The sequence below is a fragment of the Sinohyriopsis cumingii genome, chromosome 16 (assembly GCF_028554795.1).
Source record: "Sinohyriopsis cumingii isolate HCF-2022 chromosome 16, ASM2855479v2, whole genome shotgun sequence".
Taxonomy (NCBI): domain Eukaryota; kingdom Metazoa; phylum Mollusca; class Bivalvia; order Unionida; family Unionidae; genus Sinohyriopsis; species Sinohyriopsis cumingii.
This window is the reverse complement of record NC_142976.1, coordinates 2,072,497-2,144,585: the sequence shown is the minus strand read 5'-3', so window position 1 is coordinate 2,144,585 and position 72,089 is coordinate 2,072,497. Positions and strand designations below refer to the sequence as shown.

The window sequence follows — 72,089 nt, the reverse complement described above, 5'->3', positions numbered from 1 at the left end:
GAAATTACAAGGCACAGATTCCTTGGTGTGTGGACAGTACTGTGTGTATTTTCTGCATCATCGCAGCCTGGGCTATTCCTTAGAACATTTAGTAACTCATTTTGATCCTCGTTCTTCTACTAAAAACGATGTGAAAGTAGATCGATGGTTTTGTGACCATTATGCTTATCTTTTGTCTCAAGCTAGGAAACGTAGTGTCCATCAATGGCCTAATGATTTCCAACAGTGGAAATCACAATTTCATTCACAACGTTGTCAGCCCTGTTTAAAGTAGATTGTCAATTGAGAAAAAAATGTTTGTGATTTGAAAAAATTGTTTGATGTTATAGTGTTGGATTATTGTTAAAAATGTTAGAGTTGTTGTTTAGTGTTAAGTGATTTTTGAATAAAAAAATGTTGTGTTTTGAAAAAAATGCCTTTGTCTTTTGTTTAGGTATAAGAATGTTTGATTGATGCTCTTTCATTTCTTACTATCCCTCTCATGACACTCATTGAACGTTGCGACTCGAAAACCGTGTGGGGCATGTTTTCCTTCACGTCCGCGCTTTGACTTTAAGAACCGGGTTGTTTCCAGTCTAACCATCCATTGTCGACTCATCCTCCTACGAAGATGTGTTCCAAACTAGCTAAGCTAAACGAAGCCTACGTGAATTTGCATAGGGTCAGACACAGTCTGATACCGAAGCCAGAAGAAATAGAGAACGTGAGAATGCTAAAAGTCACTGAAGACCTGATAGAAGAACTCTTCAGAGAAGAAGTGAACAGAGAGAAAGAAGAATGGACAGAGAAGTACAGACTTCAGAGACAGCAGCAGCAACAGCAACAGCAACAACAACAACAACAGCAGCAGCAGCAACCTGAACCTGACAGAGGGTTTGTCGATTGCCGTATCGACACCAAAGAGTTCTTCTTCTCTTTCCGAAGAAGCAGACCTATTGCCAGAAAGTCTATCCTCAGAGGACATCGTATTCTTAGAAACTAAAAATAGAATGCCATAGCAAACAAAAAAACAGCCCTTTTCAGGGCTACCCCAATACTCTAGAAAAGAAATAACCATCGATTTGCCAATGTGTGTAGGTAGAGTAGTGTGAATATAAACACTAACTCTTTTTTAAAACAATAGTGTGAGGGTATGTGTTTGTGTATAAGACTGTGTGTTTGTAAGTGCTCACGTACGTTGGTATGGATAGTAGATTAAGATGATGTTAGTTTTTTTTGGCTGTTTGAGGTGTGGGGAGAGTAGATTTGGAGGGTTTGATTTTATTGCTTTGCGTATGTGAATAGTAGATTTAAGTGATGAATGAAAAAATTTTTTTAGAATAGTGATGAGCAGTATAAAAAAGTGAGTGAGTGTTTCTTTTAGGTCCGCGCGTTGTTTTTTTGGTCATGATCTAGGTAAGATCAATTTTATGTTTTGGGGGATGTTTTCCTTCACGTCCGCGCTTTCACTATAAATTGAAACTCGCTTGGCAGTCTAGCTACCCTTGTTGATTGATCAACACCACCAGAAGAATGAACACGAGATTGGCGAAACTGTTGGAACTTCATGTGCATCTGGAATATGCCAGGCACCTGTTGAATGAACTGGCCGCGGAAGCCATTGTGGAAGACGGAAGGATGAGAGAGGAGGAGGAAAGAAGAAACAAAGAAGAGGAGGAGAGAAAATACAAAGAAGAGGAGGAGAGAAGAAAGAAAGAAGAAGAGGAGGAGGAAAAGGAGAGACGAAGAAGAAGAAGAAATTTCTGAATCCCAGAGAGCGAAAATTGGGATTCTGAAGCCACATATCCTGCCTCTGCTCTCTCCCCCCAAAAGGTAAAAAGTAACTGGGGGACAAGATGTGTATGCGGCGCCAGGCCTGGAAGGTGCCCCCATTAACCAGGTGTCCATGAAGTTCCAAACAAAAAAACAGCCCTTTTCAGGGCTACCCCAATACTCTAGAAAAGAAATAACGACCCATTTGCCAATGTGTGTAGGTAGATTAGTGTGAATATAAACACTAACTCTTTTTAAAAACATGTGAGGGTATGTGTTAGTGTTTGTAAGAGCTCAGGTATGTTTGTGTGAATAGTAGATTATGTGTTTCTTAGCGTATGTGAAGAGTATAGTTAGGGTTTTATTATATGAAATGAGAAAGTAGGGGGGATGTTTTCCTTCACGTCCGCGCGTTGTTAGGTCATGATCTAGGTAAGATCAATTTTATGTTTTTAGGGGGATGTTTTCCATCACGTCCGCGCTTTCACTATAAGAACCCACAGTATTCGTCGTTCAAACCATTCTACAAAGAAGATGGCTTCTAACCAAATTGACAAGATGCAAACATTGCAAGAGGTTTTAGACAATTTAGGAATGATGGAGCAGATGTTAATAAGACTGGTTGAAGACCACTATTCCTATAGTCCTCATCGTGTAAAGATGGAAATTAATAACTTGAGAAAGGTAAAGGACAAGATAAGTGGTGTCATGAAAGAGATAAAGGAGGAGAAGGAGGATGAAGAGGAAAGGATAAGAATGCGCAAATGGAACGAAAAAATTGAAAAAGAAGAAGAAAATGAGAAGAGGAAGAAAGAAGAGGAGGAAGAGAAGAAGAAGAAAGAAGAGGAGGAGGAAAAAAAGAAAGAAAAGAAGAGAAAGAGTGTAGGAGAGAAAATAAGAAGTTGGTGGAGAAAAAGAAGAAATTAGAAGCTGAAGAAGAAGAAGAAAAACCAAAGGCCCTTTTCAGGGCCACGCATATTTCTCGAAAAGAGAATGACTTTTCAATTGCCTACCCTTTTTTAAATTTTTTTTTTTAAAAAAAAAAAATCCTATGTTTAATTCCCCTTGTCCCTAGACAAACCCAAACTCTATTCCCCATGTTAAATTCCTCTTGTCGCTAGAGTGACCCACGATTTTTCTCCATGTTAAATTGCCCTTGTCGCTAGAGTGACCCACGATTTTTCTCCATGTTAATTTCCCTTGTCGCCAGATTGTCCCACGATTTTTCTCCATGTTAATTTTCCATTGTCGCCAGATTGTCCCAGGGGGTCCTGTAATGCTAATTCCCATTGTCGCTAGGGTGCCCCTATTCACTACTGTTGTATAGTTGTTTGTGTGGTAGATTGATATTCACCCATCTATGTCTGTATGTTGTATGTGCCATATATATATATATATATATATATATATATATATATATATATATATATATATATATATATATATATATATATATATATATATATATATCCCGCAAGACCCGTTCCCGCCAAACATGTTAGGTTTTTTCCCGCTGTTTGGTCCAATTGAGGTCAGCCCCTTGCTACATTGTTACCACCTTTAGTACCGTGACGTCACCTCATCTGTTCCAATATTAATAGTAAGTCCCATCCATTGTCCCTAAACAGGTCCAAGACCTTTTTGACTAGGATTTCCATTGTCCCTATAAATTGCCCCACTATATTACTTATGTTCTACACTGTATTAGTACCAGTACAAGACATTATGCCCTACACTGTTTTATTACAATACACTATTTTCTACACTGTTTTAGTACATATACAAGACACTATGCCCTACACTGTTTCAGTACTAGTACAAGACATTCTCTACATTGTTTTAGTACAAGACGCTATGTTCTACAAGGTTTTAGTACACGACAATATGCTCTTCACTCTTTTAGTACAAGGCAATATGTTCTACACCGTTTTCGTTCAAGACACTATGTTCTACATTGTTTTATTTCAATACAATATGCCTTACACTGTTTAAGTACAAGACACTATGTTCTACACTGTTTTATTTCCAGACACTATGCTCTACACTGTTTTAGTATAAGACACTATGCTTTACACTGGTTCAGTACAAGACACTATGATCTACACTGTTTTAGTGCAAGACATTATACCCTACACTGTTTCAGTGTAAGACACGATACTCTACACAGTTTCAGGAAAATTCGGACGAATAAGAAGTCATGTGACAAAATGAAAAAGACATCCATACAATGACAACTGTACTATCCCTGAAGGAATGTTCAGTTTTCAGAATGTTTTAAAAGAAGGAATGCTTTATAGCTGAAGTGGGTTGGTAGAAGGAACGACACTGGTGTTGATGATATAAGACCTAAACTTCTACATTAGTGCAAGCCAGTATTGTTCTGTTTAATTATAAATCTTGCAAATGGAATCGTTTATTTAAACTTATTTCCAAAACAATTAAAACAAGCAAAATTAATCTTAATGCATAAGAAACATATTGCTCTCCCCTTAAATATAATTATAGACCAGTAATTATTTTGTGAACTGTATAAAAACTGTTTTGGAGAACTCATGGGACTATAGTTTGACGACCTATTGAATTTTGACAAACATGGATCTGTCATCGGCAAGAACTTTTCAAACCAAATATATGTCCTGAAACTGACTGGACAATATATGATAGGATAATGAAGATATATATATATATATATATATATATATATATATATATATATATATATATAATGCATTTATCAAGTAAAAGTTTAGTTTTGCCTCATGGCACTCCTGTGATCGAACGTACACTAACTAGTAAATTTGTATCACCACTGTTTCGATCTGTTAGTCAAGACAGCAGTAGTCAAGAAAAAGAACTGATATGAAAGGTAAACTCTTGTATTATATATGTCAATAGGCGTAAACATATACATGTATAACATTTTGCCATTAATCCCACATAATTGCATATTATTTCAGGTATTTAAAGATGGAACCGATACGAAAATCCCAAGGAATCTGGTATCATAAACAACAGCTTTACCCAAGCCACAGCGTTTTAGAGGAACGCGTACCGCAACAAAAGCTTTGAATGGCATTAAACACAAAATATGCAATGTGCAGCTAGTTTTTACTTCAGTCTTGACTAGTGTCTTAACTCCTGCTTTGTAGATTTCTGTACTCGCCTTTTAGTATTGGTTGCTATTGTTCATCGGTTCATACAGTAAAAGTCACAGCTGATTTTTTTCTACAGTTACATTCTACATATATTTTATAACACGAATGTTTTGAATATGCATTCAGGATGATGAGTCATAAAACTTCACATGCAATAATATAAAGCTGTATATTTGTGATCACACACACACACACACACACACACACACACACACACACATATATATATATATATATATATATATATATATATATATATATATATATATATATATATATATATATATATATATATATATAATGCTTGAGGGAGAGTTGGTGTATGTACATGTAGGCAATTAAGTACGTTATTAAATACTTATTTTCCTACCTATATATTGCAATGTATACAACGATGTATGTTATAAGCATTACATGACACACATCTATAAACTTTGCGAGTTGTTACCTTCTGTACTAATACAGTGACTGCATATGTATGTCGACCTATGCATAATGCTGGGTTAATATAGGCAATAAGATATTGACTGGGCATAATTGTAACTTGTCTTCTTGTGTGAATAATCCAGAATGTTATCAGATTATTAATTGGGAACATTTAAATAGTTGTAAAAGCCCCATAATGCATGTGGTGTGAATGTTGTAGGCACATTACAAGACTGGACTTACTTTTTCTGTGTTTCTCAACCTGGCAGTTTCAGAACACAAATCTGTGTAAAACTCAAAAGATTTCTCGATTTATAGCTATAAAGGACATTTTATGATTTAGCTTAGAGACCGGTAATCTGAAATAATGTCTAGACTTGACAGGATTCTTTATTGAGCCCCAATTTCTAACTGCACAGATGCAAGTCATTTGTTATCTTTCCACGAATCCGCTCCAAATCCTCTATCATACATCATACGATTAACAATGATAAATTGATATCCAAAACAGTTGCCACCAGCGCGGAAAAATAATAAATTTCACCATGGTAGCGATGCCAATTATGTCTAGGAACTCTTTCGACGGACGTTTCATCCATAATTGCTGGTAACGTATGTCATAAAAACTGAAGGCTTTGCGAATTTGGCTTCCAATCTATTTCTGGCGCTATCATTTAATAAAGAGTATCCGTGCAAAACTCGTACAGCTGAACACGTTTCTGAAATTTGAAGTAAATAATCGTAACATTTAATAAAAACAGCGATTTCCAATTAATAATATTAACACTCACATCTACAAGAACTTTTCTAAGGTTATTGGCGCTTTCAAATATTTCTAGATAAAGGTACAATTTCATAAGTGAGATGGTGACATTAACATATGCTTGGCCTCAACACAAGGCGGCAGATAATATATTCATTGAATATTTATGCCAAAAATCCGATAAAAGTATATAAGACGTACAATGGATTGTATATCTTGCTTTTTATTCTATTAATTTTCAGATATTCATTTTATCAGATGGACGTAGTCATCACAAAAATTCTTATGCATTTGTTCTGTTATATAGATAAAACCTCTTATAGTTAAAAAAACAAAAACAAGGTATGGTTAAAATGTGAAGATCGTTGGTTTTAAAGAAGGATAGGTTTTCAATGAATTATTTATTTCTTCAAGCTGTTGGTTCAGTGCCGAATTTGGTTTATATACAGTTTTAATGGTAAATTTGTACAAATATGACGTTGAATTTTACTGTAACGAGTGAAATAAATATAATTAAATATTTGATTGTTTATAACACTGTTTTGTTTTCCTTCCGTTTCATTCAAACATGTACTTATTTAGCCCAAAGTGAGAGTCATCCCATCATCGAGTCTCCAACTCGAACCGTAAGTAGTTGTAACTATTTAAACTAAAGTCGGAATAAATATGAAAATAAAATTTGTCACACTTCTTCTCTAGCGAAATCGTCTTGTAGATTAGCAGTCGGAACTTTGGCCAGCGGAGATCTGGCCAACGTGGAATGGCTCATTTTCATTCTAAACAAAGCCTTTTCGATGGACGATAGCTTGTTCTAGTCCTATAACTTAACTGATTTATGCTGAGATTTGGCAAATAGGCTAACATGTCGTTTATGAAATTTTCTTCATATCTTTCAGATATATCGCTTGGCATATATCTCAAGAACTTAACACAGTCAGTCGTGTTATATTTGATACTCAGATTTTCAGTTTATATTTTCCTATAAATTTACCCTGTTAAAACAAAACGATACATTAGATAATAGTCTACAAATGCTGGATCCGTTCAAGTTCATGGAAAGTTGATAAAGATAAAACTTCTCATTATTTATTATTTCGAAAACTCTGAATGAAAAGAGAACATATTATTGAGGAAAATGGATGGTCATAAACATTGTCAAAGGTAATTGCGGAGGAAAGACGATTGATGCTAGAGTAACGTATTGTTCGTTCTAAAACAGAGGTTAACCAACTGTATAAAAATGTTGATATTGAATATATTCATTATCAGAGATCATGTGGATCAAGAAAGTCTTTGATATCTCTACCTGTAGATTAGGTATGTATAAAACAAAGTCTTTGTTATCTCTGCCTGTAGATTTGAGATGTATAAAACAAAGTCTTTGATATCTCTGCCTGTAGATTTCATATGTATAAAACAAAGTCTTTGATATCTCTACCTGTAGATTTGGTATGTATAAAACAACAAAGTCTTTGATAGCTCTACCTGTAGATTAGGTTGGTATAAAACAAAGTCTTTTATATCTCTACCTGTAGATTTGGTATGGGGGCCCCGAGTGGCCGAGTGGTCTAAAGCGCTCTTCGTTACGGATCACTGCCATCTCACCTCTGTCTGCGGCGGTTCGAGTCTAAGATTCAGCCAATGTGGGCATGTGAGAAAGCTTGCCAGTAGCTTCTCGTGGGTCGGTGGTTCTTTCCGGGTTCTTCCTCCACCATTAATACTGGCCGCCATGTATAGCCTATCGTGCTGAAAAATGGCGTTAAACCCCACAACAACAACAACAAGAAGATTTGGTATGTATAAAACAAAGTCTTTGAATTCCCTTTCTGTATTCTTGATATGAACTAAATAAAGTCATTGATACCTATTGTTGTAGACTAGTGTATATAAAAAAGATTTTGATAACTTTTACTGTAGACTTGGTGTTTATAAAAATAAAGTCTTTGATATCTCTTGCTTTAGACTTGATATGAACCAAACAGAGTCCTTGTTATCTCTTGCTGTAGACATGGAATGTGTAAAATAAAGACCTTGATATCTCTTGCTGCATACTTGGTATGAACTAAAGAAAGACCTTGATATCTCTTGCGTTAGACTTGGTATGAACCAAATAAAGTCCTTGATATCTCTTTCTGTATACTTGGTATGAACTAAATAAAGACCATGATATTTCTTGCTGTAGGCATGAAATGTGTAAAATAAAGTTCTTGACATATCTTACTTGCTATGTATTTTAAAAAAAGTCTTTGATTTACCTTGATGAAGAAATGATATATATCAAATAGTGTTTTTCCTTCAATAACGAACATACTTGTCGTGACATCGTATTTGGGCAAAGCTATCGATATGGCATACTTTGGAGTAATTACTAACGAGTTCCTGGAATGCTTCTAAGTAGTGTCTCCTGAAAAATAATGGCTTATGGGTTTGGTTGCTGATAAAAATCTTCCTTGTGATATAAATGCACAGACAGTATGAATTCGAACTATTAGCGCCTGCATTTTATTTAAATCCATCAGATCAGCTTGATTTATTTTTCTGAATTAGCCGTGTAGAATTTACTTTGATATAGACGGATGATGAATCATCCCTGGCAAGTGGTATAGATTAAATGTTTTACAGACAAAATATACTCATGAAAAAGGTCATGAGATTGCAAAATATTCGGTGCACTTTGTCAGGAATAGCTCAGATTACCACTAAAAGAACATGAACTGGTTCATTACTATCAAGTTATCAGCAGTACCATCTGGTTCGTGTCTGTAACGTGTATGATCATGGAGGGAGAAAAAAAAGAGCTTCTCTTTTCATCGTAGTGGCTTGCTTTGGTTTTCGATTTTACCGCCGAGTAAAACAGGTTGTTTGCTTAGTGCTCGGGCAATTGGAGTAAAGTATCTTGCCCAAGGATTTTACCACGGTAGCCGACCTGAGCTGAGTCGATGATAGGATTCGTGCCACCAATCTTTCGGTCACAAGTCCCGGACCTTAAGAACTGAGCCACAGCGGCTCCTTCAAATATGAAAATGCCTCAGTCAGACACGAACACCAGCTTTCATGAGGCAAGACTGTATATGACAGTGTTAAACCAGTTGTTAAGATCTACAGTGCATATCAAACAACAATGATTATAGAAAGGAACGCAAAATCAATTTTCATGACACAATGGAACTGTGTTTCATTACAACCTTAGAAAAAGACTAGCAATTGATATCAGAAATATAAATATAAAATAATTTCTTTTAATTGATTTCTGTTTTGGCATATTTTTGTCTGAATGGCAAGCAAAAGCGCCTAAAGCTACGTATATTCATCACTATTAATACAGAGGAGCGATTCCATAATATAACAAAACTGTGTGGCTTGAATGTCTAATATGCTTCTGTCCAAGACAATTAATACATGTCTACAGAAATGTGTACTGTTTACATATATGCAAGGATCTGCAAAACACAGTTGCTCGGATCATACTTAGAGTACCACGATGAGAGCACACCTCCCCGCTGCTCTGTACCCTACACTGGTTATCCATTCGATCCAGAATCAAACACAAAATTTGTTCGCTGTGCTACGTTTCACTATCGGACTCTAGTCCAACATACCTATATATATATATATATATATATATATATATATATATATATAGAGAGAGAGAGAGAGAGAGAGAGAGAGAGAGAGAGAGATGCGTGCATTATATGTAAACTTTACACATTTACGTACACATGACCATTTCTTGGTGCTGCAGGAAGAATGGAGAACTATTCAGATGCACTTTACTATGTACATGAACGAAGGGAGCTGCATAATCTTACGTTTACAATTGTGTTAATTACTCTTGTGTCATACAAAAAGACTTCTGCACACAACAAACATATTCTTTTAGATGACAAACTCATTTAATATGTTAGTGGTTACAACTATTAATAACCATTACTGCTTGCTAGTTTGTGCTCAATTAAACCTTCTGGGAACCATCAATAGCTGAGACCGTTTGTTACTTTACGTATCTGATCAAAAGCAAAAGAAACAGGAACACCAATACAACCACGATAATTGCACAGTATTTAATCACTTCTTCCCGAAACTTCCCTTTTTCTTCTGATTCTTGAGATAGCTTCCTTACTTGTCATTGACAGTTTAAGGTTTTGGGGATTCCAGTGATTACGCAACGAATAGATATAGAAGATTCTGCCATTGATTTCGATTTGTTATGTCCATACATGCGTTACTGAATATCTGGGACTGATGTCAATGATACTAAAATTGCAACCATGTAATGCATTTAAGATACAAACAAGAAACAAGCATGGTATTATTGGATTATTAGTATCATTACTTCCTGTTCTAGTCGGACTACATGTGGTGATTAAACATCCAGTCAGAAGCTAAAACGAAATCTAAATTTTAGGCCAGACAAAATATGGTTACTACTTTGCTGTACCAATCTATTCCGTCTAGTCTAATGATAAATGCCTACAATATAATATTAAAGTTAACGTTACAACTTATGTCCTGCAAACTCAATGTTGAATAGACAAAATTTACTGAGATGGACGGGACTTAACTTCCACTGTATTAGTCTACCAAATTGAGAGATGTCATACTTTACTTAGCGTGAAATATTATTATTTTTAGTGAATCGATATATATCTAAAACTAAAACACAGATTATAAGAAAATGCCAGCATTAAAATTTAGCAGTAAATGAAGCATTGGCTTAATATATATATATAAATGTTTGCCGGCAGTTACAATTCGTTCTGGGTTGTACTTACTGAGGTGATAATATGACCATTGCCATTCTTACAGAGTGTTTAACATGACCATTGCCATTCTTACAGTGTCTAATATGACCACTGTCATTCTTACAGTGTGTCTAATAGGACCATTGCCATTTTTACAGAGTGTTTAATATGACTATTGCCATTCTTACATTGTCTAATATGACCATTGCCATTCATACAGTGTATAATATGACCATTACCATTCTTACAGTGTCTAATATGACCATTGCCATTTTCGCAGTGTTTAATATGACCATTGTCATTGTTACAAAGTGTCTAATATGACCATTGCCATTATTACAATGTCTAATATGACCGTTGCCATTCTTACAGTGTCAAATATCACCATTGCCATTTTTACAGAGTGTTTAATATGACCATTGCCATTCTTAAAGAGTATCTAATATTACCATTGCCATTCTTGCAGAGTTTCTAATATGACCATTGCCATTCTTACAGAGTGTCTAATATGACCATTGCCATTCTTACAGTGTTTAATATGACCCTTGTCATTTTTACAGACTGTTTAATATGACCATTGCCATTCTTGCAGAGTTTCTAATATGACCATTGTCATTTTTACAGTGTTTAATATGACCATTGCCATTCTTACAGAGTGTTTGATATGACCATTTCCATTCTTACAGAGTTTCTAATATGACCATTGTCATTTTTATAGTGTTTAATATGACCATTGTCATTCTTACAGAGTGTTTAATATGACCATTGCCATTCTTACAGAGTGTCTAATATGACCATTGCCATTCTTACAGTGTTTAATATGACCCTTGTCATTTTTACAGATTGTTTAATATGACCATTGCCATTCCTGCAGAGTTTCTAATATGACCACTGTCATTTTTACAGTGTTTAATATGATCATTGCCATTTTTACAGAGTGTTTGATATGACCATTTCCATTCTTACAGAGTTTCTAATATGACCATTGTCATTTTTAAAGATTGTTTAATATGACCATTGCCATTCTTACAGAGTGTCTAATATGACCATTGCCATTCTTACAGAGTGTTTAATATGACCCTTGTCATTTTTAAAGATTGTTTAATATTACCATTGCCATTCTTGCAGAGTTTCTAATATGACCATTGTCATTTTTACAGTGTTTAATCTGACCATTACCATTCTTACAGTGTTTAATGTGACCATTGCCATTCTTACAGAGTGTCTGATATGACTATTGCCATTCTTACAGAGTGTTTAATATGACCCTAGTCATTTTTACAGATTGTTTAATATGACCATTGCCATTCTTGCAGAGTTTCTAATATGACCATTGTAATTTTTTCAGTGTTTAATATGACCATTACAATTCTTACAGTGTTTAATATGACCACTGCCATTCTTACAGAGTTTCTAATATAACCATTGTCATTTTAACGGTGTTTAATATGACCATTGCCATTCTTACAGTGTTTAATATGACCATTGCCATTCTTACAGTGTTTGATATGACCATTGTCATTCTTACAGAGTGTTTAATATGACCATTGTCATTCTTACAGAGTTTCTAATATGACCATTGCCATTCTTACAGAGTTTCTAATATGACCATTGTCATTTTTACAGTGTTTAATATGATCATTGCCATTCTTACAGAGTGTTTAATATGACCATTGCCATTCTTATAAAGTGTCTAATATGACCATTGCCATTCTTACAGAGTGTTTATATCACTATTGTCACTAGTTTATTTTAATTCGTATAGTTTCAAACTTGTTTGTTTATAATTACAAAGTCTTATCTGGATAGCCAAAGTTACTAATTGTAAGCGAACGATACATAACAACTTGTAAGAGACCGTGGGATATTGTTTATTTGCAACAGTGTTTATTTGTAACATATAATAAACTTCTAGAGTAGGTTTCTACATTTGACAGACTCCTTCTATTATTTATAAACCAGAAGTCCCAGACGGAAGGGACATACGTCTGACATTGAAACTAAACTTGCTGATTGGAAGTTTTGACAGCTCGACAATAGAAAAAAAAGAACCGTTTATCTGCGGGATTTTAAAATGAAACCTCAGTTTCTATGTAGGTATAAATCGGCTAGTTTAATCAAACTGATACCCTTTTCCCTGATTTGTCTTGGAATATGACAACACCTGTTCATAAGTACGTGCAACTGTTTGCAGACAATCCTGTCCACGATATATCGGTGTACATTTTAGACACTTACCAATATTTATCGCGTCTCTTGAGTTACTGTCGCTTTAAGTGTTCTTTTGAAGTGTTCTTTTGGCAATAAGAACATAAAAATTCAGGATCAAGTCCTATGTTTGACGATTTTTACTTCCACGTGGAATAGCACAACCCTATGCCCTAAGGTGGCAGGGTCCAGTTTCGTAAATTGGCCACTGGCAAATTTCTTAACGTAAGGCTATGATGTGACTTTTTCAGCTATTATTGTTTACTATTTGAAGATATGGATATATTTGTGAACTGGGTGTTTCGGGCTTGTGTTGTTCTTGAAATTGATGTCAGGCATATACACCTTCCATAGTTACTCTGCAGTATGTTGATTGTGAAATACCAATGGTCGGCTAGGAAGAAGAGCTAGCCTCCCATAGCAGTAAACACATGGGTTTGGGGTAAGTATAATATCTAAAAAACGGCTTGGATCACAACTATTTTCAGTTGCATCAGCCTGTTTAGTACACACTGTTTTGCAGGATTGTCATCTAGGAAAAGGGTTTGTGTTTGCACTGTGAGCATCACATGGTGTCAAAAATGACCTTTGGACATGAAAATTGCAGGTAGAAATTTTGGGTTGGGGTGTATAAACTTCTTCTGGTATGAACTGCCATTGATTTCTTTGGTCAAGTGGATCATATTCGTATGCTTTGTTTTAATATAGGTATCCAACAATATGGACCTTTTTGACATCACTTGTGTATTTGATTTTTTATGATTTTTAATACTAGGTTGCTGATTGCGGCATTACATTGGTACATACATCAAAGCTGTCCCCTGTCCCCTTAAAGAAAACTAATAATCTTTATTGGTGAAGTTAGCCACATCTATTATACTTTTCTGTTTCTTTGTGTATATTTAAATAATTTGTATGCATTAGCTTCATTATATTTCCTTCCTTTTTGCATATATCACTTAGTGTTGTATTTAATACTCTTTGGAGGGGGGGGGGGCCGAGTGGCCGAGAGGTCTAAAGCGCTTTCCGTGACGGATCACTGCCATCTCACCTCTGTCTGCGGCGGTTCGAGTCTCGGATTCGGCTAATGTGGGTATGTGAGAAAGCTTGCCAGTAGCTTCTCGTGGGTCGGTGGTTCTTTCCGGGGTTTTCCCGGGTTCTTCCTCCACCATTAATACTGGCCGCCATGTATAGCCTATCGTGTGCTGAAAAATGGCGTTAAACCCTACAACAACAACAACAATACTCTTTGGAGAGGGAGGTAACTGTGTTTCTTACCTCCATGTGAGAACTGTTTACATCATGACAAAATAGCTTATTTGGACTTGACTTACTAAATATGGGAACCAAATGGTGACCATAACGTATTGTCTTGCTCTTTCTGTAGTTGTCAAGGTTTGCACCCCTATTTTTATGAATATTATTCACATTTCAATACAGACACACAGAAACAATTGGCATAGCATGTCACCATGCATTCTTAAAAGTAATTTAACTCCACAGGAGCAGATAGACTTCAGAGAAATCATACATAAACATCCTGTTGTGAATATTGAATGTCACCAGTGGAACAGTCTTAGAAATAGTGATGCATATGGCATACTGCTTGCTATATTTTGGGGTAGAGAATGAAAATTTTAGTACGCCGACATAGTTTCTACCTTCATGACCCCACTGTAAAGTTGACATAAGAGATTTATATCTCACACTTTGGGTGATAATAGGAAATGTTTCAGTGTTATGTATATATCTTGAAATTTCTAGGTTCAGTTAACAAAGGGGCAAAAGCTTAAAATTAAGTGGCAGTTTCATGCATTTGACAATACACATAAAGTGTCTCCTCTGAAATTCTTATGTTTTCACTGAATGTTAAAAGTACATCAATATCACTTTTTTGCAGGTCTCAGTGTGCATAGTAAAAGATTAGGATTAATCGGTTAGTCATGCTGAAAGAAACAATAGCTTTAATCTCATCCAGATACTCACAGCTTCGTCGCTTGGCGCTCAACATTACGAGGTTAGTGTTAGGACTGGTCGGCCTGGTATCAGGATAATGTGACTGGGTGGGACATCACGCTACATGTCTGCGACATGATGTCCCAGTGTTAGACATCACTAAAAACTGCCAGACTGCGGACATCGTAGCAATATGACTGAACAATTGTTAAAGCTATGTTAAAAATCCAAATCACACACACACACACACACATTCTGATATAAGTGCACAAGAGAGTGACTTTGACGGACATATTTAGCTTCCACATGAGTTGTTTTATGGTACGTGCTTATTAAAAGCCAAGCAGGTGAAATGCTTTTTACCTCGAACTGAATTTTCCACTGTAAACATTTCTTCTATATCGTATCTTATTATTTACTATGATTTTGTAAACTCCGGAAATCATTAAAGTCAGTTGTAATTTAATTGGTGTCTGAGGAGAAATTTCTCTGTTAAACTGTATTGAGTAATTGTTTATGTATGGTCAATTTCAGTGGCTATGTATCAATGACTTTATTTGATATGCCACTTTGTAAGTTGACAGGGTCCCACACATCAGTATATCAATATTCCAGCTTGGCTTAATGTTAATTGATTACACTTTGATCTCTCCAGATCAGACGACTTTTGTTGTGACTTCCCCACCACCGACACACACACACACTGCTGCTATTAGCATCTCCAGAATGATAATGAAAGGTTAGGAAGTGCTTCTTTTATATCAGTCTAAGAGTACTTCTAAAGCACATTATTTACATAAATGTTTGATTTCTTTAAGTTTGCCAGAAGAGTTTATCGAAACTTTTCACTTCTGTCACTGACAACTAACATAACAATTATGTCATTCCCTCCTAAAATTGATAACTTCCAAATCTCTTCTTGACATTCATGAACCATTTAAAGAAATTTTTATTCTGTCCTGATGCTATGGTGGTAAACAAAGACCAGAAGCATTGTAGGCTGCAAACAATTTGAAATCTTTCAAGAAATGCATACCTCACAATGTAAATAATGCAGTGCTTTTTGCTGCAAAGTAGTCACTTTCTAAAAGCGTAATACCATTTTTAGTTTTGCGCACAAAAAGTTTTCTTTACACCATTTTACTAGATAATGTCTAATAACTTTTGACATAAACCATTTTCATCCAAATTCTTAAGGTGGCAGGGTCCAGTTTCGTAAATTGGCCACTGGCAAATTTCTTAATGTAAGGCTATGGTGTGACGTTTTTTAGTTATTATTGTTTAGTATTTGAAGATATGGATATATTTGTGAACTAGCTGTTTCGGGCTTGTGTTGTTCTTGAACTTGATTTCAGGCATGTACACCTTCCATAGTTACTCTGCAGTATGTTGATAGTGAAATACTAATAGTCGGCTAGGAAGAAGAGCTAGCCTTCCATAGCAGTAAACACATGGGTTTGGGGTAAGTAGAATATCTACAAAACGGCTTGGATGACAACTATTTTCGGTTGCATCAGCCTCTTTAGTACACACTGTGTTGCAGAATTGCCATCTAGGAAAAGGGTTTGTGTTTGCACTGTGAGCATCACATGGTGTCAAAAATGACCTTTGGACATGACACTTGCAGGTAGAAATTTTGGGTTGGGGTGCATAAACTCCTGCTATGAACTGCTATTGACTTCTTTGGTCAAGTGGATAATATTCGTAAGCGTTGTTTTAATATAGGCATCCAACAATATGGACCTTTTTGACCTCGCTTGTGTATTTGATTTTTTATGATTTTTAATACTAGGTTGCTGATTGCGGCATTACATTGGTACATAAAAACTGGCTCCTGCCCCCTAAGGCCATTTTGAATTTCATGTAATATATGGCTGTTACCAAATACCAGTAAGTGCCAAACCTGTACGCTGGAGCGTTCCGGAAAGATTTGCATTCCACAAAATTGTGACTTCAGAACCACAAATCGTACATCAATATCGACATAGATTTGGGGGTTCGATTGATCGGACTAACTAAAGCATGACTACTTAGCAAGGACTATATACGGTACCGACAAACAAGGGGGAACTAGACCGCTGAGAAAACGATAAAAAAAAACATGATAGCTTGACCTTTAGTGAAGTTGATAATTGCATATAACAAAATTATTTGATTACTAGAAGCGGTTGGGGAAAAATCTGTTTCAGTACATTGCACTGTATCAGCAGTAGAAGTAGGAAGAGGCTTCTACTGGTAACTTATAGATTTAAGGTAAGTGCTCTCGACAATGTTTATTTCGCAAATACTCATTGTAAAATGTTACTTTTCATGCGTTCCTTAGCCGATGGTGTGCGTGTGTGTGTGTGTGTGTGATTTGGATTTTTAACGTAGCTTTAACAGTTTTTCAGTCATATCGCTACGATGTCTGCAGTTTGATATTTTATAATGATGTCTACCACTGGGGCATCATGTCGCAGACATGTAGTACGATGTCCCACCCAGTCAAATTATCCTGATACCAGGCCGACCAGTCCTAACACTAACCTCTTAATGCTGAGCGCCAAGCGAGGTAGCTGTTAGTACCATGTTTGTAAGTCTTTGGTATGAATTGGCCAGGGATCGAACCCACTACCTTCCGTATCTGAGGCGGACGCTCTAACCACTAGGCCACCGGAACGGTACCCTTAGCCGATGGTAATCATTTCTTAGAAAATATTATCAGATAGGTAATTACATTCTTAAACCTTAATTCTTAACTGTGATTTCTTGATAATTACATACGTAAACGTTTGATATCATCTTGGTAATTACATCCTTAAACGTTACATTTCACGCTTAACTGATATATAATCATTGTATTCATATCAGTCGATAAATAAACAAATAAATAAAAAGTTGACTTTGTTAGAAATTATATATTATAATAATGTAAAATAAGCACTGATGCACACAGTAGTACCACCTGAGTTATGTTTACAGAGAGGTTAGAGAAAGAGTTTTCAGTTTTAAGTGAAGTCTGAGTGTATTATTTAGTATTGCTGTATTGAAAAATCAGCATAATGACATATTAGAATTAATATGCTTCCTGTTTTAATAACCTGTATATTAGCTCTTTAATGTCGTTTTAGCTCCTTATGGTTCAACAATTCTTAATTTCTTTGTATCTTTGTGGTCTTTGTTCAATTTCGGACATGAAGTAATCACTTTGTATGAGCATTATCCCATATCTTTTGCAAGTCGGATCACAATGAAAGAGTCACTGAACATTTCACAGACTTCTGACCACGTCCGGTGTCCAACCACTGTGATTTCTCTATTTGTCCAATTTCATGTCTTCTACGTCTACATTTTCATCATGAGTGTATTCCATTACTTCATCTGCCTTTCTCACTCCTTATGTCCGAAAGTAACTTTTCAATGTTAATATTTATTTCACTATGGTAAAAACTTTAAACCTATTGAGAGTCAACCTTGCTGGATTCCAGTCAATAGCTATGACGGGAAATTAAACACTATATGGACTTCTCCAAAAATTTCATATTTTATTTTGGTTGTAGCAAAACCAGAAACGTTGAAAAAGATTGTTAATAGTCATTTACTTCAAATTATCAAATAACATAAATACGCTCTCTCAAAACCAGTTATTTTTGTAAAATGGTCACTATCGTGATGAATGGTGATATAATTACAATTTTGATTGTAGTCAGGGATTTTTCCATATATAATCTACATGTGTTTGCTATTATAATGATTAGTAAATACACTAAACGTGAAGCATAATCGCTGGCATAATTTATGTTTCTGAAGCCCATGTTGAAATATGGACATCAGATTTCGACGCATTTGCAGTATGTGTTGATGTCTTCGTCAATATACACGGAGTAAAATTCTGTCTTTTTAATAACGCCCACTGCGTCAGTTTTTACATTATCATGATATACTTGTGTACCATTTACAAACCAGAAAAATACGTCTAAAGAAACAGTTGCCATCTCTTTCAATTTATACTCCATGTTTATCGTTTAATTCTAACGATTGTATGACAATACTACTTTGATAGAGCTCTTATCTTAAAATGTTGTGTTATTTTACAAAGACGAAGACGCTGTGTATGGGTCTTGCCACATGATGTCCACCTACCTCAGTTTGGTTCACTTATTTTACACTTCCGTGCACAAAGTTGCTCTTACAACCCATATATATATATATATATATATATATATATATATATATATATATATATATATATATATATATATAGTGGAAAAAGAGACCAAGAAGAACCACCTACCCATCGGCCGTTACTAGCAAGCATTTTTTATATAACCACCTTAGCCGGAGCTGAGACTCGAACTTACGTGGAAAGAGGTGAAATGTGAGAATCATCTGAAAGACGAGCTCCTTACTCGGCTTCCGTGGACACCCCACGGTGAGAGAGAGAGAGAGAGAGAGAGAGAGAGAGAGAGAGAGAGAGAGAGAGAGAGAGAGAGAGCAAACAGCCTTGAGGTTATAGACGTTAACCAGCTATGGCTTTTACATTAAAATATTAAACGTTTCCTCGTCTTCTGTATGTTTCAGATAACAGTTGCATGGTTACGTGTATTCAACATGGCTTCTGAGGCATCCAAGAAAACGATCCTTGCGGACAGAATGAAAACAGTTTGCTGCTGCCAGATCCTTGGTGCTATCATATTTGCGATTGGACTTGCTGTTGGTCTTGTTATAGGTCTGTATGTCCATCACAACAGAATATTCCAAACCCATAATATAGTTAGCACAGAACGGCAAGTGTCTCAGTGTCCATCCACAAATCCTATCATCCATTTAGATTTTGAATCAAGCCTCTTTGCCCCACTAACAGTTAGAGAGATGATGCAAGTAGCGCAGATACTTTTAAATCAATCCATTATCACGTCGCTTGATAAACCAACTAGACTGACGCAAAATTTCATCACTAGTATGTATCTACACCCACCAACGAAGGCAATGGCACTGACATACTTGGACAATGGCGGACCAAAAGTGGGTCGGTACGCCAAGGTTCATGTACAACGAGGGGCAGCATCACCACCTGACGTCATGGAGTACAAGGTCGGGCCCCTTGGGGGCAATAAAGCCATGATCACTCCGCTAACGAAGGAAGGAGACATCCATTTTAACGCCAGACCGTATGAGAAGGTGGAGATAACCAATCTCAACAACGCTATTGAGAAGGACATGCAGATTTTGGCATCCTTGATAGCTGAAAGTTTCGATGGGGCAATGTATCCAAGGGACATAACTGCCTTTTTCTTCAACGGGGCTGCCGGATTCAGAGCAGAAGAGAGAGAAACAAGGTATTGCCTTAATTCAAAACCGTTGATTCCCTATTAATATTTAGAAAAGGCGATTTCAGTTAACAATTACGTTTGGCCAAGATTTTTATTCATCATCTGAATTCATAATAGTAGTCCTAAAGTTCCATATTATTCTTGGTTCAGAGTCCTCCAATAACATTTCTAAATAACTTATGTATAAACGACATACTATGTTGTGTTCTTAGTTGAATATATACCATGAGTATTGTTTCGACATGTGTTGTAAAGTTCTAGCTTGAATAGACACCCATACAGAATTTTGTTACGTGTTGAAGTTCTAGTTTGAATATTTACCCCTTGATAATACATTTTGTGAAGTTTTATGAAATTCAAGGTTGAATATATACCTCTAGGATAATATCTTATGTGACATGTTGTGACGTTCTAGACTGAATATATACCCGCAGGTAAAATGTTTTGCGAAATTGGATCAGTATAAACAGTCATGACTATAATGTTCCCAGAAAAGTAAAGAACTAGCGAACAGATTTTCAAACCAAATACAGTGCATGAGGTCCTGCGTACGTCATATTTAAATGAAAAATAAGCGGGCGAAACCTTTAAGGACATTACTTCTTTAATCTTCCGCTCGTTTTCTCAAGGTGAATTTGTAATAGGGGCAATTGTTTGTGATACTTTAAAAAAAAAATGGCACAATAATAATCATAATCATAGAGTTGGATAATTAGACATTTATCATTGAAACATGTGTACATGCAAATATCACTCAGTGTCGAATAAATAACACCATTTAATTTGTATACATGAACACCGTAGAATGCAACAATTCTGTAGATTTTTAACGTAATGTTCGAACAAAAAATACTATCAGCACATGGAATCTATGTTTAATCTTTTCAAATATAGCACCATAACACTGAAAAAACATGACTTAACGAATTAAATTTGCTTTGAAGATATACGAACTTGGCGTTTTCATTTTACGCGAGTAGATAGCACATCAAATGTCATGATTAAAGAAGCTTTTAATGCAAATTCTATAAGTGCGATATATCTTTCTTGAGTCTAACAATTTCCTGTTCAATATTACAGAATGTTGGTGTTCATTGGTAATTCATATCCTATATACATACTTCAATGCATCATTAAAAGTAGCAATGGTTCTTAAAATGTCAGTAAGACATAATCTGTGTAATCTTAAGATAATCTTAAGTTGTACTTCATGTACACTATGGATTTGCTGAGAAACTTGCATACCTAATGAACAAGTCTATATGCATATATAAACACATGTCTAATTCGGAGCAAATACAAATATTATATAACTGTGCCTGGTGTTGCCATTATCGTCCACACTGTGCATTGTCTGGAAGGAAAAAACGCACTTGTAGATCCATCTTTTTTGCCTCTTCTCAAATACACATCATGGACCGGATTATCATTGTAAAATAAAAGTGAATAATGCGTAAGTGATACAGTAATGTAATGCGAAAATGTTTGTCACTCCAGAGAAATGTTTGGAATAGTGTCAGAAAAGATGTTCTGTGTAATAATACCAAAAAGGAAATGTTGGGAATAGTGTCAGAAAAGATGTTCTATGTAATAATACCAAAAAGGAAATGTTGGGAATAGTGTCAGAAAAGATGTTCTATGTAATAATACCAAAAAGGAAATGTTGGGAATAGTGTCAGAAAAGATGTTCTGTGTAATAATACCAAAAAAGGAAATGTTATAATAGTGTCAGAAAAGATGTTCTATGTAATAATACCAAAAAGGAAATGTTAGGAATAAAGATGTCCTAAGTAATGGTACCAAAGATGAAAAGTTCGGAACACTGTCAGAAAAGATGTCCTACTTAATGATTCCAAAGATCATCTCTTTTTGTCACTGATAACGATTATGGAAATGCTGGTGCAGATGACCAAATCCATCTGAAGCATGATTTCGAGACAGGAAAATAAAATATGCTTGCCTTCTTAGAGCCACATAAAGCTAGTTCTCATCTTCTTTCTTCTTTTTCTCCTTTTCTTTTTCTTCGTCTGGTTCTCCTCCTTCTTCCCCTTCTAAAATTAATATTAACATAGCATCACTATAATCTTACATAGGTGACAAATTATCTGTCTTTGAAGAGGTCTAAACAAATGTGTGTTTATTTTTCTCGGTTTATATTGTAGGAATTGAACATTAATAACTAAACTCTAAATTGGATAGCAAGTACGTTCTCAGAACATTACAATAATTTAAACAAATCTATTAAGATCTTTTGCACTGATCTTTTACATGCTTAAATTATTTTAAATATATTTTCAGATTCGTAATCGGTTTCTGGGGATTCGAAAATAAGGTAGATCTTTTTCATCTCTTACCATTATCCGGAACCATTCACAGTCCGGGCACTGATACATCACAGTGGTACACCCACACGTTCTACTACTTGAATCAAGGCCCTTACAGGAACGCCTCGGAGTTGATGGAAAGTTACAGGCGTAACAAGATACGAAAAATTAAACTTCCAGATGAATACAGAGATACAGCTAGGGGTCGAATATTTCCCAAAAGAGACGAACGGAAACCGCTCCGGAACTTTTCGCACAGACCGGGCAGTATAAGTTACCAACCCGATGGCGCCCGATATACTATTGCCGGAAGTAAAATTAGATGGTTGGGCTGGGAATTTGATATGAGTGCCAGTCAGATGAGGGGGATGTCATTGTTTGATATAAGATTTAAAGGAGAGCGTATTGTATATGAGCTATCATCCAGCGAAATAGTTGTGACTTATGCAAACGATGACTCAGCCCAGAATGGGATAATTTATACTGATGCATCTTTTGGTTTGCTGAGCGGACATCCCATTACGATATTAAGGGATGTTGATTGCCCCCAATATGCGACCGTTTTGAATACAACTTATTGGTCATCAGCAACACAGAAACCAGGACAGTATCAGTCGATATGTATTTTCGAGGCTGACGGTCAAGAACCTCTCTGGCGACATAATGATAATTCATTTGCAGCAGGACTTAGAAATCGTTACCTTGTCGTGCGCGTGCCAACAGCTGTAGGTAACTATGACTATATTTTCGAATACCACTTCTATCTTGATGGGAAATTGTATACAACTGTATCGGCGACTGGTTACATCCATACAACATTTTGGGATGCTCATAGCCCCCATATTGGCAGCGACAAAACAAAAACTCCTTTCGGTTATAGGGTATCAGATTATTCCATGGGGGCTATTCACGACCACACCTTTGGATTCAAGGTTGACATGGACGTAATTAGCATGTCTAATACGTTCAAGCTGGTTAAGTGGAGGGCTGGAAGCATAATGGATGCATTTCGAACGCAAGTTAATATACAGGAAGAGCCTCCATATTTCGCATACAATCAGACAAGATATATCGAATGGGAAACGTTGCAGCGAGAACGGGGAATGAAGTTAAGTTATGACGACCAAAATGTCTGGATTGTCGTAAATGAGAAAGAAAAGAACAAGTGGGGCGTTGAAAGGGGTTACCAAATTGCAGCAATGAAAACAGGTAAGGAATTGCAAGATACGGACAACGTCCAGCTATGATGCAAATAGATGCTAATTTAAGAGAGGCATTTATAATAATAATAATAATAATAATAACCATGATGATGACGACGATGATGATAATAATAACGATGCTGATGATGATGACGACGATAATAATAATAATAATGATAACGATGATGATGATGATGATGATGATGATAAGATAACATCTTTACAAACACAATCGTTAATGCTTATTATAATGTTAACCATACAATAACATATCAGTAGCAAATCAGTCACACTTTAAGAAGAGGTTTTACATTTGTAGGTGGGGTTTTTTTTTACTAATGAAAATTAATTCTGTAATCTTGGCAAATTTGTTTCTGAAGCAATATAATCAATTTGGCAGCAATTTCAAGCTTTGTGCTAATTATTGGCCCAATTAATACTAAATAATTTCGACATGTCTTGTCTCAGATCGATCTATAGTCATAAGGATCACCTAAGTGTCAAACATTTTTAGAAAATTGAAATAAAGGTCGTATTTGTGAGACCTCTCCAGATCAATCACTTTATTTAATAAGCTGTTCGATTTTTCTTTCTAATCTTGCTTGTTCCTTACTATCGTCTGCACTGAGTGTTAATGCAACCAATTTTTTTTTTATTTTTATTGTGGAATGGTGTCATTTAATTTAATTTAAAGTCTCAAAGTGTTGCATATGGTGCTTGTTATCTTCCAAAACATCACTGTTGTAGTTGATTTTCTGACACGTGCTACTGTGGTCAATGCCTTTGTCATGACTATCATGATCTGTCTGGCACTCCTGAAACCATCCTAACGTACCGATCACTGGCTGAGAGCAAGACAGCCTATGTGTTTTGCTCGTAATTAATGAGTATGTCTTGATTCATTGGTCCATGATGAAGCTGGTCGCATTTTTCAAGTTCCTCTTTATGACAATCGTCATCAAAACGTTTATCACTATCGCTCGTGTCACAGTTGGCAACATTGACATACTAATTGTCATCAAAACATTTATCACTATCGGTCATGTCACAGTTGGCAACACTGACATCCTAATTGTCATCAAAACGTTTATCACGATCACTCATGTCACCGTTGGCAACACTGACATGTTAACTGTCGTCAAAACGTTTATCACTATCGGGCATGTCACAGTTGGCAACACTGACATCCTAATTGTCATCAAAACGTTTATCACGATCGCTCATGTCACAGTTGTCAACACGGACATACTAATTGCCTTATCCGTAACTGTACCATTAGTTGAAATGTTCTGCAATAGGGGATTGTCTTCAAATGCTGGGTATACGAAATGTTGCTTTATTTGACTTGACCATTTAATATTTTCATTGAAATTCCTGGGGAGGTGCTACACATTATACCCTTCGTCTAATCTCTTACTGTAAGAATAGATTAACATACAGAAGTAAAGACATACATACTCCTGTTGTATTCTTAAAAATTCATTGTGATATTAATTTATCTTGACAATATTTTTTAAAAACCATATTTGGCTACGTAATGGAAGGGACTATTGAAATGAGATAAAATATTCGCTGACAACACAGTAGGAAAATCAAACAATGACTGAGTATGAGAGATATTAGCCGAATGCAGGTGACCATCATGAGAGGTCGAGCTGTACAGTCCTTGGCCTTATTTCACCTTTCTTTTCAGCCGCTCAATCCCTAACAGAGGCACATCCTGCAATGAGAGCTTTGTCATTCACTAAATATCACTGCGCTGTTACGAAGCGCAAAGAGGACGAGCAGCACCTGACTTCAACATATGACATAAATAGACTGGCGGACCCGAAGGGGCATTTGGACCTGATGCTAGATAACGAAAGTATTATTGATCAAGATCTCGTAACATGGGTGACAGTTGGATTTTTGCACGTGCCAACATCTGAAGATGTGCCCATGACAACGAACGTGGCGACTGGTTTTCTTTTGAAACCATTTAATTTCTTCGATAATACAGCCAGCTTTGATATGCCAGAATACTACGAGTCCGCAGATCATAAGGACTACACACATGAACCAGAAGCGGAAGCATGTCATGAGCCAAAATACCGGAAATTCTGTAAATATTGTTGATGAAGTGTTCATTCTCGAAACTAACGAAGAGAATCCATCGTAACTTTCCGGTTACAAACTCTTAGTTACTTACATTGAAAATCGACTAATCCAACATCTTAATACCACTATAAAAATGCATAGCTTAGACTATTTGTATCACGCTTACCTGAAACAAATGGTATTTTTATGTTGCAGACAAGTAACACGGCTAGAATGGGGAAAAAATGATTGTTCATATATGCATGATATATGCTGCAATAGGAACAAAATTGACGTGCTATAATTATCGGAAATGTACTTTTTGGCAGACATTGTGTCACTGTTTTCTTAAAAAAATGTACTCAAATAGAATTATGTAATGCATCTAAAGAAAAGCAATGATTTGTAGATACAATAGGCAGCTGATGTGTTCAATTGTATCTTCTTACAAAGTCTTATTTTTCATCCTCATATATCACACTTTAAACAAGTTTTAAACATTTATTTAGAGAAAAATACAACGATTTTAATCATTTTAAATGCAAAACATTTCTGAAGAAATTGGTTACATTAAATGTGCTTCAGTAGAGACAATTGTCTCCAGAGAAAGTTATGATCGGTATTTCATATGAATCCGAGGTAGATGCTCTAAACCATAAGGCCAAGATATAATTTATTTCCCTAAAATACAAAATGTAAGTTTAAAACTAACTTAAAATAGTGTGATTCCAAATCCAAATAGTCATAAGCGTTATATCACAAGATCAACGTTTAAAGTATTTCGAATAAATTCCAGTGGTGTTCTGCATGAATTACAATTTTGCATGTGCTGGTGTACCAATAGCCAATAGCGTACAGTTGTGTTGATATTCTAACAATCTTCACGTATCGTAAAGATATAATCAAAAATGTCTCTTAATGAATTCACATTAGTCCCAAAATGTTGATTTACTCCGATAATAATATTAAGCACATTTCATTCCAGTGAATAATTTGAACTGATTCCACTGAGACTAATGTTTAGATATGGAAAGAGTAATTCTAATATAATCAACCTCAATAAAAAGACACAAATTGAGGGCCTGGACAAGGTTCGTTTGTAATGGATATTTCCATCAATCTGTTTCGAGAAACCTCTAAGGTCAGAATCATGGCTGTATAATGAACTCAATCCTATTAAACATGTTTACCCTACTTGCAAGCCCACCTCCTATTCTCAGTTATAGAAAAAGTTGAAGTACTCAATACAAACTCTCTCTCTCTCTCTCTCTCTCTCTCTCTCTCTCTCTCTCTCTATATATATATATATATATATATATATATATATATATATATATATATATATATATATATATATATATAAACCAAAAATACAGATTAAATATATAAATATGTATGAAGTGTCTGAAACGTGTGACTTCATCACAGGGGTTCATCGGCTTATCATTCCATTTAGCTGTGTTGACCACGTTCACATTCGACTGCCTGATAACCAGTGACTGAAAAGGAATCAAAGTGAATTTAAACAGAAACGACAACTATGTTAAATAATAAGCTTCCAGAGCTACAATTTCAGATATTTAGAGCGACTGAAAATTACCTCTTGAAAGAGATGTAATGCTTAAAATACACGATAACGGAAGGCAAAATGTCATACACAGTTCTGAATTGTTTAGAGGCAAATATGGAAACAACTGCAGTTGGTGCAGGTGTTTCTGCAGTTGTGTTGTGTTTATCGGCAACGGCTACTGATAAAATTGTTTTAGTAATCTTCACTGAATATAGCATAATAGTTGCTTGTTTTATTCGAAAAGCATTGAATGACAACGTAATTCGTAAAATGGTTTTAAAACATGATGAAATAGTTACATACGCTATCGCAGACTGTTACAGCATCGATGTGATAAACAATGCAGTCGGTAAAAGTAGAGAGAAACAACATCATGAGTTTTTGGTCATCAACGTGTACAGAATATAAAAAGAGATTAAAGGACACAATGAATGCAGAAACAAAGAACCAAACATTTTTGATAAAACCTTGAACGTCATTAGGAAATGCGAATCCCAATTAGAACTTGTTGACGCAGAAAACACAGATGGCACAATAATGCACAAATTTCGGTACAGGTTTAGGTTACAATGGTATCTCTGAGAAATAAGTCTACCTCAACAATCCATTTGACCGCAGAAATGGTACACTCTGGATTTTATTACAGAGAATATTTTGTATTGCTGGGTTTTACAATATTTCCTATGAGCTTAACAAAAATGCGTTTTTTTTTATTTCGATGACAAGAATGAATAAATCTCTGTTACAGTTTCTGAAATTTACTATTAACTTAAAATGCATGTGAAAAAGATTAAAAACGAAATAGCTGCAAATAGCCATAATGAAAAAAGTATTCATGTCAAGTGTTTAACATGCAACCTTAAGGTTACATATTACCAACTAAAATTCAAAATTGCTAGACTGCAACAACCAGAAGGATTTTAAGGTTTCTACTGAAATGGATACATTAGAGAGAGAGAGAGAGAGAGAGTGAGAGAATTATAAATATACACCAGACAGAACGGAAAGTGCTGTCCCTGGTTTCTCATATAAGAATGCTTGATAATAGTAGGCAGAATTAATATTTTTATACAAATAATACTATCATACAGGTTAGAGAATTTTTAGCTCATACTCTACGGAGATTCGAACCCAGGTCAGCGGGTAAACGGCGCCCATCGCCTTGCCTGCACACACCAGCCCACATTCCTTCACGCCTAAGCACACATCACCAATAAATGATGGTACTCAATCGGTGTTATATGCACTCGTATGTAGCAGACACACTCGCATGACGACCTGGTAATTAATTCCCATGTATCTGCAAAGTCATTCCAATTCCTATGAAAAATATCAAGGTATATAGGACTAATTATAGAGAATTATAAATATACACCAGAAAGAACGGAAAGTGATATGTCTAGATTCTCGTAGAATAAAGCTTGATAGTAGTAGGCAGAATTATTATTATCCGTTCTGTCTGGTGTATATTTATAATTCTCTATAATTAATTCTTGACCCTTTTTTGACATGGACTACTCACAGATCCCCATAGCTCCCCATGTAATTACACTGCACTAACATCCCTTACCGCCTTATTGCATTATATCATGTTAATACTCGTAGCAGGTTATGCCATTGAAAAAAAAAAGTCAATCGGGTACCTATCGGTATTAAAAATACCGTATATAAGAATAAGGATAACCTTTTAAAAAAAATAGGTATTCATCGATAAACAACATCCTGGGCCTATGTTTAGTATCGAATATTGCTGATAAGAATTTCTATTAGAATTTATCAGGATTCAGATATTGAAAGGATTAGCTATATTGTGTTGTATATGGACCCATATATATTGACCCTTGCATATGGACCATTGTATATGGACCCTTGCATATGGACCTTTCTATATGGACCCTTGTATATGGACCTTCGTCTATGGACATTTCTATATGGACCTTTGTATAAGGACCCTTGTACATGGACCTTTGTATAAGGACCATTGTACATAGACCTTTGTATAAGGACCCTTGTACATGGACCTTTGTATAAAGACCATTGTACATGGACCTTTGTATATGGACCCTTGCATATGGACCTTTCTATATGGACCTTTGTATATGGACCCTTGTGTAAGGACGTTAATATATGGACCTTTGTATATGGACCCTTGCATAGGACCTTTGTTTATGGATATTACTATATGGGTCTTTATATATGAACACTTGTATATGGACTTTTGTATATGGACCTTTGTATACAGACCTTCGAATATGGACATTTCTATATGGACCTTTGTATTTGAACACTTGTATATGGACTTTTTATATGGACCTTTGTATATGGACCTCCGTATGTATGAACATTTCTATATAGACCTTTGTATATGGAAATTTTCATATGGAAAGCCATGTGTTTGAATTGAGGTAATACCCAATGCCGGATTACGTGTATATTCTTCTATTGCTTCTTTCAGATGAAAAAACATACAAATGAAAAGACAGAATGTGGCGCCATTACTGACATTTTCATGATGTATGTGCTATTTTGGAACAACGATGATACGGCATTGACTTAGTGAAGTCATTAAAGTCAAAAACTTTCCGTTTTATTGACATTATAATCGTTCTATGATGACAGGAGGTATGCATGAATTTAATAAGGGACGCTCTTCCCCAAACAAACTCCAGTGCTGGACAAAAATTCACAGATCAACGAGAACTTTGGCAAGCACACACTTACGAACACGCCCACGAATGTATGCACATGCGGGATCACATACCTAATTTGTTCTTCGTTTGGCATGGTGGGATAATCACTCTCATTGTTGTATTTAGTTTAACATTGGGGTAGATTTATGTACTCAAATTATTATTCACTGAATTTCAAAGTCCTCAGTAACATTCTTGGACTGAAACAATAATGGAATTATAGTGACTTCAGATAAGGAACTTTTGTGAATTATATTATTGTGATGCATCAAACGCCTGTTAGTACAACATCGCACATGACGCCATTGGCATGTTTACACTTTCGAGACTACACGCATCAACACGGTCAACATTTTAATTTCTTTTGAATACAACTTGAATTCAATTTAAATTTTATACATTTTGACTCGTAATAGAACCTTTAGACCTATTTAGGATTTAATCCACAATACTGTATGTTCTTGCATTTTTACTTTGTATTCTAGGGAAATAAATTATTTGTTTAATTTTATAAAACTTTTTAATTATCGCAGTTTTTCTGTTGCTTAGTTTAAGACCATATCGTTGTAACAATGCTGTGATGGGTAATCAAGCATTAGAGGCATCAATCATTTCAATCACCATCATTCCTTACAGTAATCTGGTGTAATAGCTGAATCAAACATTAGAGTCCTCAGTCATAGTCATTGCTGTCATTCCTTGCTTTAATATGTTGTTATGAGTACATGAAACATTAGAGTCCTCAGTCATAGTCATTGCTGTCATTCCTTGCTTTAATATGTTGTTATGAGTACATCAAACATTAGAGTCCTCAGTCATAGTCATCGCTGTCATTCCTTGCTTTAATATGTTGTTATGAGTAAATCAAATATTAGAGTCCTCGGTTATGGCTATCACTATCATGCCTTGCTGTAATATGATGTGACGAGTAAATCAAGCAATAGAGTCCTCAGTCATGGCTACATAACGAACATTAACATTTCCCACGTTTCACAGTTCAATGACAGAACGTCATTAAAATAATACATATTTGTTCTTGCATGAATGTTTACGTAATATATGTGATTCATCCATGATAACCGTTTCAAGGAATAAGTTTTATTCCTCTAGATTTGGTTTTCAAAGATCTTTCTTTTCCGCTTGGTACAATGGGCTTCATGATTTCAAACATTTTCAACAAACGTACTTGTCTCTTTATTCTGCTTTTTGTTTCATCACATTTCAAATAGATGACAAAAACATTCGTAATAAGGTATTGGCCTAATGGTCGTCAGTTTAAGAATACAAATTTTGTAATGAGCCGATGGTTGAAACATGACCTTGTCGCAAAAGATGACCAATTTTAACTTGCCAAAATGACCTTAAATTAAATAACTTAACATCACAGAAAATGAAAGTGTTTGAGTTAGGTTCTGAGTATGAAAATGTGCAAATACTGGGCAACGAGATTTCATGGATATATGTGAATAAAAAACAACGAACATAGAAGACGGATGGTCAGAAGGAATGTAGAAAATAAAATTGGGGAATAGTTATAATGACAGGAAAATTCTGACCCTGTGACTTTCTTATGCTCCAACTTAGACTCAGTATCAAAGGTCTTATATATGATTGGTCCGTACTTCTATATATACCAGTCAAACAAAATTTTTATATGTGATTGGTCCGTACTTCTATGTATACCAGTCAAACAAAATTCTTATATGTGATTGGTCCGTACTTCTATGTATACCAGTCAAACAAAATTCTTATATGTGATTGGTCCGTACTTCTATGTATACCAGTCAAACAAAATTCTTATATGTGATTGGTCCGTACTTCTATGTATACCAGTCAAACAAAATTCTTATATGTGATTGGTCCGTACTTCTATACCAGTCAAACAACATATATATATATATATATATATATATATATATATATATATATATATATATATATATATATATATATATATATATATTTGTGTGTGTGTGTGTGTGTGTGTGTGAGCAAAAAACAGAAAGTATATGAATGATAGGATCACATAGTAAGACACGCGCAGAGAGAGAGAGAGAGAGAGAGAGAGAGAGAGAGAGATTATGATATGGGAGAGTGGGAGAGATATCTATGTCTGACATTTCTGGCTGCATTCAGTTTGGAGAGTACGTAAAATTAAAGATGAAATACCGCCACCACGCTTGATAATTAATCATGTTTTCTGGGCATCGAAGGAATGCTTTATCATATTCAAGTTGCGGTATCTTGAAGAAAAATAGGACGAAGAAGATCAACGTAGATGATATGTGATGTTTAGAGGTGATGTCTAGGACATTGCACTTAGATAAACAGCTGAGGAAGGAAAAATATTCAAAAGATAAAATTAATATAAAGAGCGTTTGTACAAATCGTCAAGAACGACTTACCACCATGGATTGTAAAAGATTTTAAGAATAACTCAGCAATCTTGGTCAATAAATGTTTAGACTATATTACCGTCATATAGTCTGTTTGTTTCTGACTGTTTCCATCCCAAAACGTCTTCAAAAAGTAAAATTTCTTGGTGAATTTCTTGGTAACAAAGACAAAACTAATAGGATAATCTAAAGGAAGATAAAAAATATGATGAAAAAATATTTGCTTCAATTTATCACACAGGAGTCAACAACATCAGTTATAAATGCAGCAATTTGCATTGAGCGCCACCGACCTTCACAGGATGGGATTGAAAAAGTGTTATTTGATGTGCCAATCTAACCATGAAAACTGGGAATGAAATATATATATATATATATATATATATATATATATATATATATATATATATATATATATATATATATATATATATATATATGGCAGAATTAATATTTAATGCAAAAAATACCTTCATTCACGTTACATAATTTCTAATTCACATTCTACGGAGATTCGAACCCAAGTCCGCAGGTAACGACATCCGTCGCCTTGCCTGCACACACGAGTCCATATTCCTTCACAACTAAGTACACACCACCATGGCGACCTAGTAAATAATTATATATGCTTATCCATGGATAAAATGCATCCCATCTCCTTGCCTGCATTCACCAACCCCTATATCATCTCAGCCATACACACATCACCTAAAATAATGCGATAAAGTTGGTGATATGTGCCTGCTTGCGCAGCAGACACACCCGAGTGTCGACATAGTAATTAATTCTTATCTAGGTACAAAGTCATTCGGGATTCCTAAGAGAGAAATCAAGGTATATATGTAATTAATTATAGATAATTACAAATATCTTATATGTAATATATATATATATATATATATATATATATATATATATATATATATATATATATATATATATATATATATATATATATATATATATATACGCACTGCTAATGTAGACTGACAACTAGATCAAATATCCTTTTTGTGCTTCTAATTGAGTTAAAACAAGTTTTTGAATTCTATATTATTATTATTATTATTATTATTATAGGGCTCTTTCCATTAGCTCGTATCTGTCATTTTATCTTTCTCGTGTCATTGATTAATATCAAAGTGAATTTATTCTCGATAAATGAATAATAGTTATTTGCATGTCAGCCTCTTCCTTGTGCTCCTCCATGTCAAATGAATCGTGTCGGGATCCAAAATTTGTCTTCCTCAAAACAAAGAAAACGAACGGAAAGCGATCACAAGCTATATTACTTCAATTTCCTATAAACATGCAAAGTACTATGAAAACCATAGAGACAGAAATCGTGATAATTGTATTGGATAATGCAATTGCTCTATCTGACAAAACAGAACACAGTATACTAAAAGGATTTGTGGAAACATCCTGTGATGGAAGTTCTTTGCTCTGAAATACGGTTCCGTGATCAAATAAATAATAATATGATAGATATAATTATAATTTTTCTGTCATAGGACAGGTGCTTATGTGCGGTTTTGGAACAATGTATCTGGTATTCTCTTTAATCATTTCTACATTTATAGAGAATTATTAATAGCTGTTATTTTCTCAATGTAATGCGTCATGAAAGTAATTTTTACTGAATTGATTTCAGCATTTTTTCTTGTGATATGAATCAAATAAATACTTAATGGAAACAGTCCAAAATTAGTTCAACAGTAAATTTGGATGAAAACAGTAGAAATATGGCGAAATATAATCCCGCAGCATATGGGAGCAAAACACAAATCGTAATGAAATCTATATGCGGTCTTTTGTGGCACACTTTGCAATTTTGATTAAGTAACATATGACAAAATCCTGTCTCCTAATTAATAATAATAATAATAATAATAATAATAATAATAATAATAATAATAATGGAAGAAGAAGTAGGAGCAAAGAAGAAGAATATATTTTCCTTTAGACATACATACATAAATACAAACGTACATACATACATACATACATACATACATACATGCATGCATGCATGCATGCATGCATCCATGCATACATACATACATACATACATACATACATACATACATACATACATACATACATGCATACAAAAAGACATACATACATACATACATACATACATACATACATACATACATACATACATACATACATACAGACAGACAGACAGACAGACAGACAGACAGACAGACAGACATAAATAAATAAAGCATTTAATTTTCTTAAAATTATTTTTGTTATGTCTGAACTTAAAGTACCTTGTGCTTTTTGTATGGACACGTGCTAAACACATTCCAGCTCTTACCATATTGAACGATAACTGCTCCCGATTTCTTTGCCGAATCTCCCATTTCGCAGTCTAATCTCAAAATCTTTTGAGAGAGAGAGAGAGAGAGATGCAATTAAAAGAATTCGAACCGGCAAGTGGAAATAACTTTTCCCCTTTACACACAAGTTTAAAATATTCAAGGATGGGACAATTAGGTTTGGTACATTACGGCACAACAATATAAGTACAACAATATAAGTACAACAACATAAGTAGGTTATTTAGTGCCGAGCCAGTTAATGTTAGGGGAAAATTGCCCGATGGCACATCACGGTAGCTAACCAAAGGCTGGCCCCATGGTAAGATTCGAACCCACACACTAACCATTCAGCCCATTCGGCAGGTGGAAAGCGCTCGTTCAGATATTGAATTCAGACTTCGAAGATAATTGCTAACAATTCGGCTGGGCTTGAGATTATCTATGTGTCCTTGTATGAACACGTGTTTATATGTTTTTTATTCCACCGAACAGTTTAAAAAAGTCACACTAGCAGAACATAGTTATATACACATAATCGACATTATAATACAATCTTTACTACCGTTATCAATCATTATATCAAATTGTCCTTCATTCCACATGTCATCACGATGTGTCAATTGATCTTGCGCATATTGTAGCCCAGAACGAGATTTAATACATAGAATATAATAGAAATTTGATAAATAATCAGGATAGCAAATCCAAGAAGAAGGAAACAATTAATTGTAATGTTTATAATCAACATTGTCGTGGCCATCATCATCAACATCATTGCTTGGAGTCACTATGACTTCACAGGGCACTTCATATCTTCATATAGCAACTTTCACACATATCTCCTGCTTGGAGTCACTATGACTTCACAGGGCACTTCATATCTTCATATAGCAACTTTCACACACATCTCCTGCTTGGAGTCACTATGACTTCACAGGGCACTTCATATCTTCATATAGCAACTTTCACACACATCTCCTGCTTGGAGTCACTATGACTTCACAGGGCACTTCATATCTTCATATAGCAACTTTCACACACATCTCCTGCTTGGAGTCACTATGACTTCACAGGGCACTTCATATCTTCATATAGCAACTTTCACACATATCTCCTTTTTGTGTGCACAATTAGTCACTTTATTTTTGTGTGTGTCATGGAGTGGGTTTGATATTCATCATAGCATGTGATGGCTTCTATAGACATCGAGGTAGTCCTCTACTGTACGGAAAACAATCTCCTGTCACAAGAACAAAACCGCAGACCTTTCGATCTGTAATCCGATACGATATCTCCAGATGAAACAGCTAATTTACAAAACACTTCCCTAGTTATCTTTTTAGTCTGTCTCGTCAGATTTGTAAATTGTGAATAATCATCTCAAATCAGATTGGTCCATTAATCTTTATATTTTGATATGTGATGTTCTCGAAAGCCTGTACGAGATAGTGGTATAGGATGGTCTAGTAATTAATTTGTAATTTTTTTCATTAAATTAAACAAACATTTGATTTTGGGCGTCTGGTTGCCTTAAGTGTAATGGTTAATGTTTTCGTAGTGTTGGTTTCTTTGGTTTTAGTGTGGTGCAATTTTGTAACCTTTGTTACCATTTCCCTTTCTCATTTATCTGGTGTTACTAACCTTTAGAAAAAACGGTGTTTTAATTTAGGAACTTGCAAAGTTTTTGCTGTGTTTTCTAATTCCCCTCCACTGTGATGCTCCTTCCAAACAGAGTATGTTAAAACTGAGATTGTTTTCTTCTATAAAAAAGACATTCAGCATTCATCTTGTTTCAAACGCGCACTTTTTACAACTTTAGTCTTTTATTTCTCCTTTCTCTTTCTCTGCCGTCCTTGCTGGCGCGAATGACTGCTGTGCACGTGCTAGGGTAGGACCCGTTACCGACTTACCTTAATTCATTTTTTTTCCTTTCTTTTTCTTCTAAAGTAGACAATGCCTGGAACTATCCATCGTCATCTTTGTATATTTGTTCATCCGACTAGTTCTCATTTTCTACGAAATTTTCGCTTTGTTTGCTGTGGCTGGGATTGACTGACTTATCGGGTCTAACGTCACTTAAAATTTAGAGAAGATGGAATCAGTCTGTGTATGCGACATTAAAACCAGGGTAATAAAAGTCGGTTTTAACGTGCCTTTGGAAGCAACATGAAAGTATTGATCTGACAGTAGACCACTTTATGCGCAAAACATATTGATTTTATCACAGAAACTATCTCTGTCGAATGTTCAACGGAATATAAAATATGTCAGAGAGGGAACTTGTGTCTAAACTATTGTAACAAAGCTAAAGTATGTGTATTTGTATTTACGTCTCCTTGTATAGATTTGTTGGATTTTAGTGATTATTTGTTTGAAGCTGAGGAGTCAGTGTTGGGACGATATCTCTTTGCTCAAGTAATCAGCCGATTTCTAGGGCAAACGTCATACTGTGCAATATTCACGAGACTTTATGACAGCATGGCTTAGTTTTGTACAAGAGACCCTCCCTAGTTTCTTAACATAGGTATGGATAATTTAGCCATATATATTTAGCAATTTGATATAATAATATTTTTGTATTATGTGTTTGGGTCATGTTTTGTATGGTAAAATCTGAAATAGTGAAACCTTTAAAGTAAAGTTAGAACATGTCTTTTTCCTATTATTACTAAACCTGTCATATATAAAAAAAAATACGTACGGCTTAAAATGAGTTCCCGATTTAATACCATAGTATCTATTTTATGCTTTAGTCTATAAGCATAAAATGGTATGATCATTGTATAATCGATGGGACAGTAATAGCTCTCCTCATAATTGCCAAATGTAAGATTTCATTCCACGTGGATGTTTGCAATCCAATGTTGTAAATCTTAGGATCCATAATAACAAAAGCCATCCGCATTGAGAGGGGTTGGGGATACCCAATTAGCGGTACCAATTCTATTTAAGGCTATAAGGGTTCAGTGCAGGGCTATAAAACAGGCTTCTTGTAGAGTGTACATGATTACCGATAAATGGTAAATGTTACAGTGCGTCCAGTGGTTCTGTTACAATGCGTCCCGTAATTCGTACAAAATGTGTCCCGTGTTCATTTTATAATGCATTCCGTAATTCGTACAAAATGTTGTCCCTTGTTCATTTTATAATGCGTACCAGTAATTCGTACAAAATGTGCCCCGTGTTCATTTTATAGTGCGTACCGTAATTCGTACAAAATGTGTGTCCCTTGTTCATTTTATAATGCGTCTCGTAATTCGTACAAAATGTGTCCCGTGTTCATTTTATAATGTGTCTTGTGATTCTGCTACAATGCTTCCCGTGATTCTTGGACTTCTTAAGAATGCGATTGAAAAACGGCGTTGTGTTTTTAGGATTTAACTCTTTAATTTTGTTATGTGTGTCTTTTTAGGAATACCTAAAGTTAATGGACACTACATTGCCTGTATCGTGCTGATATGTTTCCAAACCATATTTATGGATGCAAGTCTGTCTTAAAATATTTAGACAGATACTCGCCCATAGCAACTTCGAAATGTCTCGTAAAACTCGAACTTCGAACTGTCTCGTAAACTCGAATGTTTTGCTGTATTGGCTTGCAATCAAAATCTATTAGTAGCTGTTTAATCAACGATAAAACAATTAAAACGAAGGAGGTTGTGGGGAGGCATTTTTTGTACAAAATCACCAGACTTTAGAATCGTACGTAAGTACCAAAGCATATTCATATGAAACGTAGAACCAAAGTATATACATGTCAGACTAAGAATCTCTCTCTCTCTCTCTCTCTCTCTCTCTCTCTCTCTCTCTATATATATATATATATATATATATATATATATATATATATATATATACATGTCAAATTAAGAACCAATCTACACACATATCAAACTAAGAACGAATGTATATATGTTATGATAAGATTTTTGTATCATTACCTTCTTCTCATTTCTCGCTATGAGAAGGAATTACTCATAAGTTAAAAAATGGTTTTGCCCATGGTGAGAGGGATACAGAAGGAAGAGTTCAGGCTCTCTTAACAATGGTGTCACTCATAACGGTGTAGATACGACTATATCTTGGCGAACACCTCATTCGGGAATCGCTGGAATGAGAGACAGACTCTTTCTGATTCTGAACTAACTTTATTTAAATAAGATATATATATATATATATATATATATATATATATATATATATATATATATATATATATATATATATATATATATATAATACTACATTCTAGAGATACATCTATAAAGCTTTTACATCCAAAATACAAGAAATGCATATAAGAGTACACTTTTCCTTCGAACTTAGCAGCTTCATATATTTGTATAATTTCTGCATTTTAGAATATAATACATATAGTTAAATTTCGATTAACCTCATGATTTCCAAAGAGTATAAAATGCAATAGCTGCAATTAACGTAACAATCATTTTGAAGAAAGGTATTTACTAAATTTAAAATAGAATACTAATTTTGAATAGGTTCCTAAAACATTTATTCTTTATAACTTAAAGAATATTTTTTCCACGTTAAATCGAAGCATATATATATGTGTGTGTGTGTGTGTGTGTGTGTGTGTGTGTGTGTGTGTCAAACTAAGAACCAATGCATATACTTGTATGTTAAAGAAACATGCGAAACAGTTATAGATCTCGTGTAAACCTTTGCTGTATTGACCATTGTGGGAGACGGTTGGGTACGATTCCTAATGGATCGAAGACTGGACAAAAGTATGGTTTCGTCAAAGTCGAGACAGGCTGAGTGAAGAGTTTAAATATCCCACTATGTAGAAAGCACATAAACTAAAAACGATGGGTGTTCTTTAGATGCTTTTTGACTCAAAGCATAATATGTATGATTCTTCCATACTCACATCATCTTGATTACAAACAAGCCAAAACATATCAAGCAATGTCGACAATTAAAGTTCTTGACTTAAACTTCAAGAGGCACTATATTCACTCCTTTGATTCATTTGTGTTAATGGAAAAGAGTCCCAAAGTCCTCACCAAGTGACAGTTTTGTGAACAGAAAAGGGTCACAAAGTCCTTATTAAGACATGGTTTTATTACCGGAAAAGGACACATTGTCGCCACTGAGGTACAACACTTAGCTCAATTCTGTTAATGGAAAAGAGTCCCAAAGTCCTCACTAAGTCAAAGTTTTAACAAAGAAATGTCAAAAAAGTCTCCCTACGGTACAACACTATTTTCTTAGCAACCCAGACTTTTCATTACAAAGTTCGTCATACTCAGATAATGTACCAAGTTTCCGGCTATCACTGGTTTTACGTGCAACTTAGGGTGCATTCAAAACCTCAGAGAAATTAATAAACCTTAGATGTATCCACATTATTTGATTTCAATTATGGATTAATAATCATATTTTCAGTTATTTGTTTGTCTGAGAATGCCGCCCCGAGCCCTCCTTTTCATTCAAGACCCGGTGGTATTAAGCTAGGGTAACTGGCATAATAATTGAGGCATCTGTGTTTAAGTCGCAAATAAAGATATATTCAGTTCAAGTCAATTCAATAATCATCTAGCATTCTTTGGGAAGTGTACTATCCGATTCTGATTTTTTTTCACACTGTAGAACATAACTGCCTGTAAACTGCCATATTTTAAAACATGAAACAAATGGGGCGGAGACTGGACTGATGTGTCAATACGACTGCAGGAGGCATTTTCAGTTGACTAGATGAGACACATGAAGAGTCGGGGAAAGGGAGCCGGGACTCTCACTCACTACATACATAATAAGCTGTAACAATGGAATATCTGGCAACTGGGATGAGTCTCGAGGTCATTTCTATGTAAAATTTAAAGAAGATTTTGTTCCATTTTTTTCTTCCACCTTTCAAGCGGACGAATACTTTCACGAAACTCCGTTTGTTTGGACATAAGGATAGAACATATTTTAAAACTGCATGATTATATAACAGATCAAGTTAGTTCGTTGTTTCCTCTCTCAAAGACAACAACCCTTTATTTAAAATGTGTACCAACTTGTTTTAAAGATGAATTTTCAAAATATTTAATTTATCAGACAGGAATTTTCTTCAATTTGATGATCGACACAAAAGATCGAACAATACGCGTATTTGCTTAAGGTCGGAAATAAATGCATCATTTTCGAGAACATTTCTAACCTTCTTTATTCAACTTGAAATTCAGTTTTCAGACCATAGAGTGGGCGCATGAAATGTCCATTTTTTTCTCTCCTAAAATTTCAAACGAAATCCCAATTTAATTCTCTATTTAAAGAAAATTACAAAGAAGTTCAAAAAATTGAATTCAACTTGTCAAAATTATTTAGTTAAGAAATCTGAATTATTCATTACATGGCTAAAGTCATATGGGATGTCATTAATTAATTTAATATTTATATAACCGTTTTCTGCGATAAGATAAACCGCTTAATGATAAAATTTTAACTTTAGTGAGCTAATATTTGAACAGTTTTGCACAAAATCCTCTCGGTTGTACTGTTGTATGAAGTTGTGACTGCGCATGCATGAAGAAATGGATGAATTCAGTCTTGATTCAATCAGAATGTTCAAATCCATTTGTCTCACAAGTCCGAAAATACTACTAAGAAAACAAGACCATGGCATGCTTTGGTTACTATTCGCCATAGTAATGCTACTCTCAAAAGAGTGACAAATAACCATAGCGTTACAATCAAGAGTGTTCTGCTAATTACCAAAAGATTTATGATTTTGTTGGTAAATAAACCTTTGGGAATTAAAAAGAAAACATGAATATCAATGCGTAAATATGTATCCTATAACTGGCGCTTCATTTTAAAGACGTTGTGATGTTTACTTAACAAGAGATAAAACCATGTTATCATTACTTCACAGCAAGCAATTAAATTGAAGTGTCAATAAATTTTGTTAAATAATTAAAGCAATAATTCAATCCCATAAAGGGGTGGGGGTGGGACGCTGTTTTCGCGACCTCACAAGATTCATATTGCAGGACAAAGTATAGCAGGAACGAATCAGTCTGAAAAACCTAACTTTGCACAGTTTACCTGAAATGTTCTTTCCAGTAAATTCCGCACTTTATTTTTATATAGGTTGATTTTGTGACACTTTTTGGAGTTAAACTGCCTAAAAGAGCAGCATAATTATTTTTTCTTCGTTTCTCTGAATTGTTTCAAAGTTTGGACACAGTTCACCTGAAATATTACAATACAGGTAATATGGTAGATATTAGGATAATATGACAACAAAAGCGTCTAGGGTCCTACATTATACTTGCAATAATACATCAGAAAATATTTCTTAAACTTACGATAATTTCTCAAAAGGTGAATAGGAACGTTGGGGAACAATTTAAATGGAAGCTGCACTTATGTAACGCTTGTGTTCTCTCTTACAGCTTACTCTTTTTATAACGCTTGTATGATATCCTACAGCTTACTTCTTATGTAACGCGTGTGTTCTACAGCTTACTCTTTATGTAACGCGTGTGTTCTATTCTACAGCTTGCTACTTATGTAACGCGTGTGTTCTATTCTACAGCTTACTACTTATGTAACGCTTGTGTTCTATTCTACAATTTATTCCATATGTAACGCCTGATTTAATACTGAAAATTAATGTCGACTTAATAAGGAAGTAAATTCTGCAATATTCTTTCATGTTGACGATTTTACTAGTTACACATATAGTACAGCATAAAATTTACGAAATAAGCCAACATGGCTAATAGTGGATTTAACTGGTGAAATTCTTTTCTCTCCGGCTCTCTATAATTTATCAATTTTTGATTTACTTAATTATACACGCATATGTTTTTTTTTTTACTTTCTGCTTTGACGGTTATACGTCTTTATAAATGTAACCTTGACCTAGTCCATATCTTTTAATTAAATGAGCATAAAATATGTCCAAAAGCGTAAGAATTATAGATCACTACCTCCCCTGTTTTGAACTGAGTATAGCTCCAAAATCTGCTGTGTCATCATGAGATAGCAGATCAGGATCTATAAGACAAGGCATTTTAATAGTCTCCATTTTGGGGGGGGGGGGGGGCTCTTGTGCATCTAATTTCCATGACTTTTGTTAAATTTTCTTATTATCTCTCAGGTTTAGGTTATTCACTGAAGCCACTTTTTCTAACTTGGCTTTTGTAATACATCTGCTACGCCGGCTCCTGTATGAAGTTCTGACGCGATGCAATACAAGGAAAACATAACGAAAGGAGGATGTACCCTTAATACTCGATATCTAAACACATTAAATCCTTATAACTCGTGCAAAGAAAGCTTAATCTTTTGAGTAGCTGCACTTTTATCAAATTCTAAGAAGGGAAATTCTAGAGAATTTGTCTCCATGACTTTGAAATTAAAATAACCATGCATTTTAGATCAACGGTTGATTGATGCGTAATGAGGACATTAAAATTTATGTAATTATAAAAGTACGTGTGACAATTTAGTTTTCTTAAATATGTAAATATTGTGGCAGACTACGTGGCTAAATACTACGTGACTAATAATGTATATACTTTTAAAATAAATATTGTTGGCAATGGCAACACTTGCACTTCTTAAATAAGGAAACCATTTGCAAAGACGCTTTCGTTTACAGGTCTTCCTTCGTTAATCGCCTCGAGTAATATGTTGACTTAAGAACATCAGAATCAGTCTTAGTGATTTTAGAGGAACCAGTCTTAGTGATTTGAGAGGAACCGGTCAACAGCAAGATACACAAAAAAAAATAATCTGAAAACATTCACTGTTAAATGGAACACAGGCCCACCCTAGGATGTGCAGGGCCCAAGGCAACAAGCGATGAACGGGGCCCCCAAGCAACAAATTGCATTGCTAAGTTGATTTCCTGAAAGCGCGTGGCCCGAGGAGGTTGCCTCGTTCGCCTTGCCCATACCATATAGGCGATTAACTATGTGAATTTTCGTCATTCCATAAATGTATTATGGATCTCTCTAAAATGTAATTGAATTATAAGTTTCAACATGAACGAGTAATACAGGTAGAATCAAATCAAGGCGAAAATAATGACATATAAGGAATGCATAAAAAAAATATTTGATCAAGAACACACAAAGCACAGTTAAGATAGAAACCAGTTCACGTTGAGGTAGAGCTTTCACGTTATTAAAAGTTCCCAGCCAATTCATTATGCTACATTTAATACTACAGTACATTAAAGTTGTGGTCAAAATATCCAAACATAAATAACAACAGTTTAATTCGCTCTAGTAACTATTGCACGCAGACCAAACTAAAAATAGAAACAAAAAACACAATACCGCATATTTTTTACACCCACGCAATCAGTTCGTACAAGTTTAATTAATTAGACCAGCCTGAGAATCTCTGTAAGCCTTCAGAGCATGGGGAATGTGTTATATTTGATACAACATCCATAGATAGATCTGATATGGGAGTGTATATTATGTACGATATGTAAATGTTAATTATTTACAAGGATTGAAAAGCGTAAAATATATTAATATTTAAATGGAATTAGATTAGTTAAAAATTAAAAGTTTAGATCAGTGATATTACTCATCAGCTTGTAATATTTCCTCTCTTTAGATAATACAATTGTAGAAATCCTGCGCTCAATTTTATATTTACTGTTTGGCCATTTTAGTTTGTAATGTAATTTGTATAGATCACTTCAAACTGGTCAGTTAACAGTTATGCTCGAAAATAAATAAATAAATAAATAAATAAATAAATAAATAAATAAAAATTAAAAAAAAAAAAAAAAATACGAGTTTTGCAAAATGATTTGTATTATAGTGGGACAATCTTTTTAATTTCACCATGTTCTATCATCCACTTGCATATGCCGAAAACAAGCACGAAACAAAAATGAATCTTGTGGTAATTATCACTGCAAGATGTTTTATTACACTGTCAATATTTGTACTCGAAGTAATGGAGCAGCAGGGGGGGCGAATCCGACATTTTGTCCAATCGTCATTTTGCTTTATTAATACTTTCTGCACTCAGCGGATCCGGTGTCGTCAGCGCCCGGTAAAAAAAAAACGACGTCGTCGTCGGGGGTCGTCCAATCGTCATTTGGTTTAATTAATACTTTCTGCGCGCCGATCCCAGCGTCGTCAGCGTCCGGTAAAAAAGCGCGACGACCGCGTCGATGTCATTGCCTCCCCCTGCTGCTAAGAAGTTATTTACAATGAAAATTATTTTCAACTAACCGATCATTTGGTCAAGTCCGATACGATATCGTGTCCGAGGATCATGTAAATTTATCGTTACAAATCCATGTGGGGTCGACTGAGCATGACTAAAAAAGTTTCGAAAACCATTAAAGTCCATGTCACCGCCACACCAAGTTTGCCAGATATTTCGTAGCGTGTGTGTATCAACGCCGTTGAATACAGCAAGAATATTACAGTTGTCTCTGATTACTTTTGGAATCTGAGTGTATCGTTGAGTGACATATATCACGTCGGTGTTTTTATGCCTGCCTCTGGAAAATATCCTAGCTGGGTTTTTTTGATTGTCTAACATAACATCATCGTACACGACTAGATTGTTAACGTCGCCATCAATATCATCAATACCTGGTGCATCATTGATATCTGTAATAAACTCAATAACATTTTTTTCAGCGATCGCTGATGCATTCTCGTTAAAATCTTTCAACACCTCGTAGCATCGTTGATCATCCACGCTAGGGGCGATTAAATACAACTTATCTCACTTCATCCATCTCATTATTAAATTGAGTAACAATTGCGTCTTGCCGGATCCAGATGGTCCGATGATAATCATCCGGATCGAGTTTGGTAACGCTGCAACATGCTTAACTGGTTCTCTTGTTTTAGTCGCCGAAAAATCAATTATATTCATATCTCTATACATAAATTATGGATTTATATTGTGTGAAGTGTAGAGTGCGTACTGGCACAAATGATATGACAACCGTTACAACAAGAAATAACAGATCGGCACTTACTGGTAAGTGTGTACAATGCGGTACAAAGAGCAACAGCGTCATATTGCGGATGTAAAATTAATTCACGCGTTAAATACTATTCCTGATAAATCATTCAAAGAAAAATTGGCTTCATGGTTGGTAAAATCGGCTATGAAAGGTAAATTAATGATTGGAAGCGGAGCTTCTCGCGCTGGTAATTGAAAACGCTAGCGTTTATAATAACAACATGGAATCCATCTATTATTCTCCGAGAGGATACTGGAAGGGGAAGGCCGCAATTGGTAAACTCGCAAGCGCTGAAAAGGTAACAAAGGCCGTTGCGGCTAATTGGTTATCCAAACAGGCTATATGGCAAATTTATCTACCACCGCCTAAACAAATCAATTTTTCGCGCTTTGATGTCAGCGTACCTAATGAAGTTCATCAGGCTGATATACTATTTCTGCCGCATGACAACGGTTACAAATACGCGCTAACCGTAGTTGATGTTGCGAGTCGATACAAACAAGCGGAGCCGTTAAAAACAAAGTCAGCAACTGAAGTAGCCGATGCGTTTGAGCGGATTTACCGAAGGGGTCCTCTGCGCTGGCCAAATCTATTACAAGTTGATCCTGGTAGTGAATTTCGCGGCGCTGTTTTATCAACGCTGAAACATCATAGCGTCGCGATACGACGAGGTCATACTGCGCTACATCGTGATCAGGCAATTGTTGAACGATTCAATCGGACTCTTGCTGAACGGTTATTTGGATATCAATACGCGAAGGAATTCATCCAAGAAAAACGATCTCGTGAATGGGTTAAAAGATTGCCAGGCGTAATTGCAGCGTTAAATAACGAGATTACCCGAGCAATCAACATGAAGCCCAGCGACGCGATTAAAAAAAAGTATATACCCGGAAGATCAAAAATAGATAGCGTTTCCAAGCCGATTCTCGGCGATGTCACTGTTAGATATCTGTATGAACCAGGAGAGCTTGAAGGCGGTAAAAAAGAGCTACTGATCCTATTTGGAGTGTTACCACACATAACATATCAACGATAACACGATCAACTGTTAGACCACCGATCTATAGACTGGATTCAACTGCCCCACAGCGGGGGTTTACACGCGAGCAACTACAAGTGATACCTGACGATACTCAATTGCCCCCGCGTGGTCTTAACTAGCGCCGTTGCGTCTATTGCACTCAAGACAGGTCAACCTCACATTGTTTTTGACATGACCGAGACTGTTATCGATCCTGTCCACGGTAAATTGGCGAGCGTCTTTATCCGAATAACGCCAGCGCATTACACAATTGCAACTCGCGCAGTGATTATTCTGTTGTTGTCGTAACGCAATTATTAATTCGGCATCAATATCAAAACGCCGCTGTTTTTTTTTATCCTGTTGGCGGTAACCCGAGAGTTTTCTATCAATGACGCTAGCATCAATAATGTCATCGTTGTCAATGGCTTCGTCAATAACAATTCTTCGAAGCTGATTCATTCTCCGTACTCTGGACACTGCAAGATAGACTAGATTTGACCATTCGATGCGATTATCAACCATCCAAACAATTGTATCCGTGATAGTCAATCCTTGCGAGGAATGTATTGTCGTTGCGTATCCTAGCGTCCACGGGGATTTATCAGCACGTAGCGCGTCCTCGACGACGCTGATATCAACGAGCACAATACCATTCAGCACAAGAATTTGTTTTTTTGTCCCTGACGCTGTCGGGCCCGGGATTTCAACTTCAATGTTCTGCCGCCGTGTGTCCGCGGGTCTATAACACAACGGCACTGGACGCGTTGGAAACTTTTCCTTATGCAACGTAAACAACTTCCGCTGAAGTGTGTCTCTGACTATCTTTCTACTCGCTACAATCAAATCGTTTGGTCTCCATGTTTCCCAGAATTCATTTAACGGCGTTTCCGGAATCACCTCGCGGATTATTTCACATTGAACTCTATCCGGCTGTAATCTGATTAATTTTTTAACCTCGCGTAGTTGTTCATCAAGTGCTCGGTAATCAGTATCGGTTTCTTCATAATAGTCCACAAAACCCTTTAACCAATCATGTGGACCCTCGCCGACAAATGGTGGTGGTTGGCCATGATCTCCGCACATTATCACCGCTGTATTCGCGCGCAGCAACCACTCAAGAAACATTTGTAAAACATCTAACGAAACAGTACATATCTCATCCCAGATGATAACCTCAGGAATAAATTTTTCCCCCATTCGATCAGGAGTCCACTCACCGCCGCTGTATCGAAAAAAGCTGTGATAAGTAACGGCGTCAACATTTCGTTGTTTTATCTCTCGCGCTAGTCTATGGGTCGGTGTAAGCACGATTATACTTGCCCGCGTTCGAAATAATTCAATTGCCCGAGTCGTCTTTCCTGACCCGCCACAGCCGCTTAAATAAACTGTTTTATATCTACAAATTGGATCAGAACACGGTGGTGCATTAGACCATTCTGATAGATTATCACCGCGTAAGTAATTATTTTCAACGGTGACATCTGCTGACGGGGAATAATCGCGTCGTATTTCATTTTTAATTCTCCATATACCCCAACTCTCGTCCGGACTAGTAAACTCGGCTATGTTTCCCTTATACTTTACGTCTATGTAAAATGAATCAATCGCAACTCTAACCGCGGTGTCGGGAAATCTATTTATCATCGAGAATAAATTGATAGCGGCGTAACCCAGCATAGACGCCCTCAAATGTGGATATGCCGGGCTGTCTCCATCGCTGTAGGTAACAACTGTACCCAACCTTGTTCCATTGGACAAGAAAGCTGTTTTGCAGTTCACGTATCTATTTTTTGCCACTGCGTCCTTGATTACGAAATCATATTCTGCGTCATCTATAATCAGCCGTGAGCAATATCGTTTGTAGTCGCAGTTTTTTCCACCTTGTGTGAACTTACCAATTATTCTTCTACCGAGATCTTTTGCCTCGCAGTTTCGTTGGTTGAATATCTTTTTGGACCATTCGATGATATATTCCTCGTCGGCATCAATGTGTTTTCTGGATTCGTCAATTATGCTATCTAGACGCTCTGGTTCTGGTAACCAGACTTCAGTCTGCGCCCGGTATGATATAATCGCGTCACTGACAATCAACGATACAAGCATGTTACAATCAATCATATACCGTAGCAGCGCTATTGGCAGCCATCTCTTTTCAGCCATGTGTCTACCGATCCAAATATAACAACAGCGATGAAGTCCTGCCGCGAATTCAAATGATACTATGCGAGCGAATCCAGTTAAATCAAAATCAGGCAGTGGTCCATTAATAGCAACACGAGTCATTTCATGTCTGGGGTGTCCAAATCGTTTAAAGTACTCAGCGGCGGATCCATACCCGAGAAAACTTGCTGGATAACAGGCAGCCATATCAACGGAAATCATAGCGTCGCGGTTGTATTCAGTGTTCCATAGTCCACCGTGATAGTATTCCAAACAACTGGATTGTACATCCGGTAGAAATTCCTTGCGCGTTGGTCTCCACGCATTTTTCCTTGCTGCAACATGAGCCGCAACCGATGGAATCGTAAAACAATTTGTTAGCAGTTGTTCATCATGCTCTTCAAATTCCATGGCGGTTTTTTTCATCTTGTTGTGAAACGCTTCAGTGCGATATAATTCACCGTTTGGTCTTACAAACTGATCAAAGGTATCCACATCGTTTTCAGCGCTGCGAAGTAACCACACTGACACAGGGTCGTTTTTACACAAACAAGCAATAGCATCAAATAGTTTCCTCTCCGCGTGAAAACCATCCTCTCCCAGGAATTCCCCCGGGATATACTTTACTGTTCTATCCCGTGGAAATATTGTGACCGCGGGCGTCCACGCGTGTTCGTTATGATCAATAATTTTGATTGGGGTTCCATTTGATTTATACTTTGATTCATATAATACTTCACCGGTTATCGTTGTAACGGTTATTGGAAATCTCAACGACGTTTCTAATTTCGCTATGTCGCTGATGGTTGCTCCTCGCTCGCGCACTGTCTCCTCCCATTGGTTTATTTTGCTACGTCGTAAATCGGTCAGTTTATTTCCTCGACACGCATTTGTAAAATGCTCTATTACTCGTTCTGCTACACAATTTATCCCCGTTGACTGTTTCATCGGCGCTAGTTTTCCGATATCAGGTTTCTTATTTAACGGGTATATTCCATAGACAACTGCTGTTTCAGGATACGCTCGTTCATAGTATGGTCTGTCAATTCCGGTTAACAGCCCTGGCTTGGAGTCGCGGCTAACAATGACTGATTTCTTGTCGCTGAGAACCGGTTCAAATTTATCACGTATGATCCAATTACCTGATTCCACCCGGACAATGAATTTTACTCTGAAAAAATACTTTTTACCGTCAAGGTGTGATATTATCGTTGCCGCGCGTTTGTCGTTCATGGTAGCATCAACAACGCCATCAATTCGAAATGTTGACCAACTATGAGATGCACCATCACGCTTGAATTCATTGATACAATCGCGTATTTTATTCAACAGGGTTCTATCGTTTATTAACGCTTTTGGTGCGTCCTTGAGGGCTCTATCGAGATTGAACTTAATATTTTTCCAGGGCTTAATTGCTGCTAATCTCTCGAACTCCTCCATATAATTAAAACAAGTATTTAAATGAAAGAATATAGTATAATGAATCACTGCAAATGGTTGATGATTGGGTCGACAACCCCGTGCAATAAATCATGTAGAGGTGAATTCTGCGGGTATCATTTACAAAGCGTTCGTAATGGTTCTCTTGGCCCCCTCCCGTGCTTGGTTTGCCACGTTGGTGTAAGAGGAAAATCACAGTTGTGTATCAATTGTGGCGGAAAGCGATACATGGAACTAAAACGCTATTATGATAAACGAATAAAAAATGCCGTCATTGACCCCACCGCTGACTCCGTCCTTGACTCAGTCAAGGACAAAATCATCAAAACTCCTCAGGACTACATTGCAAGGTTTATAATTAAACCAAATAATGAATTAGACAAGTAGTATTATTATACAAATGAACCAAGAATTTCAGCCGCATCCTGTGCTCGTTAATTACGAGGCATCTCGCGACGGCGTTGTTAGAAACCGCAGACTAAAAAAACCAGTTGGTACCGTAAATAATCACGGGTATTTGATGTTTGGTGCCGGAAAGAAGAAGTATCTTGTTCACAGGGTGGTATATGAAGCGTTTAAGGGGCCAATCGAGGATGGTTTCGTTATTGATCACATTGATTCTGATTGTCTAAATAATTCTCTTATAAACCTGCAAGCCATCTCTCAGAGTGAAAATAATAAAAAAGGCCAAACTGGTAAGTTTTCAAAACAAGCAAGGGGGGTCAAATCGTTTGATACATCAACGCACGAGGAAAAAATATTTCAGTCGATGAATGAGGCAGGAAAATATTTCGATATTTGTAGAGCCGCAGTACGATTTGTTGCAGAAAATATAACTAAAACAGCGATCTCAAAAAAGACGGGTCACAGAATTCGATTTTCATATATAACATCAAAGGGAGATAACTCGTTTTGTGATAGCGTCGCATGACAAGAGTTACGTCCCTTGAAGTCCAATTAATGTTACGATTAATTAATCATTTTACGATGAAAACTAATGAAATACACGCTGTTATCTAAAAGCTGTATTCTTTTTTTTAATGTTTTATTCAAATATTTGGTTTCATTTAAATGCTGTGAAACACCATTAATAAGTATTCAAGGATTTAACGATTCAAGGGAATTCAAATTAACACACACCTTGTGACTGACGCGGTTGTATTAGTCACCTTATATATAAGACGACTCGTTATAAGCCGGGGGCTTTCGACAGCCTATTCGATCAATCAAAACAAACCCACGCACTTGACCCGGGCGTGTGGTTGTCTTTTGTTCACAATCATGCAACCGGGTTAATTTAATTGGGTTGCTTTTGATTGATCGAATCGGCCGTAGAGTTCCGCCCCGCCGTTTTATGTTTGTGCTGTCTTGTGCCGTCCCATCATCCATCAATCATTTCATTGTAAATATATCCATCCTTAATTAAGTACATGTAGTGATGTCCCCCCAAGCATATCTTCTGGGCGGTCTACGATGACGTTTGTCACCTTAGGCCTCCCTCCCGGAGATGTATGTTTCGGGGTTCCCTTGGGCTCAGATGGATGCGAAGGCACCCAAGGGGTTCCAAGATGTGTTGTTGATAGATGTAACCGATGGGCCTCTCTGACGTCATAGGGCGCCAGCGGGTTGCCAAACGGGTATGCCGTCCAATCATAATACTCTCTGTTAACACGAAGATGCGGTGGCAACTTCATGTTATACGAGTCCATAATCACGCACACATTTCTCTAGGCAGTAAAGATGTTAACAGCACCTTTATGCGCCTAGAGTTCATTTTGTAAAACATTTTTTTTTATATTAGAAATAAAGATGTTTATAAGAATATGAATATCGAAGACATCAATAATATATTAACCGAGATTTCAAAATTAAAAAATCAAGGAATTGTATTATCTGATAAGCTTGATAACCAAAACATATTGTAATATTGTCCGATTATGAAATTATTAACAAGCAATCAAAGAAAGGTCGATATACGCTGCCACGTGAGTATTCTTTTATAAAGCGATTACAATATACGATCAATGAAAACCTGTATGGCAATGACGTAAATGCATTTATTGGACTATTTACTGCCGTTGAAAAAATACGAAAAAAACTCGGACAGGCTTTTGAACGGCGTCGAGAAATCTCTAATAAAATTAAAAACATCAGGAAGATTCTAGACGAAGACGCAGTGGAGGAGAGAACTCTCAATTGAAATCACCGATTATACTCGTGTGTACAAGTAAAACGTTAAAACAACATTTTTTTTGCCATATACGTATGCAGGTATATTTTCTCCTCCAAGAATTCTTATCAATCTGGATTTTCCTATACAACTATGTGCGTACTGATTACTGCGACATGGTGTTATCATCTAACCACTAGTTTAAAACCCTCCCCGTGATTTCCCGGATTGCGTCGTATACTTTGACCTGGTAATTGCAATGACGTGTTGGGGTTTTGTATTATAAAATTAGAAGAATTTTATTTATAATAAATGGTAGGTGAATCACTTACAACGAGATTAGCACGTGAAAGACTAGCAGCGCTTAAAAAGTTTATACCGTTACGAGACAGAGTGAGAGAGAAACTTCAAACGCGGCAACAAATGCAAACTGATTTTGCTGTTGGAAGCGAACAACTCTTTGCCCCGGTAACTAAAGCGACCAAAGATGTTACGGCGGCAACTGTGCCCGTCCTCGGTGCGCTTGAAAGGATAGCGGCAGAGACAGAACAAACAAAAGAGTCTCTGAAAACACTTCCTGCGAAAATAGCGGTTGCTACAACACATCAACGGAGGGAGAGGCCGCCACCACTCGCTATAACGGACCCACAAGAACCTTATGTTACAATGGCCGATGAAGAAGAACTAGGCGCCACCGCAAGAAAACCAGAAGAAGAAATACCGGAAGAAATACCGGAAGAAATACCGGAAGAAATACAGAAAGAGGAAGAATTAGTTAATTTTACTGCCGTAAATTTTGATAAGGATTCACGAGAGATGTATATCAATAGCGGCTACGAGAAAAATGTAAATTCGGTGGAAAAATGGACAAGAATAGTGTATTTAGCAAGTAGATATAAGGATATAATACCACGTGGTGATACCGATTACAAAGCATTCCTCGATAAGGTTAAAAGTAGGAAACCAAAAAAAAGGAAAAGGATACTCTGTTGGTAAAGACGTTACTTGTCCTGGTAATGTTCTCAGTGATATATCACGGCTGGAAGTACTAATCGGAGGAAAACGAGCCGGAAATAACTCTCCGGAAATAATCAATGAGGCCGCTGATATTTGCAGGCGGTTATTTGCCGGTGGTATCATGGACATAAATGTATATCGAACGCTCATAGACGAACTCGTGGACCACGGTCATTACAGCGATTGACCAATCACTGGTGATCAATCACTGGTGATCAATCACTAATTGGAAAACACTGGTGTTTTTATAATAAAGATGATTATACACTACAACCATGATAAACCAGTCAGCGTCTACGTGGTAAACTCACGATTGCCTGTATACCGCGCGTGGTACGGAGACGGTCTCGGTAGCACCATTGCGGGGTTATTTACAAGAATGGCTCCAAAAGTGGCGCCGTTAGCTAAACAATTAGGAATGAAGGCTATTGATGTTATTCGTGATAGGGGTATTAGTGCTATTGGAGATGTTGCCGGAAGGGCGTTTTCTGCAGCACGAGATAAACTAATGTCGTTGGTGAGAAAAAGAAAACAGAAACCACCGGTGATGCCATCAACGACAGTGATGCCTGCAAATATCAGTAAAGTAATAAATAACGCCGTGGAAGAAAAACTAGAGTCGTTGGCGGCTCTGGCAAAGCCATCCACCGATGCAACAACCAACGCGCTCATGAACGCGATAGCGGGAAGTGGCTTAAAGAATTTACGACGAAAACGACGTTGATTTTCCACTCAAAGAGTTTCGCAATTGAAAACATCAACATGATAAATAATAAAATGTTTGCGCGAACCGCTGATCCCGCGTTTGATATGGACGCCCCAGTGCGCAGGGATGATTCTGTCCGTGATTATCAATTTTATTCCTATCAACCACCACAAGCCAACCTGCGATCGCGAATTGAACTTCAAGTCCAAGATACCAGTAAATACTTTTTGACGTGTGAAGCGTTTATCGAAATTGAGGGAGAACTTGTAACAAATGTCGCCGCTAATACACCATACGCAGATGACCCTCGTATTCGAGTTGGCTTTGTCAACAACGGCATCATGGCGTTATTTGAGAGTGCTAGATATCTCATTGACGGGCGAGAAATTGAATCAATAGAAAACGATGTTGATGTTGCAACAACGATAATCGGGCTAGCAAGATATTCTGATGATTATACAAGATCGGCGGGCCCATCTATGATGTTCGCGAAGGATACCACTAATAACGCTGATCATATTCAGTACATTAACGTGCTGACGGGAAGACATAACGCAGTTGACCCACAGGCTGAAGCAGCCAATCCAGACCGCAGGGCAAGACCAGGCGCTGATTTTACTATTATAAAAAGTACTAACAATAATTTTAATCTAGGGTTTGCAACACGATTAGGGATGTTGCAAGGACAACGCCGACAGTTTTCATGCGCGATTCCACTCCATCACATATTTGGATTCTGCAGAAATGTCAGAAAAGTTATCTATGGGGCTAAGCATACAATTGCGCTATCGCGAAGGGGCGATGATAACAATGCAATATGGCGTGATGCTGGCGTCGATAACGGTAAAGTCATTTTAACTAAAATAGCATTGTGGATGCCGGTGTTAACTCCATCAGTTACCACGGAAGCACGATTGTTATCATTTATGGAACAGGGGGGAAAATCGTTGTTGAGTTGGCTAGCGGTAACAACTGATGATAAAGAGGATAATGTCGCTGATACATTTACATGGCACCTGGCATCAAAACAAGGCGTTTCAGCCCCGCGTCATATATTTATAGCGCTACAGAATAGGAATCGATTGGGTAATCAAGAACACAGTCATATGATATTTGATCGATTAGGAGTCAGGGAGGTTTCGCTGAGAATAAACGGACAACAGGAACCATCCGAGGATATACAGCTTAATTACGACAACAACCATATTGCTCGCGTGTATCATCGGATGCTGTCATATATGGGTCGTGATCAAAACGTCGACACCGGTTTGCAAATATCACAACTTGATTTTAAAAACCTGTATCCGATTTATTACTTTTCGCTGGAACATCTTGATTTAACGAGACAGTCCGTCGTTGATATACACTTCCGAGCTCGTATAGCCCCGGGTGGTGTTGATTATAGAGCGGTTGCTGTCATTCTCAGCGATAAATCAATGCTGTTGGAAGGTGTTGGTGGACGAATGAGAATCGTTGATGCACCAGTGGAAAACATGTAATTGAAAACATAAACGCGTTTACAATAAAAATGTCGTATAGTGTTGTCGGTGTAGAGTTGACCGATGGTCAAGTCAAGAAATTACGATCAAAGTTGGCTAAACAATGTGGAACCACAATAACGTTAAAGCCGTCACAGATGGCAGGTGGTAATCATAAGATATCGTTGACGGCGCGTCAAATAAAACATTTCAATGATGCGATGAAGAATAAAAAGGGTGTTCAAATAGATTTTTCGGCCGCAGCGATTAAAAACATGGAAAAGACCGGTGGGATATTTCCGCTGTTAGCTGCGATTTCAGCGTTGATTGCCGCGGCGGTCCCAGCAGTGGCGAAGGCGGCTGCGTTAGGAGCCGTTGGTACCGCGGCGGGAATGGCATTGAAGAAGGCAACCGGGAAAGGCTATAAAAAAAAGAAACGAGGACGACCCGTAGCCGGAAAGGGTCTAAGACTACCGGGAACCCCGTATTCATGGTACTTGGGGAAGGGTCTAAGACTACCGGGAACCGTTTATTAACGCAAGAGTCAATGACTCCTATGTCTAATTTTGATTTAATAGATGCCGCAAACGCGTTAGCGATAAAAAACTTCAGAGGTGTTTTTATGAGGGATCAATTACCGACAAAACCAAGGAATATTGAAACCGGTATAATTAACCTCGATAAATCCTCCGGAGCGGGAACTCATTGGGTTGCATACGCAATTGATCCGCGTGCGATCGTCTATTTTGATTCATACGGGTTAGCCCCGCCAAACGAGTTCATGCGGTATATCCGGGCGTGTTCAGCCCCGGATTTTTATTCCACGCTGCCAACACAGCAATTAAGTGACCCACCGATATGCGGCCGTGAGGTATTGAACGTACTCGCGGCGATTTCATCATCGCGTAAACCACCTCATGTGGTTGTAAACGAATACACTAGTGGGGTCGTAGAGGCCCGGCGGGTTAATTAAAAACACTGTGTTTTTTTACAATAATAATGATTGATATCTGGGGACGACCGGTTTCGGCGCTGAAAGAATCCACGGAAACGCTCGCCACCGATGACATAAAAAACTAATCGAGGATGAAATCGCTGATACGTTAAATCTAACCAGTGTTGACCCGGGCGAAATAGTTGTATTTCAAGATCGTCAGGGTAAATTAAAATCCAGTAATGTGTCGCTGGATGACGTTTTAACACGACAGCGTAATGCCGCCGAGAACACTATCGCGCTATATACCGGCGACGGACGACTTAAATCAGGTGAATCCATCTTGACGATAAATGGAAAAATAAATACACTAGACGACAATTATATAACCATGTCGAATTCGTTAAAAAATTTATATGATAAATTTAACGCGCAAGCAAATCAGTTCGAGGGGATACAAAAGTCTGTCACCGATATACAACTCACTACTGCTAGTTTTTTTGGGACCCCGACGGTGACCGAACCGAATCTTGTAGGGATAAAAAATAGTATTTCGGAGTTTACAACGCTGTCGGGCCAATTTACCTCGTTACGAAAAAATTTTAACAGGGCTGATAACGCCGTTGATAAATTCTTTGGTAAAAAAAATGTCAAACCGGATGAAATTACAATAACTATAAATGATATCACTGCGTATGGACAGGAAATAGAAACAATCAAAACTGATGTTGAAGCGAACAAAAGGGGTGTAGACGCGCATGAACGGGAAATAGAAATAATCAGAGCTGATGTTGAAACGAACAAAAGGGGTGTATACGTGCATATACAGGAAATAGGAACAATCAAAACTGGTGTTGCAGCGAACAAAAGGAGTGTAGACGCGCATACACAGGAAATAGGAACAATCAAAACTGATGTTGAAGCGAACAAAAGGAGTGTAGACGCGCATACACAGGAAATAGGAACAATCAAAACTGATGTTGAAACGATCAAAAGGGGTGTATACGTGCATATACAGGAAATAGGAACAATCAAAACTGATGTTGCAGCGATTAAAGACAGACTACCGGGAATGGCAAAAATAAAAATCCCTCATGAGAACACCATCAACTCGGTATACACAATTCGGTATGGATCATTTATCTGGACTCCTGCACAGAATATAGTAAATATTACCGCAACCGTCAAGGGCATTTATCGATTGACACTGGTTTCAACGATACAGTTTAATATATTATCGTTAAGTTCATTCGGGTTTAACAATACAATATCAACAATTATAGACAAGGACACAACTGAACCGTTTACAATTAGAGCCGTTGATAGAAATTTAACCGGGCAAACATTACATGGTATGTGGAATTCGTAGCGGATCTAAGTAATTAAAAACACTAGCTCTTTTAAAATAAAAATGACCACCAAGGTAATTGAATCAGAGGTATCACCGACGTCACATCAATATCGATTCAATACCGTAAAAGAATTCTCCGCGAATTTGAAAACGCTTTCCGAACAATACCGTGTAAAAATAAAAAAATACCGTCGAAAAATAACCGCCATCGACGCGGTCGTGTACTTGGTGTCAGGTATAGTAGCCGGTACCGGTGTTATTTTATCCACGGTGACCATGATGGCCCCGATCGCTGTTCCAATCGCTATCTCCGCGGCGACAACAATTGCTGGAGTCGCCAACGCAATCACTAGAAAGATATCATCGTGTTCTCAGAAAAAAACTCAACGAGTATACAGTAAAACATCAAATAGTATCCGACGCGTACTCGAAATTATCCGGGTTGATCTCGTTGGCGATAGATAATTCGTTTATATCCGATGTTGAATTCTCCACGATGGTCCAGTTGTATGACTCCGCGATGTCAAAAATCGAGGATTTTCAACTGGAAGCTGGAAACCACGTCGCTGAAACCACTTCAATGGGCTTAAAACATTCTCCTGAAAACAAGCAGGTTGTTAATATTCGGTGTTGAAATTAAACACTAGAAACAGCGAATAATAATAATGTCGCTGAACCCCGAAGGGTTTCAATTACTTCAACGGATCGCGGAGAACACCACTCCGGTACAAACAAGTATGATATCGATAACATCAACGAAGCCAGAATTCAGTGTAAACTTCCCTTCTCCGATTCCAGTGAAGGAAATAGCGCTGGCAAAATTGCGAGTATATCACAGTTGGCCTAATATCCGAGCGGAAGCATTTAACGGACAACAACCTAATAACTCGCTGGTTTTTGCATGGACAAATAAACCCGATGGGACCCCAGACTGGAAGGAGGTTACAATACCAACTGGGTCATACCAAGTAGAACAAATCAATAAAGAATTTCAACGCAGGATAAAATCGATCACAGGAAAAGAATCAAAAATCGCTATTACGGTTCATGAACCGACGTTATCGTCGACGATTGAAATAAGCACACCGGGGTATATGGTTGATATTTATAACAGTTCAATAAGAACCATACTAGGTTGGCCTGAGAATCCACCTCATGAAATCTCCGCGGACTTGCACACGAATGCGCAATCGTATCATGAAATTAATCCCAGTTATCAAGATGATTTGTCTATTATAAAAAACACGTTATTACCCAGGTGGTTTATATTTCAAGACAGGAATACCATGCAGTGGTATTTTCAGTATAAGGAAACTCCTGAATCGCTCGTCATATTAACAGTTAATTTAAATGATATCGATAAATTTTTTATCGAGATTAATCGTAATTACCAATTGCAACTAGAACAACTACGGAAAACAAAAGCACGAAAACACGTTGAGGTGTTAAATCAACTTATATCAGACATGGAATATATCAATGAACGAATCGTTAAAATAATATCCGCTAACAGCGATGATAATAAACAAAAATTCCTAACCGAGTATAATATCACAGAAGCCGATTTACCCGATTTCAAGTTTCCAGGATACAACGCGCCAGAACTAAGAAAGTCTCTTAATGATTTTCTCGGTCCATCAACTATCCTCAAACACGATGGTGGTAGGCATATTGCTCCATACAACGTAAATATCGCATCGGTGATAGCAATCAATCTAGTGTGTGATGTTATCGAAGGGAGTTACCAGGTAGATACCAAGCAATCAAATCAAGCTCAACAGGGGTATATCCTTTATTCATTTTCACCAACAGCCCCTCCCGGATTCTTAATCGTTGAGAGCCCGATTAATCCGGTCTATATGCGATGCCATAATCGGTTTTTAACGAGAATTAATTTCAGACTTACCGATCAGTCAAATAACCTAATTGATCTACAAGAGGAGGAGTTAGTGATCACTCTGTTTGTAAGATCATTGTAAATAACTTCTTAGCAGCAGGGGGAGGCAATGACATCGACGCGGTCGTCGCGCTTTTTTACCGGACGCTGACGACGCTGGGATCGGCGCGCAGAAAGTATTAATTAAACCAAATGACGATTGGACGACCCCCCCGACGACGACGTCGTTTTTTTTTTACCGGGCGCTGACGACACCGGATCCGCTGAGTGCAGAAAGTATTAATAAAGCAAAATGACGATTGGACAAAATGTCGGATTCGCCCCCCCCCCCCCCCCGCTGCTAATGGATCAGTTTATTTTAGCCCTCGTTAGCTCAGTTTTTTATTATGGGATAGATATGCATATGTCCAAGTAAAGATTTTGTTGAGGTCTGTCATAAGAAGTCATAATAATTAAACATGAATAAAATGAAGGTCAATTTCAAGTGACCACTGACTGTATGTCTGTGTGTGAATACGTTTCTTACTTGATACAAGTGGGGTATCCCACCCCCAACCTCCGATCTGGCCCGAGGACCCTCATAAGAAGTAATAATTAAAGCATGATTAGGACTCGATTGAGGCCTACCGTAAGAGGTAATGATAATTAAAGTCTGATTAGCATAAGGAATGTCATAAGAAGTAATAATAAATAAAGCATGATTAGCATAAGGAATATCATAAGAGGTAATAATAAATAAAGTATGATTAGGTGAGACTGAGGCCTGTCATAAGAGGTCATACAAATTATAGCATGGTCATGATGGGTCCTGTCATAAGCGGTCATAATAATTAAAGTCTGATTAGGATGAGGCCTACCATAAGAGGTCATAATAATTAAAGTCTGACTAGGAAAAGGCCTGTCATAAGTGGTCATAATAATTAAAGTCTGATTAGGATGAGGCCTACCATAAGAGGTCATAATAATTAATTAGGATGAGGCCTACCATAAGTGGTCATAATAATTAAAGTCTGACTAGGATAAGGCCTGTCATAAGTGGTCATAATAATTAAAGTCTGATTAGGATGAGGCCTACCATAAGAGGTCATAATAATTAAAGTCTGATTAGGATGAGGCCTACCATAAGAGGTCATAATAATTAAAGTCTGATTAGGATGAGGCCTGTCATAAGTGGTCATAATAATTAAAGTCTGATTAGGATGAGGCCTACCATAAGTGGTCATAATAATTAAAGTCTGATTAGGATGAGGCCTACCATAAGAGGTCATAATAATTAAAGTCTGATTAGGATGAGGCCTACCATAAGAGGTCATAATAATTAATTAGGATGAGGCCTACCCTCGTTAGTACGCTGCTGACTAAGCCATGCGAATATGACAAATGCAAATTTCCCACGAAGGATTTTGAAGTGATAAAGGTTTTAGTCATTCATATAGCAGAACTATTCAATGTCGAATAGAACCTACAGACTTTTGCACAAAGAAGTTAATAATTATGAATCAATCGGCTGATTTTTTAAAACAATTAATTTTTTTTTCAAAAATCTGCGAAGATTGACTCAAACTGGAAGGAAATAGATAGTGCTGGTCCTTTAAGGGGTTTAGATTCAGAGTCCATCAGGTGGAGCTGTGTGGGCGGTGATGTTTCTAGCAACGTTTTATCTTACAGTACACAAATACTTCAGTTTTGACATCATGGAGAAAAATGATATCCCCTCGATATCAGATAAATGTGTGCGGAACATTACGATGTTTAATGATATGGGCGGGAGCGAGATCAGCGCTACAATATGTCAAGCAAAACCAAGACAGGAAATGTATTTATAGAGAAAATATCAACATGAAAATAACGTTAGAGATTAAAAACAGTTGGTGGATTTGTCAGAATGAGCTGGCACAATCTTTAACAGAAAAAAGAAGATTCACAGAATTAAAACACCAATAATTCAATCTATGATGTGTACTGTTGTGGGATTTTGATATCCCACATCAAACCATCAATATACAGTGATAATTATTTGTATTACCATCTAGCGGCAAGAAACGTATGTTTTTAATAAATGGCTCCCTATGGAATAGCCAAATCGTTCGAAGGACAACCTGCTAAGAGGAAATATGTGGATCGCTAAAGAGCGTATTATATATTTGTTTACACTGATGAATTGAATGAAGTCTTAGAAATATTGTCAAAACATAATAATAATAATAATAATAATAATAATAATAATAATAATAATAATAATAATAATGATAATAATAATAATAACGTGTGTGTGTGACTTGAATTTTTAACGTAGCTTTAAAAAAAAATTCAGTCATATCTCTACGATGTCTGCAGTGTGACAGTTTATGGTGATGTCTAGCACTGGGGCGTCATTCCGCAGACATGTAGCATGATGTACCACCCGGTCACATCATCATGACACCAGGTCGACCAGTCCTAGCACTAACCTCTTAATGTTGAGTGCTGAGCGAGGCAGCTGTTCGTAACACTTTTTGTAAGTCTTTGGTATGACTCGGCCGGGCATCGAACCCACGACCTTCTGCATCAGAGGCGGACGCTCTAACCACTAGTCCACTTGAGCGGTAACAACAACAACAACAACGACATAATAATAATAATAATAATAATAATAATAATAATAATAATAATAATAATAATAGTGTTTATTTGTAATATAGGCCGCTGGCCCATGATACTTATCCATACATCATGCGGTACAAAAAGATGTGATAGTGCGTAACAAAAGAACATCGTATTAATGAGGAGTAATATACATGAAAGTAATCCTTGTTTCATTTTTCTAAATTAATAATAATAATAATAATAATAATAATAATAATGCATGAAAACTGTGTACGTATATAAATCGGTTAACAGTAGAAATCCTAATTTAAATGCTGTCAAAGATAGAATGCAAAATAATAAGGTATGAGGTTATTAATTTAAGCAACGCTCCGGTGGCCTAGTGGCTAGAGCGCCCGCCCCGGATGCCGGAGTTCGTGGGTTCGAACCCGGCCGAGTCATACCTAAGACTTCTAAAAATGGTACTAACGGCTGCCTAGCTAGGCGCTCAGCATTAATAAGTTAGTGTTAGGACTGGTCGTCTTGGTGTTAGGATAATGTGACTGGGTGGGACATCATGCTACATGTCTGCGGAATGATGCCCGAGTGCTAGACATCAGTTTAAACTGCCATACTGCAGACATCGTAGCGATATGACTGGAAAATTGTTAAAGCTACGTTAAAAATCTAAATCACACACACACACACACACACACACACACACACACACACATTAATTTAAAACAATGCAAGCATAAGATCTGTATAGTCAATAGAATTGCAATAAAGTATGGATATAATTAGAGGTGAGCCGAACGGTAGTCATTATACAAGGACTTGAATTTTCAATAAGAAGTTGAATGTCTAATTTCAGTTGGAACAATACTCCATACTTTAAAACCCGTTAGAGCGAGAGATTTATCGAAATCGGAAGAGCGAGATAGTGCATTAAAATCTATTGTTTGGAATAAGAACGAATGTCGTACATTAACAGTTTGGTGATGTACGATATATAACAAGGTACAAGGCCATTGACCGTGTTATATATCACGCAATCGTTGTACGATGGAACGCGTTTACAAAATGGTATCCAAATACAAAAATATTTAGGAAAATAGTGTGAAAATAACAGATATTAGTGTTACGTGTTTAGGCTCTCATAGACAGTAACAAGAAAATAGTAAAGACAACACACTTTATAAAATTTAACAAAATATTTATTTTCCTAGATAAACAAGGTAAAAACTGGAAAAGAGAACATACGGTTTCAAGAATCAAATCCAAAAATAATCCAAGAATAATCCAAGAATTAGAAACTAGAGTCCTAGTAATAAAATATTCTAATGAATCTGAGTTCGAGTCCCAACGAAAATCCAAAAAGGAAGGCGATGGCGTATGCTATAGGCAGTATAGTCCTAATATGTCTACAGTTCTTTGTTGTACCACCGAAAATAATTCGGTGTTTGAATTCCGAATTAAATTTCAGTAAATGTTTTTGTCCAAGAATTATGTATACGCATTTAAATATTCAAGGGAAAAGAATTAATCTCTTAGAATCCAAATAATTTGGAGGAAAAATTAAAATATTAAACTCCAACTGGTCACAACAAAAATCAACTTGATATCTAAGTGCTTAAAAACCCAACCCAGATTATTTCTCAAAACATCGGTATTAAACCTGAACACTACACAAAACAGACGCCCGGATTGGGGTCACGTGATCACTTTCTAGAAGCATTACATCACGTACTCCAGTACAGCCACAATTTCACTCTTTAAATCACACATTAAGAATGAATAAAAAAGGAAGTTGTTTACTCCGACTGTTACTAATTTTGAATCAAGGTCTGGAACTAGGTCAGCAAAAAGATACAAAGTTCTAATTTTAGGTGTTGTCGAAAAAAACAGTCAGGTCAAATGGAAAATGTCAAATTCCAGTAAACAAAATTACATTACTATAAAGTGTAACGGAATTTAAAAAAATTAAAACTAACAAACAATTAAATCAAATCAAATATAAATTAAATTAAATATATATAACACTTCCCGATAAAGAAAAAGAAAGATTTGTATAATAAAGCTTTCATTTTACCATATATTAATTATACATAAGGTAAAAATAATTAAGAAGGACTTTTATAAATTATACTCAGTGTACATGAAATAATACAGTTCTATACCATTTTCGTATTCTTGAGTCAATACTGCTCCAACCCCAACATCACTTGCATCAACAGACAGTTTAAATGATTGGTTGAAATTTGGAGCTGTAAGAACTGGCGCGCTTTTAAGTATGGCTTTCAGCTTGTCAAAAGCCTACTGGTATTTTTCAGTCCAAAGGAACTTGTTTTTCTTTCTCAATAAATTTGTCAGGGGTTCAGCAATTATAGAAATGTTGGAACAAACTTCCCGAGAGTATCCAGCCATACCTAAAATTCGCATCAGTTGCTTTTTACTGATAGGCACTGGGAATTCAGAGAAAGTCTTGACATTAGCATCTATAAGGATAACTTGTCCATGCCACACACTGTGTCCTAGAAATGTTACACTAGCACCACAGAACTCACTTTTAGATAAATTAAATGTCAAACTTGCATCTGTGAGTCTGTCATCGATTTTCCGAATTGTCGCTAAATGTTTTTCCAGATGTCGCTCTAGATAATAACACCATTGATGTAAGTAAGCTTCACAATTATCTTGACCAGAATTAATTATATTCATTAGGCGTTGAAAAGTACTTGGCGACCCTTTCATCCCAAGCGACATCACTTTCTTTGATAAAGTCAATCTGGAATCACGAATGCCGAAATTTCATTTGCTCTTTATGTTAGTGGAATTTGCCAAAACCCTTTCAGGAGGTTAAAGTTGGTGACATACTTGGCATTTCTGATCTTATCGATACGGTTATCGATTCTTGGTAATGGAAATAAAATGAATCTGTTTTTTGTCACGCTATTTATCTTCCTATAATCAGTGCAACACGGAAAGTTTTAACTGGTTTCGGAACAAATATACATGGTGAACTCCAATCACTTTTATTGGGCTCTCTGAAATTATTCTCAAGCAAATACTGAATTTCTTTCTTCAAGTATTCCTGTTTGAGAGGGTTCATCCTGTGGAAAATGTTGTATTGTTCTTGTATAAGTGCTCATATCCAAATAATAACTGTTTAAGTTCATTTCTTTCTTGCTTATGCAAATGTAAAAGTTTCTGGCCCATATAAGTTCTGAATTCCGAAGATTTGTCACTCCTATATCAGTAGAATCCGATAATATTCCTTCACTTGAACCTTCACTGAGTAGGATAGGTACAACTAAATTAAGTGCATGTTTAACCAGGCTATCTCTTTCAATATACTCCAATGACATGTTTATGTGGCAAAGTTTTTGTTTTATGCCTCCCAGGAATATTTATGATGTAATTTAAATCATTTACTTTCCTGTCAACTGTATAGGGACCATAATACGTGGCCTGAAGAGGATTTTGTGGTATGTGCAAGAGAGCCATAACTCCATCACCATGTTGAAAACTCCTTTCCTTTGAGTTTTTATCATATCTTAATTTAATTTTTGACTGAGTAGAGTGCAGATTCGCTCTTGCAACCTCACAAGCCTTTGACAGCTTATACTTAAAATTGGAAACATAATCGAGAAGATTAATTTCAGTATCTTCATTAGACTAAAGTTTCCCTTTCACCAATTTCAATGGTCCACGCACAGTGTCCAAACACCAGTTCAGAGGGATTGAATCCTGAAGATTCTTGAAATGATTCCCTAACAGCAAACAATAGTAAATGAATGCCTTCATCACAATCTTTATTCGCATCAAAACAATATGGTCGAATCGTATTTTTCAAAGTCGGATGAAATCTTTCTAAAGCTCCTTGCTCTCAAGATGATAGGCAGAAGATTTGAATTATTAGATGCCTAATTCGTATATAACATCCTGTAAAATTCCAGACATGAAATTTGATCTTTGATCAGATTGTACAGATTTGGGAAGGCCAAATCGAGTATAAAAAATCTTTATTAAAACTTTTACTATTGTTTTGGATTTAATATTCCTCAGAGGAATATTAAATCTTGTTGACGCAACTGTTTTTAATCTATAACGTTATTTTCATGCCACATTTTCTCTATAAATACATTTCCTGTCTTGGTTTTGCGTGACATATTGTAGCGTTGATCACGCTCCCGCCCATATCATTAAACATCGTAATGTTCCGCACATCTTTATCTGATATCGAGGGGATATCATTTTCTCCATGATGTCAATAAGTATTGGTTACCTGACTTGGTCTTTGGTAAGGGACCAACACAATCTACCATAATTCTGCTAAATGTTTCCTCAAATGCAGGAATAGGTTGCAGATAATAATAATAATAATAATAATAATAACAATAATGACTTTGTAAAGCCCCTAATCTTTAGAAGTTCTAAGCGCTTTACACCATTAGACAACACCTGTTAGATAAATAAAACATATAATGATATGATTACAAACACAAACACCATGAAATTAGAAAGCATAGAAAAAACACGCTGTGAATATTTAAGGTAGGAAACATTATTAGGTCTTTAAGTTTGTTCTTGCAGTCGAAATAAGTGAGTTTTGAGAGCACTCTTGAATGTGATCACTGTGTCTTTGTGTCTAAGTTCAGTGGGCAATTCATTCCATGTTGCTGGGCCCTGGTGTGCAAAAGAACGCTGTCCATATGAATTTGTTTTCATAGTGGGAATAATGAGTATACGATTGTCAGAAGAGGAGCGTAAGTATCTTGCTGGTGTGTACACATGGGTGAGTTCGCATAGGTATGTTGAACTAGAGTCGGTCAGTGAATCATTAGCACAGATAACAAATTTTGTGTTTGATTCTGGATCGAATGGATAGCCAGTGTAGGGTACAGAGCAGCGGGGAGATGTGCTCTGATCGTGGTACTCTAAGTATTATCCGAGCAGCTGTGTTTTAAACTTTTTGACTGTTTTTGGAGTAGATATTGAGATGAACCAGACATAATTGAGTTACAGTAGTCCATTCTTGAAAATACTAATGAACACACAAGTGTTTTAGTGGAATCAGCTGAAAGATATTTGCAAATTGAGCTGATGCGTCTCAGCTCAAGATATGCAGCCTTGCATATGTTCATGACATGTTGGTGCAATGTGAGAGTACTGTCCAGAGTAACACCTAGGTTTCGTACTGATTGTGTGAATTTAATGTTGGTGTTGCTGATATTTATTGTTTGAGGTAAAGGATGTGAATGAGAAAATATTTGTTTTGTAATCAGAATGGTCTCAGTTTTATCATCATTCATCTGCAGCTTGTTACATGTCATCCATGATCTCACATCAGAAATGCACCTCTCTATACCTTGGATGGTAGCATCAACTTCAGTTGGGTGGCTAGATTTGTGTATTTGGGTGTCATCAGCGTACAATTGGTGAGACACTGGATGATGATCTATGACACTTGAGAGCGACTGAGTGTATAGAATGAAGAGAACAGGGCCAAGAACAGACCCCTGTGGAAAACCACAACATAGATCAACTGGGCTGGAGTGTATTCCATTTGCAGATACAATTTGTGTCCTGTTAACCAAGTAGGACTTGAACCACAGTAAGGCTGTATCATGAATGACAAATGCATGATGGAGACGGTGAAGTAATATATCATGGTCTATTGTGTCAAATGCTGCAGACAAATCAAGGAGGGTGAAGACTGTAATCTTTCCGCTATCCAAAGCAGAGAGAATATCATTAACTAATTTTAGAAGAGTAGTTTTAGTATTGTGGCAAGGACGATATGCAGATTGTACATTGCTAACAAGACCGTCTGAATTCAGATGAGATACAAGTGGGATAGAACAACCTTTCCTAAGATTTTTTATATGAATGGGAGATTAGAAACTGGGCGGTAGTTCTTTAAATCGTTATGGTCTAGTGTTGGTTTCTTCAGCAGAGGCTTTACAATGGCAGTTTTGAAAAATGATGGGAATTTCCCTGATGAGAGAGATATATTAATAACATCAGTTAATGAAGGCAATGTCAGACCTAAGCACTCAAGCAGCGGTGATGTTGGAATTGGATTAAGTTCACATGACTTTGGTGCACTCTTCATCAGGATTGTACGTACAAATACCATTGAGACAGATTCAAATGCTGCTAATGGTTGCCGCTCAAATTCTGTATCCCAACTGTATGGTGACGACGAGTCAATTGAAATTGTGGTGTCAAGCTTATCTCTAATGGTTTGTACTTTGTCACGGAAGAAATTTGCAAACATGTCCGGAAGGTCGACTGGAGAGAAGGTAGTTGGAACTGGTGTAGATTTGTTCCTTGACATTAGCTTGTTAGTAATCTCGAAGAGCTCCTTGCAGCTGGAACTTTCCGTGATCTTAGTAGTGTAGTGGGCTGATTTCGCTGCATGGACTATATTTGTGACATTCTTCTTAGCGGCTTCATAGATTTGCTTATGAATAGTGAGTCTGGTGGAAAGCCAAAGCTTCTCAGCTTTATGGCGTTCTCTTTTAGCAGTGCGAAGCTGATCCCTAACACTGCTATACCATGGAGAACACTTTTAAATTGATACTCTGCACTTGGTAGCTGGAGCATGTTTGTCGAGGAATGAACGCAGGCAGTTATCGAGTTGTTCTGCTGTAGGAGGTAAGCAAGTTGTTAGGTATTCTTGGATGTCATGCATTAATTTGGTTATATTTATCATACAGAGGTTTCTCATAGTAGCAGATAAAGGCGAAGGGTTAGGGACTGATATGTCAAGATGGCATATAATGCAGAGGTGATCTGATGCAAGTTCATGGGATATCAGGGAGGACGGTATAATGTTATCATCAGGTCTGTGAAGAATCCAATCTAAAATGTGACCATGTTTATGGGTGGGTTGGTTAACTGACTGTTTGAGGTTGAAAGCATTAATGCAATCTATGAGTTTTGATGTGTTTGGGTTTCCGGGACAGTCAAAGTGAAAGTTGAAATCTCCAAGAATAATCAGGTTGCCACCTATCGAATTTCCATACTCCAGGAGATTCGGAAACGGCTCCAAAAAGAGAGATTCAGTCAGCTTGTTTTTTTTCTACTAGGAGGAGGGCGGTATAGGCGGAAAAAATGGACTGACCTTTGTTCCAGTGTGAGTGTGGTTTGGACTAGTTCAAACGATGTGTGGTCGAAATTGAATGATGTGGTGTGGTTAAGACGTTTGATTATGGAGTTCTTTGTGATGACAGCAATTCCACCTCCACGAGAGTTACGGGAGAACGACTTAATGGAGTAATCGGTGGGTGTTAGATCCGCATACTTGGGCTCATCGCCTGAAGTTTTTAGCCATGTTTCTTTCAGGAAAAAGACGTCAATATTCTGGTCGTTGATAAAATTAACTATTTCTGTGCGTTTTTCCGGTGGTCCTACTGATTGGGCATTAAATAATGAAATACGCAGAGGCATCTCTTGGATAGTTGACACGAAGGTTGACGAATTAATAGGGATTTGAATTAGGTTATCTAACTTAATGGTCGAATTTTTAAATTGTCGTGCCGGAAAGGGCATAAGGGAGATAAGTGGAATTCTTCTTCCTGTTCTACGCCGGCCAGCTTTGAAACAACGTTTCTTTTTTTGCTTCTGTTTACATTTAGGTGATGATGAATGTAGTCCCAGTTCGTTTAGTCTAGAGCACAATGTAGTGTGGAGAGCCAAGGAGTGGTCATTTAAAGCAATTAATGAGGGTCCATCATAGCATAAACGGGTTGACTGGCGAGTATCACGTGATGGCGGTTTGTTCAAATGGAAGTTGTAGCAGGGGAACAAGACAGCTAAGAAAAAGTCCAATTGTTCTCGTTTCCAAAACAAGGAGATGAAGAAACACATACAAACTGAACAGCCAATACGTAATGAACACAAAAACGTAGACGAAGACAGGCAACAAGCACAAATATCATGAAAACGGCAGAAAAAACGGAACATCTGCATCAAGCCGGTGAAGCGATAGCGGCCATTTTGTTCTTCAACTGAGCCTTAGGTATTTTCTGATTGGGTTGCCTACCATTTGACAAGTATGACAGGATCTACAGTACTTATAAACATCACGTTTGATTTTTGGCCAATAGAAGTGAGTAAAGATCTTGTGATAAGTCTTATTATTCCCTAACTGACCTTCCAAAGACGTTTTAAGGGCCAGACTAAGTATTTCCGGTCTGTTAGATTTTGGAACTACAATTTGATAGTTCACTGACCACTCATCATGAGCAGATACTATTTTCTCATAAGAATTCCATTTGTAATGAAATAACATACAGGTACTTCAGTGGCTTCAGTGTCACTAATGTCCCTTTGAAACAAACAGGAGATGTCAGAATCTTTTCACAGTTCGACGACAAGTGATTGTCGTTTGTCACCTTGATTTGATTAAAGAGAATGAGTAGTCAAAAGAGGATCACTGTGATCAATACCTTTTGATTGATTCAAACAAGTAGTGAAAGTGACCTCATCAAAAGCCTGACCAATACATCTCCGCTAAAGGAATACTTTCCTTATCAACATAAGTCTCAAGAGCTTTCTTTGCCATAGCTCTGGTAACTGCACAAACCGGGTATAAATCATGGAATTCTTTTTCAACTGGATCGACTTTCTGATCCAACCAAGGCTTGTCAGCTACAAGTGGATTAACCACAACCTTGTAACCAGCTAGGTCTTTGCCTAGTAATAAATGGATGCCCTCAAATGGTGACACAGAGACTGTTCCGACTGTCACGGGTCATGAGTCTAAGTCTGATGACAAATTTACGCAGTGGAGAGGAGCATTAACAAAGCCGCACTCTACTCCCTGAATAAGAACACTATCATTAGAAGAAGACTTCTCAGAAAAAGGCAAAGTACCTGATTCTGATAAGCTCCTATGTCTCTTAAAATTTTAATTGGGATGGGATTGGCCAAATCACCCAAGAGTGATGTAGAACCGTTCGAAATGAATGGTTCATACTTCTCCATAATAAAATCAGATTGGGGTTTATTAGACCCAACAAATGTATTGATTTCAATACACGACCGTGACCTTGACCTCTTAGAAATAAGAGCACTTGGATAGGTCTGTCTCGATTCTGATGCCTATTCTTCAATTTGTAGCAATCATAAATAACGTGTCCTTTCTTACAATAGGCACACGTAAGAAGAAACAAGGATCGTTGATCAAGCTTATCTGAAGCTTAATTTTTAATATTTGTGCTAGTTTGAGCTTTAGAAGGGCTTGTGTTAGGTTGTAATACTTTTCTCTCAGAACACTGTTTAGTCGAAGGCTTACTTACAAAAGAAACTTTACAAGTTAACGAATACTCGTCAGAAGCACGAACAGCATTTTCCAAGGTTTCGATATTAGGCTCGTCAATATGTCTTAATGTCACTATGGACAAGTTCTTGAACTCTTCAAGCAATACAAGTTGTTTGAGACTTTCATAATCTTT

General features: G+C 36.7%; 1 protein-coding gene across 1 annotated transcript; it reads left to right on the top strand.

Annotated features, from left to right (window-relative positions):
- The first annotated feature begins 17,135 nt into the window (after positions 1-17,135).
- LOC149779814 (amine oxidase [copper-containing] 2-like) lies at positions 17,136-27,117 on the top strand. The gene is made up of 4 exons (XM_089936478.1): positions 17,136-17,255; positions 19,563-20,320; positions 22,613-23,847; positions 25,534-27,117. The coding sequence occupies exons 2-4, from the start codon at positions 19,593-19,595 to the stop codon at positions 25,953-25,955; spliced, it is 2,385 nt and encodes a 794-aa protein (XP_089792604.1). The 5' UTR covers positions 17,136-17,255; positions 19,563-19,592; the 3' UTR covers positions 25,956-27,117.
- Positions 27,118-72,089: the final 44,972 nt, after the last annotated feature.

Excerpts from the sequence above, each read along its gene's own strand:
- LOC149779814 (XM_089936478.1), top strand. The coding sequence starts at position 19,593 with ATGGCTTCTGAGGCATCCAAGAAAACGATCCTTGCGGACAGAATGAAA. Across the intron at positions 20,321-22,612 it reads GCAGAAGAGAGAGAAACAAG|ATTCGTAATCGGTTTCTGGG; the intron begins GTATTGCCTTAA and ends ATATATTTTCAG. Across the intron at positions 23,848-25,533 it reads AATTGCAGCAATGAAAACAG|CCGCTCAATCCCTAACAGAG; the intron begins GTAAGGAATTGC and ends CTTTCTTTTCAG.